Source organism: Lottia gigantea (genome assembly GCF_000327385.1).
Source record: "Lottia gigantea unplaced genomic scaffold LOTGIsca_16, whole genome shotgun sequence".
Classification (NCBI taxonomy): domain Eukaryota; kingdom Metazoa; phylum Mollusca; class Gastropoda; family Lottiidae; genus Lottia; species Lottia gigantea.
Window position 1 is genome coordinate 812,370 of NW_008707965.1, and position 72,089 is coordinate 884,458.

At 35.2% G+C, this 72,089-nt stretch overlaps 4 protein-coding genes across 4 annotated transcripts; 2 read left to right on the top strand and 2 right to left on the bottom strand.

The window, feature by feature from the left end:
* Positions 1-34,937: 34,937 nt before the first annotated feature.
* On the bottom strand, positions 34,938-38,697 carry LOTGIDRAFT_230875 (hypothetical protein). Its single transcript, XM_009051135.1, has 7 exons — positions 38,588-38,697; positions 38,239-38,384; positions 37,394-37,744; positions 36,845-36,985; positions 36,418-36,510; positions 35,604-35,772; positions 34,938-35,167 (listed from the first exon to the last, which is right to left on the bottom strand). The coding sequence occupies exons 2-7, from the start codon at positions 38,287-38,289 to the stop codon at positions 35,091-35,093; spliced, it is 882 nt and encodes a 293-aa protein (XP_009049383.1). The 5' UTR covers positions 38,290-38,384; positions 38,588-38,697; the 3' UTR covers positions 34,938-35,090.
* A 2,823-nt stretch (positions 38,698-41,520) lies between these two features.
* LOTGIDRAFT_158106 (hypothetical protein) lies at positions 41,521-44,585 on the bottom strand (the record flags this gene model as incomplete). Its single annotated transcript, XM_009051136.1, has 2 exons — positions 41,521-43,281; positions 43,647-44,585. The coding sequence occupies 2 exons, from the start codon at positions 44,583-44,585 to the stop codon at positions 41,521-41,523; spliced, it is 2,700 nt and encodes an 899-aa protein (XP_009049384.1).
* Positions 44,586-46,482: 1,897 nt separating this feature from the next.
* LOTGIDRAFT_158107 (hypothetical protein) lies at positions 46,483-49,736 on the top strand (the record flags this gene model as incomplete). The annotated part of the gene is made up of 2 exons (XM_009051137.1): positions 46,483-47,484; positions 48,057-49,736. 2 exons carry the CDS (start codon positions 46,483-46,485, stop codon positions 49,734-49,736), a joined length of 2,682 nt encoding a protein of 893 aa, XP_009049385.1.
* Positions 49,737-66,034: 16,298 nt separating this feature from the next.
* LOTGIDRAFT_230876 (hypothetical protein) lies at positions 66,035-68,166 on the top strand. The gene has a single exon (XM_009051138.1). The coding sequence runs from the start codon at positions 66,046-66,048 to the stop codon at positions 67,897-67,899; it is 1,854 nt and encodes a 617-aa protein (XP_009049386.1). The 5' UTR covers positions 66,035-66,045; the 3' UTR covers positions 67,900-68,166.
* Positions 68,167-72,089: the final 3,923 nt, after the last annotated feature.

A 72,089-nucleotide genomic window follows, 5' to 3' on the forward strand; every position in this document is an offset into this window, starting at 1 on the left:
ATGCCTAAATTTGATTTTTATCGCGGAGATCACAGCAAGTGTAGCTGACTGAAGCTGTGATAAATGTCTCGCAAGCTTTCGAGATAGCATTTCAAGACTTGATGTGAAACATTTTGACAGATTTTTCGAGTTTGTTTTCTGTAATTTTCTCATCAAAACTTACATCATTATTCACAAAGTTTACAGACGTTTGACAGATTGTGAATTAGCTTGAAAATTGGAAATGATTTGTTAAAAAAATAAGTTAAGTGAAAGATTATTAAATCGTATTCTCGAAGAACTTTGCTCTCAAACGATTCTTTTCATTGAAAGATTTCTGTGGAATTGCAGGATTCACAGACGTGTTACTGAAAATTGGAAGGGTGCAAATCGATGCTATCAGTGTCACCGATACCCATGTAAAATGTCGAAACCCCTTCACAATCCCTGTAATATAAATTTCTGCAGTGCTTTAATTAGTTAATCGCTAAAAGGTATGTTGTTATCTGCAATGCTGAGTTTGTTATTGAATCGACGCAGCGGACTTTCGTATAGCCGGATAAAGAATTGGACCGGAGATGGAAAATCTTTCAGATTAGTTCGTTCTTCAGTGAGTCAAAAAGTGTATTGAGTCAAGGCTTCACCAAACATCTTCAATATAATAAATGGGAAATAAAATTGCGATAATTTGTTCGAGTTTCCAGTTCATTTCCTACAACCTGTTTCTTTTCAACTTTCTTGTTTCTTAGCTGGAGGTCATAAATCACTCGGGGTGGCTGGTCAGACTCTCGGTGGTTTCTTTGATCAGATGGTACACGTCGAAACCCGCCTTAAAAGATGCTGAAATGTGAAATGAATAGAGTTTTACGTCCTACTTTTCTGCACCATGTCGCCCCTCTTACCAGCAAGCGTCTAACTCACTGAGACACCGCGGTTCCCTTAAAAAAGATGCTATCGGGGCATGAAATATACTAAACGCATACAGATATGTGGACACTTTTATGGTGGAAATAGACGAGGTACGATGTCCGATGCGGTGTACGATGTACTGCTCGCAGCGTACACGAGGTATATCCTGTCTGAAAAGACATATACCATAGTGAAAGTACTTATATTCTGCTAACGTACATGGAATCATAAAGTATCCGAGAAAAATAATTACTACTTCTTGGTCACTTAGCTGTCGGCAGAGAAATTACGACATTGTGTTCTTATAAAAATAGAATAATCATCATTCAGAAAATCAAATAAATTAAATTCCAGTTATTTTAATGAAAATTAATTATTCTCTTGGGGCTCAGACATGGAAATTCAATTATCATGTCATGGACTGGTTTTATTAGAGGGCTGGTTTACCCTTATGGCCCCAGCTGATAAAAGTTAAAGAGAATCTGAAAAGTCAAATCTACCGAAGCATCATTAAGGATGGTTTAATTACGTTGGTCTTTCACCCAAATTGACCCCCCGTCTCAACCTGTAAACTGACCCTACCTAGAATAGTTTCCAGAAGGTTGCCCCGATAAGAGGACCTGTAGAAAGCATTAAACAATAACCATTCCTGGTGCTACATGAACAAACTATCTGATGCTGTATGTATTGTAGACTAGCCTTGTGCTTTGTAGACCAACAACACTGCAACAATACTAAAGTAAGCATACAGCATGATACAGGTCAAGTTACCATTACTGCTCCAATGATTTACAGAAGATGCTGAAGACAGTTTAAAGAGGGTCGGTAAGGGTTAACAAGGATAATGGTATTTACTTTACTTATCTCGATGTTTTAATGGTATTATAAGTAGGTTTGTCTTATAATTCACTGACCACTTCCATGATTTCAAGGAGGCCAACATTAGAGGTCACGGAAACCTTTAAAACCGATCTTGGAGTAATGACTGACTTACTCATAGAACCCATCAACGTCGAACAAATTCAAGAGCATTGCCTCTCTTATCCAGAGGCTATTATTTGCGTTTTGATATATGTTCCTAGGTGACAAACCCAATAAACACAATATTCCTTCGGTTAGAGTGGTTGCGACAACATTCAATACTTGAAATTAATACAACACAGGTTAAAATAAGTCACAAAAAACACAAATAAATTTTAGTATTAAAAAATTCTCAATTAACTTGAAAGTTTAAACAGTTGGTATTACACCGCCTTTGTTAACGATTATTAGTTTAAGAATATAATCCGCAACATTTGTTTGATATGATGTTCAATTTACCAAACTTTCATTCATTTCTAGTTTAACCGTATGGTCGATCTTAAAACAAGCTGGACAAGTGTAATTATTCTCTAGTCCCGGGTCTTCCGTAGGTTTAGTTCTTAATATCTGTCACTCAATTTTTATTTGATATTTCAAATAAAAACTGTTTACAATCGTATGACTCAAATTAGAAGACTGGAGCAATTGTAAGGAATGTAACCAAAAAATGTTAACTCATAGTACGATAAGGAAACTAAAATTGGTAAAGTTTTAAACGTTGTCTTAATTTAGAGTTCTTGCAATATTCACTATCATCTTTCTGCACCAAGATTAAATACGATTTAAAACGATGTTAACACACGGTTACGCAGGTTAATAGCCGAGCATTCTTGCACTGTTCCATGATATTTTATATCATATTATGTTTTAAAATAGTCCACTGTGAAATTCAAATCTCGCGAGACAATGGGTCAAGTTACACAAACTGAATTGTCAAATTGATCATCAGAAGTCAAAACATGGCCGAGATCTGAAACTACTTGACCTTGATGTTTGTTAGGGGTCATGTATGTTTGACAACCGTGTAACGACCTCCGGGACAGATTAGGGATCGAATGATGACCCCCGAGAGAGACAGGATCGTATAAAGACCCCCTAGGGAAGGAGGATCGGATTTTATTTCTACAATACTGAGTGATTGTAGATTAATGTCAACTAAAATGAGAAATATTCACTGATTGCCATATCACCCAATTAACTTAACTTTTATTAAGGACGATTCATGAAATAAATGTATGTTTGGAAAGCTTGCGAAAACAAGAAGCTTGGTTCTTTCTGATGCCTTTTTCTAAACTGAAGCCCTTTCGATTGCTCAGTGTTTTTTTATCGTTTTGTTTGTGTTTCATGGTCCTTATTAAAGTCACCATCAACATAACGGGTACCAAGAAATATCTAACTCGGTATGATCTGTTTGGTGGCTGCGCATCAATTAATCTGTTCGTGTATGATGGAAATCCATATTTTTTTACCTTATCTTCTCATAGTTGACACAATTAATTTGAATAATTGACTAATTAACTCTTACACAAGTAAGCACTGTGCATGGGCACTTGCTGTGGGAACACTCAATTATTTATGGAAAGGATGGACCAAATTAACACTGTCCATGTTTCATTGTATTCCCACTGCCCATGGTACAACAACAAGATTACTCCAATACAAAGGTTAATCATACAATGATAAAAAGCTAGTGACCACATTACAACCTGATGGTTCACACGACTCTTCATTGTTAGCTTTTTTATCATTTTCTGGTGTCTTTTATATTGGTTGAACAATCACTCGGTTGGGTAACATGCTTGACATGACCCAATGCAGAATCCCGAGTGAACCGACAGCAGTATTGTAGTACATGTCAGTGTTGATGTTGTCAGGACAATCTGTAAGGGTTTTGATTGGTGCAGGCAGAGATACAAAAGAAAACAGAAGAAGCAAAAATTATGCACTTCGGTTTACCTTATTTTACCGTCGTTTTTTTTTTTCAATTGCACAATATCATGATTTAATAACATCGTTGACATGAATGGATTCGGAAGGCAACTACTAACTATATTGATGTCTGATATAAGTGCTTACATATGGAATACTGCTTCCTTATTGAGAAGTAGGACGTAAAACTCCATTCATTTCATTTCATTTATTTCCTTATTGAGAAACAATAGTCGATAGGGGTTCACTAACCAACGTGCATGATTGAAGTTTTTTTCGACCCCTCTGTGATCCCATTAAAAATAGGCATTAACGTATATGATAATGCGACAACTGTTGTGAACATGAAAGCGCAAGAACACCCTGTGTTGCTCTGTGACATGATGTCTCGTCTCCAAAATATGCAAAATGGATCTCAGTCAAGGATTATGCTGATTTAATTTAACATATTATTTCCAATTCCAATTTGCAATTGGGCATCGCCACCCTTTTCACAAATTCAAAGATTCTGTTTAGTAATGTAATTATTAATTTAGACTCTAGGGCAATAAGCTGAAATTAACAGATCAAGTCCCAAAGGCACCTGTTTGTCATTAATGGTTTTAAATAAGACCCCGCCATGGTGATTTGTCATGCAATGCTCAACGTATGTCAAAATCATGCTTGGACCTGTGGCTACTTTGGTACTCGATGAATAAGGAGTATTTATAAATGTCATTTAAAGAGACGCAGTCGTCAAAGGTCGAGTTCATACAGCAGTTACATGAAAGTGTTGACGATATTTGAACATGCTAACATTCTTATCAAGACTTATTTCGATATCACCAAAATTCAAAGCACTGAGTTCAATTTGGGCAGTAATGTCGTATTTAGAGGACTTTTCCCTTTAAAACCGAGTAATGTAATTAACATGTAAGGTCCAAGGGGGTACTGGACTGCAATTAGACATATTCTAAATAAATGTTTATTTAAATTTGACTGAATGCTAATGACAGGTCATTGTTAATAAAATTATCAACAGGTTCGATTGCATCGTGCCAGGGGACTTTCGATTATAGGTTCCTTAGATGGAACAAATTTGTCAAAATTCACGACGAAATAGATTGAAAGGATCCGAGGTGCCAAGCTAGATTGTAGTTTCCGGACCATTTCGCCCTCCCTGCGTTTACCAAAAACTGTTTGATCTTGCCCCAAGTTATGTACATGATATTAAATAATGGCTGGTTCAGTGGGAAACACAATGGTGTAGCTAGCCGAAACTAAGGCTGTATGTTTGCATCTTTCTGGTGCTTTCGGTTATAGTTTCTATGTGAACAATAATTTCAGAGATATTCTATGCACGAAAAACCAGATTCTGTGACTAGTTTCCAAGGCAATAACCAGAACGGAATGGATATCCAAGCAGTTATAATCTAAGCTTCAATTCTTTGAGGATCTTTGAGCAGATGAAGATATTCAAATTCTGTCACATCTTAATGACAGACCATTGTTAATACAATTAATTAACAAAATGATGGTGATTTTATCTTTATGTGTAGCCGGTAGTATCAAGGGAATAATTTACAGATTGGTCTGTCAGATTAGACTACTGTGGACAGTCATTTAGTCTTGCTTTGATTGAAATGTCCGAATCGATTCATTATTAAATTCAGTATTGGCTGGACTAAAGGGTTTCCCTGATGGTCAGCCATCTGGTCCAAGTAATGTCTGATAAAAATTCTTTGATGCAGCGTCAACGGTCTTGTGAGGTTCCTACGGTCAAAGTATAACAGAAAAGATGCACAATTCCACTTCCGGTAGTTTCTTGTTCTTACAAGTTTTCATATTGTTCATCTTACAGCAGATTTCTTGGGCCCATATTCATGTATCTACAATATGCCATGCCGATAAATCCATACTGAACTGGCTTTTAACTTTAAACAATACTACTTAATGGCATTGAGCCATAATGGACGTACATTGTTATAGACCCCAGAGACAATGGACTGTCAATTAGAGATTGAATACTGACCGTTAGGGACACTGGACAAGTCAATGTGGACAAAAGATATGTGTTCTGGCCATTTTGATCTTTTCGCTCCAATTGAAAGTCATATAGAGCCTTGTTTTAAGTATGTGTATGAAAGGAATGTAGTAAATACCGAAATGATCTGAAATCATTGTATTCGATATAAAGTGTTCTTATCATTGCATTTTATTACTATTATACAGAAGGCCCTGAAACATTGTATCCTCGTTGAAGAGCCACTGATAACTAAAATTGTGTATATTTGACAACAGCCAATCTTCTGTTGTCAATGTAAAATTCTCATTTTATTGGGGGACAATATTGTTCTGCATTGCTCAATTTAAATAAACTGAATATTGCACGATTGGGAATTTCAAATGAAATATAATTTGATTGATATAATGAAACAAAACAAAACTATAAGGTGAAGGCAACATTGAAATTTGCAAGTTGTATATCATTTCATTCCAGCAAGTGATCGAAGTACATGTATGTAGACCTAGTTGAGAGTCTAAAATTAAAACCTAAGCCTACACATTTTATTATGTGAACAAGACAAGGAGTTTTCTAAAAGCTTTAATCGGTCAGCTTCTGATAATTGTTCAATCAATCGATCGAACCAAGATCTCAAAAATCAATTATACACTTACAAGTTGTAAATCACGTCTGCCAAGCAAAAATTGGCGGTAAAATGTCCATTAATGACATCATGACGACACTTGACATGTGTAACTATGTGACGTATTACAAGATATGTTGTATTGTATGGTGTGGAAATGACAATTTGTCCAGTTAGGCTATTTTCGATCAATCATTGTTGACATATTAGGTTTTCATTGTAAGTAACAATTCTGAAATTGATTTTTAACAGTGTGACCACATGATTCTGATTCTCCTTTGAGAAAAAACTAATAAATCCATGCAGATCCAGATGATCCGTTCCGTTTTCCGCTGTGGGTGGTTAGGCCTAATAAAGCAACCAAATCCATAACAATGCTGCATCTATCGACGCCCCTACTTTCAGCAGGTCTTTAATGTAATAGTTTTTTAATGAAATACATCTACATGTATTTAAGCATATTAAGGCACAATACTCGTAGATCTAATAGTCCACCCAATTTCATATTAACTTATAAATGCATATTTGAAACAAAACACGCTTTTATCACAAATGAAAATAGTACAATAATCCTATTTAGTAGACCTAACTATATCTAATTAATGCTTTATTTCCAAAAACCTCATCCGTTATCTTGGGTTAGTTCATTAAATCTGACTTCTGTGATAGAAAACATTCATTATTGGCCAATCAGAGGGAAAAAAAGATAAATTTTACTTACTACTGTTCATTTTGATTTATTTGTTAAAATCAGACAATGCATGTACTGTGGCCAATAGACATAAAAACTATCAGTTTACACCAATATGAAAGAACTAATCAATTCAGTACCAAGAGGCGAAAGAAGAAATCTATTTTAGTATCATTTAGTAAGCACAAAATTTTATCCCATAAAGAGATAGGGCTTCCGATAAATAGATTTCAGACGCCTTGCTGTGGTGATCCAACTGTTTAATCGGTTGTCACTGTTTTTCCGAAGATGTTGAATAAATCCAGACAAATTCTGGAATAATTTAGTTTAGTCATTTTTTATTTTTTTTGCAGGTTCTTCAATGAAGATGAAACAGAACACCTGAGAGATAATGATTGTTTAAAGGTATGTCAATTTTACGAACATTAGACACCCATTGTTGAAACCTGCCATTTTAAGCTTGGTTTGTTTTGGGAATAAAACCAGTCATCAGTTTCTCAACTGATAATAAACAATTTCTCTTTTCCCTTATACGTGATTGTACTTGCCTGTTACCAGAAATGGTGTAAAATAAAGAGATATATAGCACGTTATAGCAAGTGCTTTGCTCGTAAATATCTCAAAATGAAATTTTTCAAGAAAAGACGGTCCCTTAAATGTATCAAAATAAACACTTTGTATAATAACCCAATTATTTTCAATTGTCATATTAACAACACATATTTACCTAGTTGACAAGAGGGCGGGGACCATTACCCTGGGGCAGGTAAAATGACAGGTAGCCTAATTTTATTACATGATAAATAAAGATTTTACACGTGTCATTTTAAACTAGATACCTGTTTAGAATATCTTTTTACTTATCGTCCAATTAGAGGCATAAAAAATAGGGTACGAGTCTCTAAATCAAGCTCAATTGCGAATCTGAATGTTCACCAAGAATTTAACTTTGCTAAATTTTTGTACGTTTGAAAATTGACCATAATACAATAGTTGCATATCAGATCATCCAAACACCCTCTTTTAGCTGAATCTTTCATCAAAGCTTTCAAATGTTAAAATCCAAGTTACTCTCCAATATGAGATGACCCGGTGACCTATACTGGCAACGAGGTAAATGTTTTTCAGTAACTAATGATATAAAACATGTCGCACGTTAATCCGATAGAAGGTGTCAGTACATTATTTTCTTGTAAAAAATGAAATTGAGTGATCACATGTCTTTCAACAACACGTGGAAATATTTTATCTTTTAATGTTTAATGTGTACGAGCACTTTTCTTTCTATCGTATTTAAGAAGAACTTGATTGCAAGTGACATATCGATATCAGTCAATGCACGAATCTCATCAAGCTCTTGTTCGTCAAAAAACCTTACAATCAAAAAAGGATGTGCAGATTGCAGAAACTCTTTCAACGACAATTGAGACTGGTGTTAGGGTGTTACGAGAATAGAATTCACTGGCCTAGGTTTTGAAGTTAGAACTATATATTTCTAAGTGTTGTTAAATACGGTCAGTTTAAGTTTAAAAGAAAAACAATTTTTTGGCGGTACCGACTCATCACGATCTGGTATTAACTGGTATGTACATTACTTGACTGAATTCAAACGTTAACTGAAAATACCCTTTGGTAAAAGACTAAGCTATAGAATTAACTGAAATTATTCATAGTTTATTACATCACTAAACATTAAGATATATTTCATTTTTCACTTCCAATCTCGAAGTAAATCACAATGCCCGATTACCAAGACGGATACCTGAACAAGAGATGTATATGATACTTGATAACAATTCTATGTAATATGATCATCCAGTCCTAATCAGTCTGTTCATCATTTGCCTAAGGCTCTAAACACGTTCTCACTTACTTTTTGTTTTTGGTTGGATATAAATCATCTGTTGCGGACAGGCAAGATTATCAAGACGGATATCTTACAAAACGAGATGTACTTGATGATAATTCTACAGTAATACGATCATCCAGTCTGAATCTGTCGACACATCTCTGCTGGAGGATTAGGACATGACGCGAAAGAAAGAAAAGTTGTTATCTTAAACGAGTATCTAACTTTAAGATTAAACGTTTCATATTAAGGGCAGAGTTTGATTTTATCAGAATTCAAATTGCTAGAAAACATTTGGCGATGTTTGGTTTGTGTTATGGATATATGCTTGATATGTTTATATCGTTCATGCTCAAGAATTCGATTTCAATCGAGATTTATCTGTATATTTTGATATGTGCTATAATTTGCAGTCACAGATATATACAGAATGCGCGATTTTAACGTTTCATTATCCGCATAACCATAGGTCTTGCGGGATTTCCGGTTTTGACTTTTCGGGTTACCGGAAAATTTAAATTGTCGAATATAGCAAATGAGCATTGTATATTCAGGCAAATAACACATTTGAAAATTGTTTGTGTTTGTAAATCGCTAAACAGAAATAGCCGACGTAGAATATTCAACAGGACTAAAAAAAATTGCCATCCACAGGTCGGATAAAAATAAATTCGGTTGAATATATCCAGGCCTAGTTGAAATTAGAATAATGGTGAGTATGTGTCAAGCTGAATAAATATTGTGTGTTGAGAAACAAAAACAGGAATTCCTTCTCTTGAACTCATCTCGTTTTCTGATAATTACGTTTATATTCAACAGATTCCTTCATCTATATCTCCATATTGTCCAGTTGGTAACATTTGGTTGAATTAAGCGGGGCTTGGATAGAGAAATGCTATCTCGACGACGTTAGCAATGTTATTTCATCGCTATTTTCATACAAATTTGTCTAGTTGGAAACATTTTAGGTTTGATGCAGAGACTGGGATGGGCGATGGTCTTCGAGAAGCCATTAGCACTGTTATTTCACTGGTACCAAATTGTCAAGTTGTAGACATCTATTGGTATCGTTTCATTTTTGATCCGTTTCCACTATTGAAAATCTAAACACATTAGACATGGTTGCAGCGCCTGTAGGTAGCGTGTTCTTTTTGGCGAGTAGGGGCCAAAGAATCACCGTGTCTATAAATTGGGATGTGAATCTGAAACCATGCTGATATTGCCTACAAGGAATTTAACAATTAAATTGATAAAATGTAATGCAGCAATTACACCTGAAATCACTGATCCAGAAGATAAGAAGCTATAGTATTCTGATCCGTGTATTGCAGCAGAAATTTAGGTCTGTGGCCTTCATGGTTTGAACTTTTATGAAAATTTCCACGAAGTGTCCGTCATCACCGGTATCAAGGGCTGGAATTACCTATCTTAGTACAGGAACCTGGAATACCAACCGAGGCATCAAAGATCGTTTTTAAAAGTCGGAAATTCCATCCACAGTGAATGAAATGGGACATGTCAGCACCTTACCGGCTACTTCAAGTTTAAATAAATAATCACGTGATGACAGGTAGCGCCATCTGGTGTGAGAAACGTCTGCTGGTATTTCATTCAAATTCTCGTCTGCCTTGATTGTCTAGAATCGAGAAACCGGATATATAGATTGAAAGTCTCCTTATTACGAGTATTACGAGATCTTTTCATTGAGTGGAACCAATATTAATGTCATGCCTAAATATATATTAAAGTAGGTAAAACATTGGTTCGAGCTACTTCCAGAAATGTCCAAACGCTTGACATAAAATTTACGGGTATAACGAGAACTTCAAGAAATAAAGAACTAAGACAGTTTAAGCTTGATAAAGATTTAAATTTTCAAAGTTACGAAAGTAGTAGAAAATCTGAGCTTCACTCTAGCTCTTTCATTTAGGCCAGTTTCCTGAATCAAATTTGTAAACTACACATTAACTTATTTTGCATGCAAAATTGCATAATGTTCCAAAAAACAATTGAAGAAGATTAGAATGATAATATCAAGATGAGGTTTCGTTGAAAAAATCATTATTTTCTCGAAGCGATGGGTTCTGTTCATCAGATTATGAAGAGATGCCCCCAGTTGGTGTTCAATAATAGGTACAGTAGATGGTAAGCTCATTAAAACACTATCTTCTAGACGATTGTTTTCATCACTTAGTATTTCTGACACGAAACATTTTCATTATTTTCTATTGCTCAACAATAAACATTTGGATTTGTTGAACTGGAAAGGAAACTGAGTTGCATCCAAAAAGTATAGTCAAATAATAAAACAGGACCCAGGTATCTCCGTTATACACACGTTGTATATACCTTCGTACGAAGAATATCGCCCGATTAAACCCGGGGACCTGGGATTCATTTTTATACGCCCACATGAATATGTGGTCGTATATTGTCGTTGCCCCTGTCCGTCGGTCCGTCCGTCAACATTTCTTGTGAGCACTATAGAGACTACAGTTTTTATCTGATTTTGATAAAACTTGGTGTGATGCTTTAGATTAATAAGATCTCGGCCAAGTTCGAATTTGACATATTTTCGATGTACGGTTTTTGAGATATTGCCCTTGACTTAGAACGCCTTGAAAATTGTTAAAAATTGTTCGTGAGCAGGATTGAAGCTACAGTTTCCATCCGATTCTGATGAAACTTGGTGTGATCATTGGAATTCATAAGATCTCGGACAAGTTCTAACTTGACGCATTTTCGATGAACGGTTTTTGAGTTATTGCCCTTGACTTTGTTAAAATGCGTCGAAATTTGTTATAATAGTTCGTGAGCAGGATTGAAGCTACAGTTTTCAACCGATTCTGATGAATCTTGGTGTGATCATTGGAATTGATAAGATCTCGGACAAGTTCTAACTTGACGCATTTTCGATGAACGGTTTTTGAGTTATTGCCCTTGACTTTGTTAAAACGTGTCAAAGTTTGTTCGTGAGCACCATAGAAGCTACAGTTTTCAACCGATTCTGATGAAACTTGGTGTGATCATTGAAATTGATAAGATCTCGGACAAGTTTTAACTTGACGCATTTTCGCTGAACGGTTTTTGAGTTACTGCCCTTGCCCTTGACTTTGTAAAAACGCGCCAAAATGTGTTTGTGAGCACTATAGAAGCTACAGTTTTTAACCAACTTTGATCAAACTTGTTATGATCATTGGAATTAAGATCTCGGACAAGTTCTAACTTAAGGCATTTTCAATGAACGCTTTCGGAGTTATTGCCCTTGACTTTGTAAAACGCTTCAAAATTTGTTTGTGAGCACAATAGAAGCTACAGTTTTCAACTGATTTTGATGAAAATTGGTGTGATCAATGGAATTGATAAGATCTCGGACAAGTTCTAACTTGACGCATTTTTGTGATCATTGGAATTGATATGATCTCGGACAAGTTCTAACTTGAGATATTTTTGATGAACTTTTTTTTGAGTTATTGCCCTTGACTTTGTAAACACGCGTCAAAAGTTGTTTTTTTGCCCTTGATTAGAGCTGTGTGATTTAACTGTTTGTTGTATTTGGGTTATTGATATTGATTTTAAAAATTTTGTGGAATTACTCAGCATAAATAACTGGCATATATATATGTAATTGAATTCAAACTAATCAAATTTTCTCAATATTAGAAAATTCGTACTTTAGTCACTGTTTTATCATTTCTGACAACTGCCAGTGGGCGTATGTTACCTTGCCTCGCAAGCTATCTTTCTTTTAATGAGATGCTCATTTAGTATCCCTAATATTTCTCCGCTCCCGTGTGCTACAGGCTACTCACGTTTAAGATCCCTCGACAGTTGGAAATCGAAATAGAGCTGTCGCCGTCTTGGCAAAATTTCTCTCATTACACACTGCATGGCGTTGCCCGTCTTCATTAGTCCACGAGGTGCATAAAAAGCAAGACGTAAAACTCCATTTTTATTTTATTTCTTATTCAGCCCCACCCCTCCCCACCAAGAAACTTATAAATTCTTAGCAAATGCAAACCACATTATTTCTTTGAGTAACTATGACAGCTGATGTCTCAATTCCTCAGTTTTATTGTTATTTTGTTGAAGTCTAACGAGGGTTGTTATGATAACAGGTTCAAATAAAACAGATTCTGAATTATTTTACCATCCCGTATTATACATCAAGCTGCTTCTTCTAAAACGATTACTTGAAGTTAGATATTTTAATGTGCACTTTTGTTCATCTAAAAAATTTTTATCTTTGAGAATCTCTGCCTTTGTTTGGAATGTCATCGATTTTTATTTAGATTCTTTGATTCTTTGTAGAAATGTTTTACAATTTTTTCAGTTCTGAAGAAATTAAAACTATAGTTTACTTACTCAGTATACACGATCAACTATACAGTAGGCCTATTTCATAGGGGTTTTCTTTAGAGACCCTCCTTAATCTACCAGAGATTCGTTGTCTTTGACTGTTTATTAACACTTTAATACTTTTATGGAACAAAAGATACTTTTAAAAGCGGTATGATTCAAGGCTACCATTTAAGCCCGTCCTTTTAAATAATAATTTTTACTGAATATTCACCATTCCTTGTTTCTAAACCGAATTTTGTCTCTTTTGTCTTTTTAAAATAACATAAATTTGTATCAATTATTTCTTTGATTTGATTTGATTTTGATTGGGTATTTGACGTATATACGTCTTAAAGTAGTATTATATTGATTTAAACATAGACGTTAATTACAGTTTACCATATCAATTAATTTTCATTGAAAGAGAATTCTTTTTCATAAAATAATTATTTTCAAGCATATGTTAATATTTTGTAAGGAATTGGAGATATTTCCGTTCCGATGTGACACCCCGGGCTAATATCCTCAGATAACCATCTTTCTCCATTACCAGTCTTATCAGCCCACATTTCAACTGATAGTTTGTTATTATTACCCCCAAGTGGTGAAATATTAATATCTAATAATAAGAAATTTATTTTTATTTTCTTACAACAGATTTATGAGAAATATGAAGACTGTATATTTTCGTTCCTATTTAACCAGAAAATGATTCCAAAATAAACGTTGATTGTACTAGGAGTACATCCGACCTCCCGGCTTCTCGACACATGGTTTTGACTCTGGTCTTACAATAACAGGAATTTCGACTGTATTTATTTTGGTTGCGTGGAACAGTAGACTATAAACAGTGGGGGTTGTTTGATGGCGAGAATTGGAGCAAACTGTCACGTTTTAGAACTGTGTCAAATCTTTAATCATCAAGAGACAAAAGTTCTTGAAACGACACGAAGAACCATTGGAGCTTGAGAATATCTTCTTACGCATTCAATGTTGAACTTTAATACGGTGTAGAAAACAACCAGAGTTTAAGAAAATGTGTAATTTCAAGTGTGTTGTCAAATTTGTAATGTTATTGCTGTTGGGATAAATTATCAAAAACTTAGTCCACTTTAAGAAAATATATTCATGAAAAATTTGGAATCTCAGACTGTGTATTAAAATTGTTTATTCAATAATAAATGCAGATGTTAAATCAATATCCTGTAGAGGAACACTTACGGAGGTACCGAAGTACTTTTGGCAGAGTAATGCAAAAGATATGCAGAGTCTGGGTCACAACACATCTTGGCATAATTGAGATAATCTGTTGCTTCTGTTAATCTGGAATCACTTCCAGGATTTTAAAAGACCTGGCGAAATTTAAAAAACAAGACAGTTACACCAAAATCAACAGTTTATGATAATATTACCATTCTTTACATTTTCCTCAATTATTCCCAGATTTTCACATGTTTTCTTCACATTTTGCATGAATTTTGATATCTGATTTGTAAATCCCGGTGGAAAGGTAACAGCTTCTTTACACATGGTATCATAATAAACTGGTAAACATTCAAATGTTTTCGCTGTTCTTGACATTCAGTTCATATTCTTGTGGATAAGGAATAGTCATTATGCCCACTCTCGAAAGAAATGACCAAGGTTTTCATATTCAGAGTCAAAATCCAACAATGGTATAAGCCGATACGATACGAAATAAGACATACTGGCAGATTAAAAACTGAGCTTGGAACAATGGAAGTTTTCTGAAGGTACGAAAGAGACACCATTACAGTTTTATATGAAAAAGCTCCTTTACATGTATTTAAAGATTTCAATTGGGCTTCTTCGACTTGTCAACATTGCAGATGTACTTTGGTTTCTCGTATTAGTATCTCAGAGTATAGTAGTAGTCGACCACCTACATTACATTACACCATAACTAAAATACCAATTGGTAGTGATTACAAGTAAATGAAGTTGTTTGTTGAGTCTACATTATTCTATAACAATATTTATACTTTGTTTACCACAGACACCCTCTTTCATCATTAAATACTTCAGCAGCATAAATAAAATTTTAATCGATAGCTTAACGACTTTATTTTAAGCATGAAAAACAGATTATCACATATCCAGTCTAATCAAAAAGTAAATTTCAATAATCAATAACATTCTTCTCCAATGAAAATATTGCCCCAGGTCCAAAAAAAAAGCCAAAACCATATGTCCCCTTTCTGTTTAAGTTCTTATACGCCCACATTATAATAGAGAGCTAGTTTCTTGATGGATTTTGACGAAACTGGGTGTGAGTATTCGTAATCACCCAAGGATGAACCCTATTGAAAATCAGACAAATGGAAAAATATTTTATATGAGTTTTTGCCCTTGTTCTTGAAAACTCGTTCAATTTATTGAGGACACGATAGAGAGCTGGTTTCTTGATGGATTTTGACGAAACTTGGTGTGAGAGTTTGTAATCACCTATGGATGAACCCTACTGAAAATCAGACAAATCGAAAAATATTTTATATGATTTCTTGCCCTTGTTCTTGAAAACGCGTTCAATTTGTAATTGAAAAATATTTAATGTGGGTTATTGCCCTTGTTCTTAAAAATGTGTTCAATCTTTAGCTCGAAGAAACTTGTTGAAAATCAAAAAAAAAAAGAAGTCTTTGAATAAAGCTTGTGCAGTATGAAAATGTTATTCTCGAAATATTTCATTTATTGATAGCTCTTGTCAACCTCCCGGACAAGTTGGCTGCCATTGCATTGGTGGGCTTATTACGATGGGTACACGGTAGTTATTGCTGCCTATAAATAAAATACCATGGAATTGAGCAGTGCTGCCACCAGTATACACGTGGTATATTTCCCGGTATTAATAGTTGCCTATTCTAATCAAATGCCACAGTTTACCAAATCCATTACCCCTGGTCCTGATAACGCCCAAATACCTACAGGTTTAATTACTAATTATGGAATGCAATCTACCACCTTTCAAAATATTAGAAATATTCCAGTTGATAGAACCTGTCATTTCAAATATCTTTAGTTATACAAATATCCCCCAATTAAAACCCTATGTTAATTAGAATGGACAAGGCTAATTAGTTGCAGGGTCCAGATTTTATAGTTTATTATAGATAATTCTGGTTTGTTATAGCATCTGGGTTGTTTCTAGTTTTTGAAAAGCTGGGTTTAAGTTGAATTAGGACATTGACATCTGCTTATGCATGAATGTGACAATAGATCTAACATCATTGCCTTATTAGAGTAACATGATTGAATAATCTCGTATGCTGAATCATGCTAGGATCTAAAACTACTAAATGACATTGCCCATTCTGCCATATCGCTTAACTTATTGTTGCCTTTGATATGAATACAGAATGATAACATAGTAGTTATAATCGATAAGGAAGTTCCCAAATGACCTGTCGTAAACATTTATACTTATTGGATATATACTGTCAAATACAGATGACATCCATTTTGAATTCATATGTAAATACAATGTGATAATCAAAATAACATTGACAATATCCGCAACGTATAATGAACTGAGAAGTGTTGCTCATCCAAATTTTCTTTACAAAGTAACAGAGCTAGCATACCAGTGACAGTTGCGGTTGGACAATACATATCGAGCGTCAATACATGTTAAAAACAGCAAAAAAAAACCCTTAACTCTCGTAAGCGTTTCTTGGGCATGTCAGATTACACTTTAAAATCTTCAAGATGTAACGTCATATTTTTATCTTGGGTTATTATCGCGGTCAGTGCGTGAAAATCTGCTAACCTTGAATAAGTAAACTTTCCTCATTATTCCAGATAAAGATAAATGCCAAAACGTTTAGTCAAGGACCAGGAAGAAAGGATCTCCTTGAACCTTAGTTGTTTTCCTCGTTAAAATGGTTGTTTGTCTCTTTTTTTCTTTCGAATGGAGAAGAAAGAGGATGGTAACATTGTTCAATATTGTATATAATCTGAAGATTTCATCTTGGTTTTCCAATAAGTTTAACTATTTAATCTTTTTTTTTATCTAAGGTTATGGCGTTATTGAACCTTGACTTGATGTATATCGTGGCTATTAGATCTGTTATTTCCCCCTCGTCTCTTGTTCCGGGGTGGTATACAGGAAAATAATACCTGAGATAGGATCTGTATAGTATAAGTCTCGAGTCAAGGAGGTCATAGAAATAGTGAAGAGCACGTGTTTTTGAGAATGACATGATTAGTTTTTCCGGTACACTTGATTCCTCTCTGTGATTGTGTTAGTCAACGAGACTTGTAATTCGGAAATCCCTATATATTTAGTAGGGAACTATATATAAAGTAGTTGAAGGATACAAATTATTGACTGGTATAGGTATTTGTTGTTTTCAAAAAGACCGTTGAAACTATGGGAATAGTACAGTACATTTCTTTTTGCTCTCTGAGAAGTGTGGGAGCCGCCGTGGCCCAGTGAGTTAGACGCTTGCTCGATTACCAGATTTTTCAACCCGGTTTCCCCTGTCAGTGATGCAGGTAAGAGGGGCTGACATGGAAATAGGGTCTAGTCGTTCTGATAGGACAATAAGTCGAAGCCCCGTATGCTACAGGCTATGTACTTTAATGATCCCTCGACAGTTAATGCCGCTGTCCTGGCAAACATTCCCCCATCGCACCATGCTTGGCGTTGTCCGTCTTCATTAGCCCACATGGTGCAGAAAAGTAGGACATAAAACTCCATTCATTTCATTTCATTTCTGAAAAGTGTGCTTTTGGCGTGCTAACTAAGACGCTGTACAATTGAACAATTTGCCTTTTGCTTAAATCAACCTAGCATTTCATCTATCATTATTTTGAGAAGTTTCATTGTATCTTAAAAAACATCAAAAACTGCAATAATTTGTGAAACACGATACATATGTAAAACTCAATTCTAAAAGCTAATTTCTAAAATAAATTATGAGAAAAAATAAAAAGTTTTTATCAATCGAAAATCTAATGTAAGCATGACACATGTCAGGAATTCACATAGCAATTCTTATCGTCAATTTCTCTATTTTCTACAATTTTACTCAATTTTTGATAAAATGTCTTTCAAAGATAACGGGCACCTGCTGTATATAAAGATATCAGAATTTGTATTTCGTGATACATTTTGAGTTTTTTGAGTAATATAAACTTTAGTCTTATCTCATATATTCTGATAGCAGAATCAACATTTATCATAAAAACGGAATTGAAACAGCATGGGTTGGTGAAATCAACGCAAAACACTCAAAATTCTTCTCCGATTTCAGCCAGTCGTATTCCCAAGATAATATTTATATTTTGGTAAAAATGTGTTATTTCACGGGCTGAATGTTTTAACGTTAAATTACGTGTTTATTATTTTTCAAGATTATCAGCAAGATTTCACAAGTTTTTTTCGTTTAACTGAAATTCAGAAAATGTACGGTATGAGATTATTATTGAATATTTTTTAGATAAAAAAAAAACATTTTCCAAAATTTGAGGGTAATCCTTTGTGGAAGATCATTTTTGCACTTTAAGTTTCTCATGTCAACTTCGTATCGATTAGCTAGTACAACTTCAAAGCGGACGAACCCGATTTGAGCCAGTCTCGGATGCATCTTCGCTAGGAACTTTCTGAAGTTATATTATGGCTATTACATTTCTGCATTTAACTTGTTTTCAGATAACTACGAAGTATTAAATCAACCGGTAGAACTTAAAATCTGACGAACTCCCGGCTTTAAAATGGAAAATGAATTAAAGGGAGTTTTACGTCCTACTCCACGTGGGATAATGAAGAAGGACAACGCCATGCAGGGTACAGCGAGGGAAATTTTACCAGGACAGCGGAGCTAGAATTTCAAGGGAAATCATAACTTATAGCCTTTGTTATATATTAGTGGTGAAGTTTCTAAACTTAACTTTTTATCAGATGGTTACGAAGCATTAAATTAACTTGTATAACTTAGTAGCAATAAACAACATAAAATACGATAATTTAGGAATCAGACTCTGGAATTAAAATAAAGTTTCTATCCAAAATAAGTTCAGACAACCCCCGACCGAGTGTCAGGTTAAACTTCCAGATAACACTTGAAGTTTAAAACTGGCATCAGATTGAAATATTTCAATATTGAGTCACAGAATGCATTTAAAGGAACCATTTCGATAACTAAACACAAGACAAAACACATTGAAGACCATCAGTGTGGCGATCCCAATGAATCTGTATTTTGTGCTGATTTGATGGATCCTTCTCTATATATACCTTCTTCAATTCCATTCCTTGGAATATAACCATTGATGACATCCATTATAACCGCTATAAAAATCGCTTAACCATTATTCAAATCACCGTATTTATTATGTAATCTTAAAAAATCAGGTATGCTAGCCTCTTTGGATTAATCTTTTATACTAACCGTTTCTAACAAGTGATTTTAGACACCTATCTTTGTATGGAATCTAGGAGGATGCGTTGTGGAAAGCTGAAAACAATTGAGTCTTGCCTATCGTCACACGCTATCATTCTGACTACAATTTGGTGTTCATGAAGTTGAGTAAACTAATAAACCGAAGATATCTTGATATGCTGAAAACAAATTGAGTAAACTAAGAAAAAATTCCACAAACATTGAAAAGCCTCTAAGTATGTGTAAAGGTATCGTGTTTTAAACGCTAATGAGAAAGGTTTCTGGGTGGTTAAACCATTATTTCATTCCTTTGTGATTTGTTGGCAAGTTGGTTGATTTCGTATAATTTTTTAAATAGTGACTTTATCGACAAGTGAAAGAGACCGACAATATACACTGATCTGATTTTTGAATTTGCCCCCTTATTGTTAAGTTGCTACTGATAGCTTGTTCCTACAAATAGGGGGCATGTCTACTCAATGGGGGGACTGTCGAGGCTGAATTCAAAATGCGGCAACTCTGTGAAGGCGTAAGCCTACCATAAAGCGTCGGTGAGTGTTCTTCCAAGAATATTTTCGAAAAATTCAATGATTTGGAACATTCCGACACATTCTGGGGCAAAAAATTAGTATACAAAAAATCATTTTGCTAAATTTGTAAAATATAAAGTGATGATACAATATTGTACCTCCCTGTACTCCCAATGGCGCCTCCATTAGTAGGAAATGACGTTAGCGGAATAATTTATTATTAAAATAACTTGTTCATATACCCATAGGTTCATTAAGAAGAGAGACTTTTTACCGCGATCAACTAGAAAATCTCTCATTTCGACCTCTCGGGTTGACGACAAGATCCAACTTTGTTATACTAGTACAACATGATCAGGTTATGGCAACTAACGGTGCGCCCAAGTAGACAAACTGTACTGTGTATGTTTCAGGGTATTTTTCCCAGCTTCCACCAATTGCTAGAATTTGTTGAAAATCTTTGTTGCTTTCATATCCTGTCATACGAAGGCTGATCTAAGCCAATCAGAAAGTGTTTCAATGTAACAAAACAACATTAAAGAAAAACGAAAAAAAATCTTTTTGATATATTATCTTACTGGACTGAAGGGATATAGGTGAAAGGTAATAGCAGTTCAGAGCCTTAAATTTATGGCAAATGTCTACAATACACCCAATAACTCTAAATTAGATCTACAAATTGCACATTACTGTGACAAATCCCAAATTTTCAAAACAAGATTTGTCTATAATATATGTCGGCTGGCCAAGCGGTATGAAACTATCAAATCAGGGTCCCGTTACGATCAATTGTTTTTTCAATGTGATCACGATGTGAACCTTCTAGAAATGTTTATAAAAAGTCTACCATCTCCTTGAATAATATATGGGGTGACGGGACAGGACACTGGAGCAAAATGGGTACGAATTAATGTCAAACGTCGACATTCATCCCATACGTCTTTCTAAACGTCCCCTAAACATCTCCGAGATCACAAAGCTTTTGTTTTATTCGGTGAAATTAATTTGTTGTGACAAGGTGATGTATATTCGCGTCGCCGCCCCCAGGTAAAAAAATCAGGTAGACAGCACACCTGTTGTGAATTAAACCGATAGGGTACAATATAGTTATACTAGGTCACGGGGAGCTAAAACCACGGCGTCATGGACCATTTGAAGATGTGTTTTCTTATCAGACTCTGTCGTATCCAAATTTCAGAATCACACTGAGAATGCAGAGCAATAGTTGCCGCAAATGACATATAGCACATAATTGGGCCGAGGTTGGTCATAATACATTTTCGTCTCTCTCTATTGCTCTGTGACCGAAACCAGTCTTAATTCAACTTGATACCGATCACAAATTGATTTAAAAAAACGCAAATAAGGACTTCTGATTTTTTTTTTACTTGATAAGGGATAAACTTTGTTCTTATTTGAAACCTATTGCTTATAACTAACTCATTAAGCCTTTCGGCAAAGCATTTTTAATTTGAAAACTGTGATCAAAATTATCAATATACATTGAGTAACCTATACCTGGGCGTTCCCCGAATCCACATGCAACAATTACACTTGCCTGAAGCCTAATATTCTGTTTTAAATCGTGTTACTGATCAACAAATCGTATATTGATAAAACATCAAATATGATAGATCTTCATCCCCGGAGGTAAAAAAAAGTGTGTCTCATGTTTTAATTACATATTATTACTTCCGGTCTATCTTCAGGCGAGACTAAACCAGCTGTATTACAAATGTTTATTTTTAGAGATTTTGCAACAAGTTTGCAACAATATTTTTAATTTATCATTTAGAGAAGAAACATATTCTTTCAACGCCCTATTAATATATATAATGTAATATAATTAAATTTAAAACTTTTTTCATTTCTCACTACATCGCTTCCGGTTTACATTAAAGGAAGGATTTATCAATATTCGATTTAAGAAGAATCCAGACTTTTAGGACATTGGAAATCTTCTGAACGGACCGATATTCTGCAGTTAGTAATAGTATGCAAAATAGAAATTCCCCAATGTGTTCATGAGGATGACTAATGGAGCGGTCTAGATGTAATTAAAGGATTTTAATGAAATTTTTCTGATCGTTAAATAAATTCAAACTCGTTGATTATCATTGCTCCATGTTCCATGTCGGAAACACATGCATGTACTATAATTTACACGGCATGGGGTCAAAGGTTATTTACAGATACAAATCTTTACCACCTGGTCACATGACTTGACGCGTGTCATTTAATTGGTTGTTTAAATAGATGGTTACCAGGCTTTAGAAATCTGTTCCATATTTGGACAAAATGGCGGCTCTGGACAATAGGAAATGACGCAGTAATAATGATGAAGATGAACTGTAATTTGTCAGAAATTTCAACTTCTGATGAAATTGTAATTCATCAATAAAATGGTCATAAATCAAAGATGGCGTCAATTAAAAGCAGACGATCAAATTCCCAGCGCTAATGAGAATTTAGATTAAGCAATATGGTGGACGTTGACTTCTACTGGGATTTATAAAGGTGTCAAATTGCATGGGCTTAGCTATAATGATCCGGGATTATTTAATAAGCCTAATAGAGTCATAAATTTCATAAAGTAAGTATAATTGGGATATCACCGCTTTCAAGTCGGACTTTAATATTGGGTATGCAATAATCTTGACACCTGCTTAATCTTAATGCATAATATTATGCAAGTCTTGAATTTGATCAATATTTAGTGTTAAAGGTTGAGGACAATATTGTCTCATAAAATTCCACTATATATCTTGGAAAAGCAAGAAAAACTTATTTCTGGGCATTGTTCCCATGGCTTTCATTTTTGCTGGAACATGACAAAATCTTGCACTTTGAGAAGTGGTCTGTCCTACAACTGGACCCTATCATCCGTCAAAGATCACTTGTTAACCATATTTAATTTCATTGGAAAGGTTGACCGACGCCAAAAGTCCAATTTTCCACCAAATTAAGCCAATTGGACCATCAACGAAAACCTAATCCAAAAGCCATTATATTCTATTCTTCATGATAAGTTTTATTTATCTAAATGCTTATATCTATTATATTACATAGATCTTAAACCTCTGGAACAATACACCTTTAAGTTTTAATGTACATAGACTTAATATATAGCTAATCCTTTTGGTCAATATTCTTAAAGGTGGGTTACCCTTCCAAATAATTTTGGGCCGATCATGACCGCTCAGAACACTGATATTCTGCCAAATCATATTAAAAAGGCCTCATTTCAAACCATACTTTACTTACTTTCGTAACTATGGTGACTTGATAATGCTGGATCAGTTTGAATAAAACAATTCCCCGCAGTATTCCAGTTGTAAATGAGACCAATGATTGCCAAGTGTTTTGAAGAAAACCATGCTCTTGGTGAACAATGCGGTTTACTTGTTCAATTGGCTACTAGTCGAGAGGGGTACCCTTAGTTAAATCAACCGACGAATAATTACTGCTGCCACAGCTTGTGCATTCGAATGGATTTCCAGCTCGTTAATACATCGATAGTAGCGATTCCATATTTTGAGGGAATCCACGTTTAATCGTTAATCTGATTGATCAATACTAAAAATTTCCCATAAACCACTTATACCTGCTCATATGACGTGAAATAGTTTTCCGATGAATTCTAATATTTATTGCCTTATTCGCTTCTAATAATCTTTTATTTATTTAACTATTTACAGAGGCCCGTTGTTGAGTTAGAATCGGGTAATGAGGTAATAAGAGAAGGTACGATTTCTTGCTGTACCCGAGTTGAAAATTGAAAAACCACAAAGACGGAGACAGTCGCGAAACATTCCGTCTATTTGCGGCATTATACTCTATTGAAATATATAATTTCAGTTAGAACTGCATGCAAATAATTTTCTTTCCAATGTTACGAACAACTATGTTTCCAATCAACGACATCATTAAACAGCACTCTAGCCAATTGAGCTACAGTCCTTCTCCAAATACATGTACTATCATAAGATTGAAATTCAGGCTAGACGTATTTTTATTCCACGGAGCTATATTCAGACCGTTTATTTTCATGAAATTTCTAAACATAATATTATTCAAGATTTAATGAAGTCGAAATCAAAATAAAAACACTTAACTTTATCCTAAAAACTGGGAAATTTGTTATTTTTCACTCCTATCTTCACGAGTTGTTCATTTCTATGGTAATCTGTCACTGACATCACTGTTTTTATATCGTTAAAACCTTTTTAAAAATTCAAATTTTCATCACAAAAACCTTACCTTGATTTTTAATTCATTTAACAATTTAATTGAAGTTTAAACTAGTTTGAATCAGGATAAATTGGACTCGAGAATGGTGAAAACAGATCCGTACCAAGAGTATGCCACTCAACTTGTGGGAATTGCTGAACAATTTATTTATTCAAAATCGTTATAAAAATTTATTTCCCTAAGGATTAAGCTTAATTCGAATTCTGTCGTAATTTTAACATTATGCCATATGAATATCACTCTTATACGACAAATTAAAAACCTTATCAAGACTGTAACATTCTTGGATTGACTGAATATATTGTCTCAACACAAGGCAAACAACAATTATGAACAAACATTAAATGCATAATGCAAATAATAAATTTTATATAAAATTTAGGTAAGATTTGAAAGATTTGTGAATTTTAAATTGCAGTACTTTCTCAATATTTACCTAGGAACAGATCTAGCGATAAATATGATTAATGACAATGAATAGTTAATTAAAAACGTTTCTAAATTCTGTATTGAACAAAGACTCGCATATTGACATAACGTCTTATCATGTTTATCAACTATTATTTATCTGTCTCTGTGTTCAGTTTGCTTTTATGTATAAATCCATATTTTTGTCATACGGTTATGCGATTCCGAAGGTTTCTATCGGCAGTCAAATTATGAAATCGGTTAGAACAATTTGTGCCAAATTTGATGTACTGTTCATTTACAAATTCGATAATTCAAAATTTGATGATTAATGGTGCAACTTAATATCCCGATCAAAAGATTGCGACTATCTATACCATTTTAAAAATAAAATGAGATTTTTTAGCAAAATTTGATAATACAATAGTTATTAACAAACAAAAAGGCAGTACCTGAAAGAATGATAATTTGAATTGGTAATGATGGTTTACTGATGATTTGTTCAATATGATTATGTAATTGTTAAGACCAAACACACACAAATTAGTCTCTATTCAACTCTTGAAGCATCCAACCATGCACTTAATCTTAATTGTAATCCAATAAATTAATATTTTCAATATTATTATGCAAATTAGTAAGACCAAACACTAACAAATTTGTCGTCACACATCAACATTTTAGTTAATGAAAATAATGTTAAATGTGCCAGAAAAAATTAATAAAAATCACTTTGAAGTTCTGAAGACAAGCATAGGCACGAGAAATATTCACATGTTTGTTATGCAAGAAGTAAGGACAAATAATAACAAATTAAAACTCTAAATATAATAATAAAAATATGTCACTATTAATCCGTTTGAAGCCGTGAAATTATGGTTTTATTTCTAATCACGAATTTGAAGGTGGAATTTACGCAATATTCTTGCTTTAGGCTGTTTGTCTTAGAGAAGAATAGTTTTCTTTACAGATATTGTTATTGATCTTAAAATTCTGTCAGAATCAGCAAGTCATGTATAAACAAATAGAAAAGATAACGTCATAAATGCTAACCTTGACAAACCTTTTCTGTGACTTATAATGCATCGTCTCATAATTTGTATTCATTGACTATTCACTTTATAAAATAGAAATATAACTTGGACGAAATATTGCTTGATTTGCTTGAAGGTTTGTCTTGTGTTTCTAAATATATTTGGAACAAACTCTGAAGGGCTAACACAACAAGGATTCAAGAAATTAAAATTTTTACACAACTTTATGTGTAAATATCTATAGCTAAAATCATCTTTTATACTTTTACGCCAAATTAAAGAGATGGAGCATTCTTAAAACGAAACATATGAAAAGTTTCAATTTCCCATATAGTTGATGGACATGATTTAAAGGACTGAATCAAATGGTTCGACATTGAGGTCGACATGTACGACTTGTATGCTACTTTATTTAATTCATGAACAAATACGAATTCAATCACTTCACTCAATCAAATTTATTAGAAAAAATTGCTATGAGTACATTATCTATTATTGTCCAAGTGTCCATATTTGATTTGATCTGTAACAATGTCCAGTCAATATCAGACTTCACTCAAACTGGACATCTCCCTGATATTAGAGACCTCTAGACAAATACAACATTAATCTAATTTATTAAAGTCAATAGACGAAGCATGGGCAGGACATTTTGTATCAATATTTGAATCTCACTTATCTGCCGGTTGGTGAAAATGTATTGTGACAAACGGACTTTATTGGTGTTTTTACTTTCTTTATAATCTGTTATCGACCTTTAGCTGATGTATTTGGTTAATAAAATTAACCAATGTCATCTTGAGCTGCACGACCTCTACAATAGATAGTCGCAACATCTTGTCTCGGAGGAGTAAGAATGTCCTTCAGTGGTAGCGACAGCCACTTCAATAGTAGAGCATAACATATAGAGTCCATTTTATTGGCAGTCAGGGCGTTTTACACCAACCTATCATCATTTACAGACCCTTTACTTTGTCATTTAATTAAATTGATCAGGAACCAGTGAATTTTATTTGTTTTAAAGTAAATTCCATTAACCTGATTGAATTCTGTTTGTTCCTGCAATCAGTGCATGTTTTAACTTCCACTGGAAATGAAGCAGATTTTCTAATAATCTGGTTCCGTGATATCTGCAAAGAGGCCCCCTTTTTATGAGTATGGAATGTATCTGTCCCTTCTTTTATGTCACGAGAGCCCCAGAATTGGCGGAAAGTGTTCCCGTAACTACCGGAAAAGCCACAAGCCACCTCCTACTATGAAATATAATATTGTTTCCGAGAACATAGCTTGTCTTCACAACTTATTGTATTTTGGTTGCCCAAATGATGGTGCTATCTGTAATACTCAAGAAAGGATCAGAATGATAGGACATGCAACCGTTATTTCAGTTCTCTGTACAGTAACCGCCAGTCCTTTAGGGCTACGAGTAAAACGACATTATTTTGAATAAAACCTTTTGAGTCTGCAGACAGTAACGATACACGAACCTTACCCCTGGGCTATAAAACCAATCTTTATTAAAAAAATGAAGTAAAAAAAGAAACATATTAACGTATGATATTATTGTAAACAAGGTTCAATGTGGACTGAAATACTTCATTTTAACAATCTAACACATTTTCTATACTTTAAACTCACAATTTAATAGCCGAATAACCCCCAAATAAACTCCAAAACACATCATAAACACACAAGCTATTCAAACGGGTCGAGGGGCTTCATAATGGCCCCTTCTATTTCATTGTAAGGCCGTAAGAACTGTGCAAACATTATTAATTCTAATTAGAACGGACTGAACGTGATCTACCGACATTCAAAGAGAATTATAAGTTTATTAAGGCGGGGCTCTTTCACAATTTTATCATTTTATTTTTGAAACAGTTGCCGATGGTTTTTATGATGATACAGATTCAAGGGTGATAATGGTGATAAAACTCACGCACACAAAAGTCGATTTTTCTGATTAAAAAGTGCAAACAGTGGTCCGTACGTGACCTTGTGCGTTCATGCGCGGTGCATGCTGATGAATATCTTATCTACCAATGTAAACATTAAATGTAGACAATATTAAGTGCGAAATCCGATGACAGGTTTAAAGTGGCAGATTTATCGTCAACGCACATGCATTTCGTGTGCAGGATCATGTCCAGATTTGTTTATGATGAGCAGATTAGTTTTTATAGACCAAAATTGATTAAAATTTTCTCTGGACATTTGAATTTTCACACATAAATTAGCTGATAATAAGAATTGGGATGTTGACACTGACCCTCTTAGGCACGTGTATGTCGTGCTCGACGTGTATGCGAAAGTGAGAATCAGATGAGATTTGAATAAAATATTAAAATATGATATCCTGTTATTAGTGACTAATGACGCTCAAAGGGTTAAAATCATGATCGTGCGGATGCAGGTGCAGAACATGTGCATGTGTTAAGTTTTCTATTATTTTTATATTAACATCTCAAGTAGCTTGTCGTCTTGTCACTCTTTCAATATCTCTGGTGAAATAGTGTTGAAGAGGTTGTTAATAAAGTATGTTCGATATCCTCTCCAAATGCTATTGTGTTTTAAATCATGTGATGATACCGTTTTGATATATGTCAAGAAATGGATAATCACGCTATATAAATCTCAAATAAAATTTGAATTTCTCAAATCTCAATAATTCTCTACGTCAACAATATTTTAAACACAAAATATGGAATTTTACAGGAGTTAAGAGATTATTTTATAAAATTCAAAAGACAGTATTGAACCTAAAAATTTGTATTTGCATCAATTAGATATTTGCAAATCGCAAAAACCGTTTGCCTTGCAACATCAATGGTACTTGACATCATCATCTAATAATTTTTTTCTGGAATTACAACAAACTCAGACGTATGGTTGGTACAAATAGAAGGTATTCCCGATACATGAATTGTACAATCTGATTGCCTCATAGAAAAGATAGCTATAACAAGGGAATGTCACTAGTGTGGAAAACAGTTTTGAAGGCATGACAAGATCTGAATTTAAAATCTTATTGTCACAAACAGCGTCTCGTTTTTCTGTCATTGCCAAGGATTCTGGAAGTGGTTTGGATATCGAAAGGATATAAAGGAAATAGAAGTCATGTCTTTGAAAACGTTTGAAAGTGTTGAATGGTAATCCCTATTGATTTGAGATGACCTGGGGTCAAATGGTCAGAAGACAACACAATGCAGATGATCATCGATTCTTGAAATAGATGGCTATATTCAAGGGGATCGGGGTTGAAAACGTCAAAGAAGATCTAAAAAAAATTCATGCATTCGAAATAACAATTTTCATATTGGGTAGTGACTGCAAAAATACCTGTTTGCGGTTGAAGCTCCTGAAAAGTTTTAATTTAAGCATGGTGTCCCTTCAAGAATACCTCAAATGTCAATGTCAGTTCGTAATGCAATTATGGCGGGAAGTTTTCAAAATAAAGACCTTTTGGCATAACGTTCACCGTCTAATATTATATTATTAACAATTTTCAAGATGAACCCTTTCATTATCAATGAGTTTCACACACAATGCACAATCAGATATAAAAATCCTCCCCTGAACCGCCCTGTCCTTAAAGATATGTTTTTAATCCTACAAAGTCTAATCCCTTGCTCTTATGTGACCTTTCAAGTGTAGAGGTCAGATATTGACCCTTAATCTATTCAACTGCAGAAAATTAAATCTTTTTAAATAGTATTAAAGCCTCCTTTAAGACGTTTTTGTGTTTACTTGAATCCAGAATCATAAAAACCTGACAGTTTCTCACCAAATCCTCACAAAGAAATCCAAAAGTTTTTGTTCGTTAGGAATATTTGAGAATGTAGGCCTAATATCAAACCTCATCATCTGATATTCAAAAGATTTGCATTGGTAACAGAGAAACTACTCCGCAGCAGAATATTCTACTTGACTCTTTCGCTCCTACTCAAAATCCTCTAACCTTGCTCACACGCATGGAGTTTAAGAAAATTAACTAGCTTTCTGATTAGGGATGTACTTTATTAAAATGTCGCAACAGCTCATCAGATGTTACAACTCTCAGATATGGAATCCACAAGCTGAAAACTTTAATCGAATAGTGGCATCAAGTGTTTCGAAAGAATGAGCATGTTTTGTCACCCCCGCCAGCATCTGTAAATTTACTACCGACCACAACAAATAAACCATTTCAACCTTGAAAAGTGCATCTGAATTTGTTTAGAACCAACTCATTAACTATTTGTATAAATTCAAAATGTTGACAAGAGTCAAAGTTTAACAATCGAACAGCTTCACTCTCAACATTATCAGGTACATCATTGACTTGGGGGCCAATAAACATCTTCACCGGCGGTGTTTACCGAAGTTCGACCCCCGATGTTGGAATCCTATCAACTCCCGTACCCCTCTCCCCAAATCAAATATTATCTTTTGAATCGACTCCAAACAACAAATACCCAAAATCTTTGATAAATCTTAAATTAAACTAAAAATAAAACGAACTATTTCATTAACAAATACACCTTTCGGTTTTGGTATTTTGGTTTAGAGATTAAATGACGTAGTACACAAAAACTGCTTAGCCATTGTTTCGTACTTTTTCACTTGATTCAATTCGATTACGAAACACAAAAAGCCCAAAAGAAAACCTTCAACAACTTTGCACACAAGTTTCGTAACTTGAAAGCAATTTTCACATTTTTCTCGAAGTTGGAATGTTCCAGACAGTTGTTTAAAGCTATAATAAACATGTCATCTTTCAAATCATTCGAAATAGAACAAAATCTCGTGAAATATCGACTACCATTTCAATGTTACGTCGATTAAGAATTCTAAAAGAATTTTGATGGTAAAATAAAGAGAGAACTTCGAAATGTTTTTTAATGGCGTGTCCTTTAAGCTACCATTTCAAGTAAATTCAAACAAAAAAAGATCGAGCCTCATTTCCCTGCATTTTGTGACCCGTTGGGACGAATCAGGTGCAGTTTAGGGCGTAATATTCCATTTTATTTGAATCTGGTTTGATAAGCATCACCTAACTATAAATTATTATCCAGAGAATAACCTACTATGATGTTATTTCATGCTATCGAATTTCTTCTTGATAGTTCGTTCTTCATGTAATTGTTCTCAGAACTTTAATCCACGAAACAATACTACAAACACCATCTGCGACAGTTACTAAATAAAATCCCCTGCGACTGATCGGTGCCACTTATTTTAACCCCTGATAAGTTTATTCTAACCTTATTAACTCTCCACTTCCTGTATTTAATAATCTAATTGTTTATTTTAGATCCGGGGATGCTGAATTTCATAACAAACATGACATTTCACAACTGGAGTCTCGGGATACTTAATTGCATTATCATCGTATGCATCGACAGGATTACCAAGTTAATACGCGAGCTTGAACAAAGCTTCAGTGAAGCATAACATCGCAAAATTGACCTTTGAAAGGAGACTGTATGCTATTTCAAAACATGTGCAAACAATAGTATGGGTGTTCTAAATTTCATAACAATTTCGACCTTTCGTTATTGTTAATCCATTTCCGGGCGTCAGTGGTCTTGCTCAGCTTGGTTGCCCTAGAATCAAAGTCCATGAGGTCTGCAAACATAGTCATATTATATAGTTGTCTTGTTGAAAAACAACTCATGTTGGTTTCGATACAGATTATTTTCTTACGACCGTTTTCAAAAGGTGTGTCTTTAGCTCTTAACCATCAGCTTGAAAATCTATTGTACTCGATTTTTTCAATGTCCGGCTTTTCAGACCACCATCCTATCTGAACGATATATGTGTAGTTTCTAGACGACAATATTGTATAAAAAAATATGTAAAACCGAAATTAGTCATGTAATTTCTGAGAAAACAAACTCACATTATGTGCACTCATCGAGAGCGATGCCGCGATGCCGAGTTGAAAAGCCTAAGTGTTCCAGAGGAGAGAGCATTGTCTGACAAATGCTACTCTTTTCCCCCTGTAAAACCAACAATCACCAGCAATCGGTGCCCGTAGAGGTCAGTGACTATTTGATATCATTCATTGATTGCGAGTGGGAGCTATATATTTATATACACTGTAATCCGTGGCAACACAATTTGTTTAAAATCAATTGTATTGAAAATATCCCCTGTACCTGACCGGAGACACTTTGTTGACTTCTCATGTTCAAGATAGTATAAGGTGCATTCGTGTTTAAAGAAACGGTTAGAAATGCACGACCCAAAACTTTAAACCACCCTCATTGCTACCCTCACATCCTCCCGATAATATTTGTTGAAATCCTTTCGTGTTTCTTATATATACACTTTTCCACATAAAATAATTACGGATTTACAGAAACAGCATCAAAAGGCAAAAATATCTCAATTTATCTGTCAATTAATACATAGAACTAGTTGGAATAATATCTGCAAAATTGATCAGAAATCGTAAATAAAAAGATCAGAGTACTTAAAATTTGCATTGAACAAACCCCGAATTGGCACTAGTCACATTATATGTCACAACCTGTAAGTTGACAGTCGTATAATATGGTGTTTCTAGCAACACACCAACAGACTTTCATACTCAAGAACGATATCATCCTTACGGTTATTTGTCGACTTTAATGAAATTAGATGAACTGGGAATAACTCGGATTGGTACAGACAACATTGTTACTTTAAACAGTCACCAGATTCAAATTATCTGGTTAACTTAGATTTACACATTCCCCTCAAGGACATACATAGTCATGTGTCACTGGGGATCACAATTGATCGCTATCATTTATTTTGTCAACAAAATATAAATCAGTCATCTTAATCAATAAAAAAACCTGTACAAATTCAAGGCTCATTTACAGATGATGAACATTTTCACTTACATTCATCAACTATTTTTAGAATAAAAGCTAAACCTTTGATCGAAATCAAATGAAACATTGCCAAACCTAGATCAATTCAAGGTCAACGAAATGGTAAGCGACTCTATAGCATGTACGGTATTAAAGATAAGGAAGCGAGTTTGTTTACAGCCTGATTGATTCGACTTCTCTTCAAAGCAAGAAATATTCATGATTCAAGACCCAGGACTCTCGATTGTTGACCCCATAGCTGGCCAAACAGGTGATGAAACGTAGCTATCGGCAGCCTAGATAGTAGAATGTAGAAATAGCCCAAAAGAAAGGATCAATGTATAGAATTAAGTATTTTCGTTGTTCTACAAACAACTGCGGTATCTGCTTTAAAAACCATCGCGAACAATGTCCCGAAAACAAAGAAATGGATGTGAAACCACCCATGTGTTTTCCTCTTATTAAAATTAAAGGGTTTTAAATGAAATTGTAGTGTTTCTATAATTTAGAATTACTGGCTTCATGCCCAGTGGCCTAATGACATGTTCAGTTAATATGGTTTGTGAAACCCTACTATTAGTATTGACAGGCAAACTGTAGCAATTTATAGTAAAATCGGTCTATCTGTTGGTCGGGCAGGTCCTGGGTGCACCTTCAATTCACTGATCAAGCGATATTATGTACTAAAACATTTTTGCAGGAAAGTTGGGAATAAGACAATAAGATTCAAGAACAGGATGGAACGGCAAATCTTTGCACATTGGTTTCTTTCAATGAATCATAGAAAGGCATATTTTACACTCTCTACACTATCCGCCATAGCCGACGGCTATGCAATTTACAATATAACAAAATGTATCCCAATTTTCACGATTGTCAATTTCATTTGTACACTCTATAGAAAGTGTAATGAGGCAAGACGTCGCCCTGTCTTACTCCTATATAATTATCAATTATTACGGCTTCTTAAACTCATTTTAATCGATAAGAGCTTACTATTGTTAGAAGGGATGGGCTTGGGGACAGCGAGGGCATATTTACGGTGTATCAGATATGCCAAGAGTGCCTTTAAAATAAGTATGAAACGCTTTTTTGCGATTGTTTGTTAGAAATATTAGCGACATAATCACATCATGAGGTTTGAATCGGCATTTGATGCACAAGGCTTCATTGACTCATTATTTTATTGAATTACAGGCTGGGTCTTCAAATGATGATTTGTGAATTCAATTTGAATTTGACTGCCCGTTTTGATGTTTTGAAAAGTGGATTTGAAAAGATAGAGACTAAAGTATGGACAGAGCGGAACATAAAACCATCCTCTACACAGACAACAAAGATACCAGGTAAGGGTGTTTGCTAAGTTTAAAAATACAGGGGATTTAAGTATGGACACTTCGGAACAGTAAACCAACCTGTGCAGAGACAACAAGGAGTTGATGGCCAGGTCAGAAGAGTTTGAAGAGGCTGATATCACAACCAAACCTGCTTAAAATAATATTTATGCATCGTTTGAGCTGCCTTTATTACTAGTTGATGTCGAGACTATGGGGTTTCAAGTTGATTTGATAACACTGAGGCGGGTGAGACTATGTTGGACCCCGACCAAAATCATGTTAAGGTGGTTGTATAACATCAAATTATTAAAACAATATCTGTACTGATCACAAAAGGATCAAACCATGATCCATGTAAGATTTTGTCATGTAGTCAATTTCAAGTGATGATGCTTAGGCAGGATCATTTTCCATACGTAAAATACAAAAGCAAGTTGCACACACGTTGATTTTTATAACCACACCGCAAGCACCACAGTAGTTGTAGTCCAAGTATGCATTTCCATACTTCAACCACAATACACATTCTTTTAAAACTAATAATATTTTAACAACCCCTATAGGTTTCAAGATGGTGACTGGTGACCAAAGGCCTGAACTAATAATCAATGTTTACTTAGATAACAACAACTTCATTTGAAATACGCTAGGTTCATATTGAAGTTACCAGACCAGAAATCGTTTTCAAAATTGAATAAAGGTCTTATAAGGTCATTTAGAGATTGTTGTGATAACTTCGCGTTGAGTTGCTTTGCTAAATTGCTCAAATCTAAAAAAAAAATGGGTTAACATCCCATCATTCAATCGAATCAAGTCTGATATCACTTGTAAATGAAGACCAAATGTATAGTGGAATGGAGAGCGAAATATTTTCAATTCTTTGTGCTCTTGTTACCATATTTTTATGCTGACAAATGGCGAATAACGAGATTTAAATGACTAAGACAATTCAAAATCAAATTTTATTTTCTTTAAGATTTCATCAAACATAATTCTGTGAGAAGGTTGAAGTAATTTAAATATTTTGAATATTTTGGTATAACTTGCGAATTTTGATCAGAAGTTAAGAATAGTAGACGATGAACAGTGCTTGGTTGTATTTTAAATTTCGGGTTCCGGTGCAGGGCCGGGACCAGGAGCTACTGGTGGAACTGGTACAGGGGCATCTGGTCTTGGTGCTGAAATGAAAAGTATAACTTTTTGTGGTACGACTTTTAAGTTAAATTGATAGCTTTTGAAAGATCTGAAATTTGAAATCCGAAAAATGTGTACTTCAGACCCGTGAAGAACGTGCTTTGGCATGATTTTGTTTGAGAAGACAGAGCTTACGCATCAAATCTTAATTGCTTAATGCATCAGTGTGGATATAAAAGCTGGTTTAAAAGAAAAAACCCAGGCCAAGTATAAAGCTGCTGAAAACTGGAACGAATAAAAGTCTTAACACAACACGAACATATTCAATTCAGGCGTATGAGGAGAAAAAGAAGTGAACCCGCTGAAATGCTTGCGAAATTCTGATCATGACAACTGATCGAAGAAAGGTAGTTAACTTTCCAAAATTAGAGGAAAGTAAGCGAATCCACTGCATTTAAAAATGTTATCATCAGTACATACCCAATTCTAGAGGTATAATATCGTGTTTAATATCAACTATCCAGAAAGCTGGGATATCATGGCAGTGTTTCTCAATCAAATCTCCAGCAAATCGTCTGACTAAACCTGGTTCAATTGGTTCCCTACTTGGTATAACTCGTCTCATATCAATTGGTTTTACTTTCTGTTTCTGGAATATTAGAATACGCCATATATGGATATAGTGATCAGTTAGTCTTATACTTCCATTTGATGGAAATCAGAGAACTTACTCTATTTTATTTCCGTAAATGTAGATTATAAGTATTATGAATTTCTTTATTAGGTCCAAGAAGATTTATAGGATAACCGTTATGATCTTCTTTGATTTAGTTCATTGCATATTAGCATCACAATTATTGTAAACATAACTTTAACCCTGTGCCAGTGCCTTATATTGAATAGTAACTTATTACTCTTCAATCACCCTAATCTCTAGCTAGACATCGTCCATTCTTGAACATCTGAATATCATTCTATCGACCGTTCGGTTAGGTGATCAATCACTGTTGTACTTACATGCTGACTAATTTTAAGAAACATAACAATGTACAATGGGGAACTTTTCGATCCCAATGGAAATCCAAACATTGTCCAATCCTGAATATCAGGAGACCTTGTCTGTTCTTAATGGGACTCCAGACTTTATACAACTTTCGTGTACGCTGTATGTAAAATGTGCAATATAGTACTATGGTGACTTTGAGTTTACCTGTGACCATATCTTCTTTTTAAATCATTTTTAAACGCATAGGTTTCAAATCAAGTCATAAAACTGTTAATATTAGGGTTTTACCTTAGCGATATCTTTCAAGGTTTTATCGAATGGTTTCTTAAGTTTATCAATATAACACGTATTGGTGTTGAGATCTCTGTATGCTACTACTAACTGTAATAAATGGTTGACAACAAATGAGCAAGACAGTCAGTCCTGTGTCAACTTTATGGTTAAAGAAGACATGTACAGACACTCCAAAAAACAAGACAAAATACAGAAAGAACATTCATAAGTTGAAAGCTTTTGGATTCATCCCTCACACGATAGACTTGTTCGAATATTTGGTTGGTATTCTAAAAAAAATTCTATTTAGAATTGTTCAAAATGTCTTCCATGTACCCTCAATGGTGTTTGCTGAGCTGGTAACCCTGATTGGGAACCAATGATCTATACTGTTCACATTTGTACATACCAAAACGAGAGAGCACTTAAGAAAACCTATTACCTGCTTGTAATCCATGAGTATATCGGCAGGGTAGATAATTCCTGATCGAGCGTTTTTGATAGTAATTAATTTTCTATCGTAGTCTACTTCAACTAGTTCTGGGTAAGCTCTTCCATTGATGATTGCTTGGTGTTTGAAAACCTGAAATAAAAAGTCAATTCTTGCGAGTATTTGAGCTGACGAATGTTCCTGTTCAGTTATTATTTTTTTTTTTTGCAAAGATAGCATCCATTTCCAAAACTGTATGCCCTGATAAGGATATTAAATCCGAGTATCCATCAACCAACATGATGAGAAACCATCGCAAATATTATTCCAGGTGAATTTGGTCGCCGTGAAGGGTCCATTGGCACAGTGAAGGTTATGGAAAATGTAAACTATTCACCAGAATTTGAACGATCAACGCCTGAAGCATAAGACTCAATCGTAATTTACGCGGTATTGGAACTTGTATCAATTAAGATGAAGTCGGAATTATTTCCTTTATATAACCATTCGGTATCTTTTAGTAAGTCATGTAACGGTCCAGTATATACAGAAAACACGCACCTGTTTATGTACAGCGGTAAAATGTTGTTTAATAGCGAAAATACCGAGTATACCAGCAGTAATAATCACAGCAACACCGAGTATAACTAACCAGGTACATCTCTTTCTTACTCCACCAACTCGGTCTCGTACCAACATCTTACACTGGGCTAGCTTCAGCTTATACTCCCGTTTGTCCTGCTTCCGTTCATGTTTCAACTGCTTCCTCACGATCTTCACTTGTTGCTTCTCAATCTTCTTGGCATGTTTAGCATCTTCAGCTTCTTTCTCGGCGTTCAAGTCATTCTCGTTCTCTTTGTCTGAGGGTTGGAATTCGAGTTTTTCTGGTTTCTTCAGGTCCTGTTCCGGTATCTGAAAGATTTTCAAGTACAATAACTTTTGTTGAACAAAAGTCCTAGACTTCAACCTATAATTTAAGGCGGGTACTACTCTTTTAAAAATATTGAGATCTTCATTGTGGCTGAATGGTTAGGTCAGTTACGACGACAACAGATTTGAGACATTTGGACAAGATAGAGCCCTTTTTGAGATTTCAAAAGAGAATATAGACCGTTCTGAACTTCGGAATACCAGTAACAGCAATCATCGTCTATTAAGGGGATTGTGAAGAGTTTTCTAAAAAAAAAGTATGTGTATCGGGGACAAAGAAAGCAACAATTTTCAGTCAAATGTCTGTGGTTCCTGCAATTTCGCAATTCCGGTAAGTGACGTAATCAAAGACATAGTTTAAGTGGAATTGCAGGAACCACAGACGTCTGACTCACAATGCCTTCAATCCTTCAATGGTGTCCATCACTGAAAATTCGATTATTGCAACAATTTTTGTGTAGAAAAGATCTACATACCTGTATTTTGGTATCCTGTTTTATATTTGGATCGTACGTTGGTGGAGACATATTGTAATCCTTAATCCTTCAATAGTTTTTCTTTAATCCAACGTTTGACCAGTACTCCGAAAATAGAAGCAAAGACTGCTTCAGATTGTTAGTCACTGAAACCGAATTTAGAAAGAAATTTTAACAATATGCAAAAAAAAGTCATGTGACAAATCTGGTGACGTGTTTCTATTATAAAACAAAAAATGACACAACGTGTACCGACGATTTTACAAATTTGTAACTAAAAATAGACCTTCTCTGTTACCCTCTATGGCGTTTCTCTACGTGTACGCAAGGATATTTAAAAAAATCTTACATAAAAACAGCCTATTAATATACAATCTTGTTAAATAAATATATTCGCCTGTCACCAAATTTTACATAACATTCAGGAAATGGCTGAACGTCTTGTCAACTTTGTGTTCCGTATACTGTTTATGTGGAGTATATGTCACTTTTCTTTGGCTTGTGTAACATTGTAATATTAAGTGATACATTTACGACGTCACAAGACTTTCTTAAATCAACTACCGTCAAAAATATGAGACAATCATCTTCGTTATTCAAAGTATTATTCGTGGTGGTTATTTTGCCTTCAAAGACTTCAAATGATATTCTGATGCTATTCAATGGTGCTACATGTAAGATAAGCGTATAGACCTCATCGACGATGCCAGAAATGGAATAAGTATTTTTTATCTTCACACGATCATGGAACGCATAATTCATGCAAGGAAGAACTGTTACAGAGTTTCTAGCCAACGAATATCGTTGACAATTCTATTTGCACCACCAATTTGAGATGCAATGTCTCCGGTACATTAAGTCCAGAACAAAAGGTTATCAGATTTTGACGCCACTATCGCAAGTACCATTTGACTTAAAGCATGTAATAATGATCTGGGGCCTTATTCTCAAAAACTTAATTAAGATAAAATCCAGATTTTAAGAAATACAGTAATATGATTGGACAACAAAACTAAATTTAAAATCAATTTTAGTGATTGACCAATGGATGAATGGAACACTAAAATTATCTTTAGTTAAATTTTCGAGTATAAGGCCCCTGGTCAAATGTCAAAATATAAGAGAAAAAATATGACAGAAATAGTAATGGCTTAGAATGAAGCCATGCAAGCATCCATGTATCAACCAATGTATCATCAAATACACATAAGAAAAATTCAAATTTGTATGACCACTTCTACATGTCGAAGATGATGACATTTATGACTTATGTACGCCATGTATTTAAAAGATGTTTTATTTTTATTTGGCAGAGCTGTGTACTAAATCTTACAATTGTACTTAACACGTTCAAATCTTTTGTTTAAATTCAAATTACTTAAAAACTCAAAACTTTTGTCTTTAAGTCTAGTTGCGTGTTGAAAGAGAAACCACAATTTATTATCACTAGCTGAGGGTAAATGTTTTTAAAAGATTTTTTTATTATATTAGATTTAATAAATTATTGTTTTAAAATAAAAAGAGACAACAATTAAACAGAGAACATTTCCTGGTTCTTTTACTTTCTTTTTGTAATGACTTAATATTTGATGACGTCATTCTAAATTTAGAATTGCCTAACCTCTATCATCCAATTCAACTTTGTCTACGCACAGCTGCTACGATGTCCTCGTCGTACACATGAGAGGTTTGGGTGTCAGAGGTTATGATTTGGCCCTAGTCGAAACAAGATAACAAAGCAAGTGAGATTTCAGTTGGGTTAACAAAATAAATTGTTCAGGTGCAAGTGCGATTTCAGTTGGGTTAACAAAATAAAATGTTTTGGTGCAAGTGAGATTTCAGTAGAGCTCAGAAAATAAGTTATTCTGATGCAAGGGAGATTTCAGTAGGGCTAAGAAAATAAGTTATTCTGATGCAAGGGAGATTTCAGTAAAGCTAAGAAAAAAAGTTATTCTGATGCAAGGGAGATTTCAGTAGAGCTAAGAAAATAAATTGTTCTGATGCAAGGGAGATTTCAGTAGAGCTAAGAAAATAAGTTATTCTGATGCAAGGGAGATTTCAGTAGAGCTAAGAAAATAAATTGTTCTGATGCAAGGGAGATTTAAGTAGAGCTAAGAAAATAAATTGTTCTGATGCAAGGGAGATTTCAGTAGAGCTAAGAAAATAAATTGTTCTGATGCAAGGGAGATTTCAGTAGGGCTAAGAAAATAAGTTATTCTGATGCAAGGGAGATTCAGTAGATCTGATGCAAGGGAGATTTCAGTAGAGCTAAGAAAATAAATTGTTCTGATGCAAGGGAGATTTCAGTAGGGCTAAGAAAATAAGTTATTCTGATGCAAGGGAGATTTCAGTAGATCTGATACAAGGGAGATTTCAGTAGAGCTAAAAAAATAAGTTATTCTGATGCAAGGGAGATTTCAGTAGAGCAAAGAAAATAAATTGTTCCGATGCAAGGGGGATTTCAGTAGAGCTACGAAAATAAGTTATTCTGATGCAAGGGAGATTTCAGTAGAGCTAAGAAAATAAGTTATTCTGATGCAAGGGAGATTTCAGTAGAGCTAAGAAAATAACTTATTCTGATGCAAGGGAGATTTCAGTAGGGCTAAGAAAAAAAATTGTTCTGATGCAAGGGAGATTTCTGGAGGGCTAGCAAAAAAAATTGTTCTGATTCAAGTTTGTAATGTTTAACCATCAGGTTTATATTTTGAGTGGGTGAGTGGTTTTATTTTCCTCTCATTCTTACTTAACTGCGAGGCATTCCACATGGATTGCTGCTTGGGGTTTTTTGATGTGAATTGAGATATGGTTGGAAGTCAATATTTTTCTTCCATCAAATTGCATAAATATCCAACAGGGTTAAGTGCCGTACCAGTGTATCCAAGTAACAGCAAGATGTCAGTGACTACTCGGTGAATTATTTGTTTATTTATGGATTAAAAGATTTTATTAAAATCATAAATAATGACGATAATCAAAATAATAGTCTAAATGACTAAATAAAATATTATCATAATAAAGTGCAGTGGTTCCCTACCCTCTGGTCCAACACAGGAAGTGAAAGGCATCCTTTAATATTACAATAAATATTATTTTGTATTAATAACAATTGTTAAGCTTTCAGTTCTTCATCTGGCCACGCATGACGTAGTCAAATTTGGTGATAAGTTAGACCAAAAGTTTGAAATTGTTTTTATTTGTAAAATGTTACATGAATACTTAAAACCAATGATTTCAGTACAAATACACATAAAAAGGTTTTAAAGGGTATCTGTACTGAATGAGTTAGAGTTTTCCCACATCTGCCTTCTGACCATCAGAAAAACCTTCAACGTCTCCATCAACAAGTTCTTTCCTCTGAGTTTCTAGGCTTTTGGCAGTGTTGTTACACCAATCTTCAGATGTGCTAATTCCACTTAAATTCGTCTCTAACCCAGGGTCGTTTTTTGAAATACTTTGTTGCGATTGTGTATTCTTCTTTATAGCAAATCCATATCTGATCTTCAACAACTTCAAGACTCGTCTATTGAAAACAAAAGCCAAGAAGATAACAAAGCCTTGTGCACCGACAAATAGAGTAAACAGATAAGCGAATACAATGAATCCCGTTGCTTCAAACAGAAAGGCGAAGACCCAAGTAAGTCCTGTAATGACAGATAGTTTCAGGCAGGCCATCATGCTGATCTGATTCTCCTGTGTGGATTGAATCTTCTGATGCCTTTTCAGCTTAATGAAGGTCCAAGCAAAGAGGATGATGTTGGTCAATACCAGAAGACCAACTGGTAAAGCAAATCCTAATCGACGTCCATTTGATCCTGAGATATAACAAGACGATCCTCCATACCCAAGAGACCCATCGTTCAACCAGGATCCAAGAGCCAATGCCCCAATAATCATGGCGGAGCATCCAAAGCAGTACAGAATTGAGTAAGCCATCATTTTGCGTTTGGAAATATGTCTGGACTCCATCGGGAAGTTCAGCTTATAGAAGAGACTAACTGTGCAGACGTTCATCCAAAAGGTGGAAGTCAACCAGGAAAAATGCGTTGCTATTCCAATCATTTCACACACCCATTTAATTTCCGTTTGTTCCGCACCGAACTCGAAAAGAATTTGAGCCACAAGCAGAGAAAGGCAAAGAGCCATGATTCCCAGACCAATGGATGTCCGCATGCTTTTGAACAAGCAGAAGATCACCAACGTTATTAACAGAAACAATACAGAAAGACATGTGCAGATGCCAGACAAGATACCCAAAGCGGTTATTTTTGGACTCGTTTTGGTAGTATTGGCAGTTAGGCGATCGAAGTCGCAGTTTAACTTTTCTACTTCAGCATCAAGATAGTCATCCAAGCAGACGATAAAACGTCCCTCGCCATCTTGGGAAAAATCCGGTGTAGCGATTGTTTTGTTGGTTGCTTTAATGGTCAGTGTTTTGTTGTCAGTCGATAGGATCGTTTCATCCACAGACAAATGGACTCTTGGACACGATAAAAGCCTAGTTAATTCTACATTTCTGAAACTCTCTATGTTCACGTCCTGAGAGTAATCCAATGTGGTTATTTGTCGAAGATACATTGGATAATCCTTGCAACTACTTTTGTCGTCAATATTCATCCTAAAGAAGTTATTTTCAACTGGCCCGAAAGCGAGCTTTAGAGACTGATATTGCATTGTCAAATTCAAGTCATTGTCAATCAGTGAGAACATTTCTTGTTCGAATACGTCGGTATTACGTGGTTCTCTAAAATAAAGACGACATACAAAAGTAAATAAAATCGTCATGCTAGTATTTTGTCCGCAGCTGGATACATAAGTAGGCTTGTAAGTACAAAGATATATGACTACATTGAAGGATTCCATACGATACATGAATTTACCCAGGAAATCACTCTCGATATCAGGACGAAGGTCGCTTTCGTTGAATACCAGTCGACCATACAGATTAAGAGTATACAAATGCGATCTGGCGACTTTATAAACCGATTTGCACTTCCCGTCTTTGTATTCCTTTTCTTCAGAACATGAGGGATTTCTACAGTCACACTGAAACGAAAATACATTTCCTAATGAAGTGGAGTTTTACATCCTTACTAGTTGCTGTCATACACCATCCTTGGATAATGTAATGAAAGTGATTGACAATTACAGTGAAATGTTAAATACACTGTACAATATGACTAGCTAAATAGCTTCTCATGAGGGCTGTGAAATTGCCCAAGCAAGTCGCACAGTGGAATATATGTGCCAGAGTCGTGAGCATGTTCTGTGAATGATAGATTGGTTTGAAAGCAAAAATATACACGACATCTCATTCCAATGGAGATTCTGATGTTAACCATATTTGGACTAATGAGATCAAGATGGAATGGGGTTTTACTTTCTATTTATCTGCATCTAAAAGTACTTACTGTATAGGGGTCAGTGACTTGGCACATGTCATCATCAGTAGCATCACTATCATCTTCATCATCTTCGCCTAGTTCCAACAGGGATGTTAGAGTCACTCGAAAAACATTTGGCTCACGACCAACTGCCTCGGCTTTTACAACTTCCCACGACAAGTATGTGTTGCACATGTAACAGAAGATATTTGTGTGGTATCTAACTTGATTTTCCGGAAAAGTCAAACAACCTCGCTCAATCAAAGGATCATATACACCCCAAAGACCGGTAGCGTTACAGATCCTTGGATAGCTGACCGTGTTCCCGCAAGGACGGAAGGGAATGGAATCTGGTCGAATGAATTCTATTTGACAGGATTGCTCTTTCACTGCCGCCAAGTATACGTCTTCTTTTCTGTTGAAAGGTGGTTTCGGGGGATCCCTCTCACAATATATACCAATATCCCATTTCAATGCTGGAGAATCTACGCCATGGCATTCGGCACAATACTTATTTCGATACGTAACGTTGGTGTCCGGATCTGAAACAACTTGCATTGATCTCCAATTGTCCGGTGATGTTTCTACACACTTTGGTAAAGGTTCTCCATCTCTGAAATCTTTGGGACATTCGGTAACGTATTTACTGAAAAGGCCATGAGCAGGTATGGATGTAGGTTCACAGACATGGTCCACAATCTTTGAATTGTTGATGTAGTGATAATCAGGGCAACAGTCCCCATAATAATTACAAGCAACGTCGCAGTAACACAGCTCACAATATTTAGTAGGTAACTCTTCGAATTCCTGTGTGCATGACTGCTTACAGTAGATTCTGTAAATCTCCAATGCCTGTGATTCATAGTCGTCATAAATCGTAGCAGCTTCTTCAAACATTGAATCATACCTCGTTGCATTATCGTTTGAAAGATCAAAATTATATCCACCATTATAATAGCCGTACATAGGAGAACTGGACTGGGTGATTGGAATTGAGATCCAGCAAATAACTAGTAGCAATAGCTTAAGCATCGTGTATAGGCTGCCTTGGTTTGTGCTTAATTAGTGTTGAGATTTAATTGAACATAAAAAGCACTTATCCAGATAGCAATGTTTACATCAAAGCACTGATTCACGTCGCAATGTTTACAAGTAAGCGCTGGCCCAATGCATACTGTTTACACTAAACACTAAAAGTCCACATTGAAATTCTCGCAACAATTTTTGTAAAAAACAATGGTCCAGGCGAATAAGTCCATATAAAGCAATGGCACAGGTTACAGAGTCCCAATAAGTGTACTGGCCAATGTCGTCAAGTTAGAACCCGTTCCTAGCAGAATGTCCAATGTGGTCGTTGTGTGAGTCTCTTTCAATCATTTGATAAACCAAATGAAGCTTTAAAAACTTAGGTGCTTGAACTCTATCAGCCACACACCTATTTATATATCTGAATGGTCTGGGGTCTTTATATGCTAGGACCTTTAATGGAAAAATCCCATGCTTTAGTTAAAATAGATATAAGACAATTAAGGGATGAACCCAGATTGTAGGATAGAATCATCTTTCCCTAGGTAAGAATTAAAATATTAATATACTACTTATATATTATATTCCCTTACTGCGTTTAATTTTACTCTAAAGCGAAAGGTATATGGTGTTCCTGATCGCCATTAATCTAACCTCGTTGATCTTTAATAACAAACATTACTACTTATGTACTCTAAAACTTTTCCGTAATGATATCACACATTACCTGTAATTTAACAAGCTATCTTGTCAGTTGATTGCATGGTAATTTACGCCCACATGCATCTATAAATATAATATACAATATAATGTGGTCGTATATTGTCGTCGCACCTGTCAGTCCGTCGGTCCACAATTAGCTTGTGAACACAACAGAGACCGCCGTTTTATCTGATTTTAATGGAATTTTGTGTGATCATTTATATATATATAATGAGATCTTCGATGAACGGTTTTTGAGTAATTGTCATTGACTCAGTTACACCGCATCAAAGCCAGATTTTTATGCATATATGATTTGACACAGATTGGCGATCGCCCTATCGGGGAACAGGGGGTATTTTGCTAGACAACCACTTATCCAATAATAAAGATCTCATCACTATATATATACATACATGCCAAATTCGTTAAGATCAGATATAACCCGTGTCTTGACGAACCGACAGATGGACGAAGATAAGCAACAACAATTTAAGTCCACATTTTCAAGTGGGCGTATGAAAACGAACAGTGGAAGCGTTGGAGCTCGAGAATACCATTAACGTTCTCCGATATCGATATCGTGATGTTACGAGTTATAAGTGTCCATGAGAATGACCGAGAATTTAGAAAATCTTATTTCCATATATATTTCCAGAAATCTAATCCTCCTAAGTTAAACACTGCTTTAATTAAGGGATTAGAATATAATGCCTCAGTGAAAAATACCCATCATCGGATTAACCAATTAATGTCCCTTCTATATAAATACCTTAATCCAATCTGAGAGATCAATAGATGCGTAGCTGAAAGAGTTGAAGCATCATCTCCTTAAAGCTTCATTTGGCGTTATCGAGATCCAGGACAGTTTACATTCTGTTAGAAGGGCATTCACTGATGCGTTCATTTTGACTTTATGACATTGGCCTATGCACTTATTGGACTCTGTGACCATTGCCATTGACTACATTTGGACTTATACATCTGGGACATTGCCTTAGTTTACAAAAGTTGTGAAACAAACTTCAATTTAGACATTTTGTTCTTTTATGTGAACAGTTCGACTTTTGCCAGCTACTTGTGATTAAATCGCTTCACTATTTTACCCCATCCATAACCAAAGGGCCGTGGAAACATGATGCTAGTGCTTTTAATTATTTGCTGGATCTTCATTCAAACCTCTCAATCCAGTTCTCCTGTGTACGGTTATTATATTGGTGGATACTATTCCGATGCTTCCGACGATAATGCAACAACATATGATTCGGCGTTTGAGGAAGCGTTAACGAAATATGACGACTATGAATCACAGGCGTTGGAGATTTACAGAATCTACTGTAAGCAGTCATGCACACAGGAATTCGAAGAGTTACCTACTAAATATTGTGAGCTGTGTTACTGCGACGTTGCTTGTAATTATTATGGGGACTGTTGCCCTGATTATCACTACATCAACAATTCAAAGATTGTGGACCATGTCTGTGAATCTACATCCATACCTGCATATGGCCTTTACACTAAATACGTTACCAAATGTCCCAAAGATTTCAAAGATGGAGAACTTTTACAAAAGTGTGAACAAACATCACCGGACAATTGGAGATCAATGCAAGTTGTTTCAGATCCGGACTCCAAAGTTACATATCGAAATAAGTATTGTGCTGAATGCCATGGCGTAGGTTCTCCAGCATTGAAATGGGACATTAGTATCTATTGTGAGAGGGATCCCCCGAAACCACCTTTCAACAGAAAACAAGACGTATACTTAGCCGCAGTGAAAGATGAATCCTGTGTAATTATATTCATTTTAGCCGATTCTACTCTCTTCCGTCCTTGCGGGAACACAGTCAGCTATCCAAGGATCTGTAACGCTACTGGTCAATGGGGTGTATATGATCCTTTGATTGAGCGAGGTTGTTTGACTTTTCCTGCAAATCAAGTTAGATACTACGCAAATATCTTCTGTTACATGTGTAACACCTATATGACGTGGGAAGCTTTAAAAAAAGAGGCAGTTGGTCGTGATCCAAATGTTTTTCGAGTGACTCTAACATCCCTGTTGGAACTAGGCGAAGATGATGATGATGATAGTGATGCTACTGATGATGACATGTGCCAAATCATTGACCCTTATACAGTAAGTACTTTTAGATGCAGATAAATAGGCCGTAAAACCCCATTGCATCCTGACCTCAACTGACCTCAGAACCTCCATGAGAATAGGATGCAGGGTTTTAGTAAGGCACAGAACATGCTTACGTCTCTGGAACATCTTATACTACTGTACGACTGGCTTAGACAATTCTGCATTCCTTTTGAGGGCCACTTAGCTTATAATATTTATTGGTTTTTTTTAACCTAGTATTAAATAGCGGCTGTGGGTTCCGATCTCGATCGTAGTGCGATAGTCCGATGACCTTGAATAAGTCATCTTTACACATGATTCCAATCGACCCAGCTGTAAATTGGTACGGATAATCCGGGAAAAATCAATACCAAGGGGTTTGGTCAAGGACCAGCTGGTAGAAAGGATCCTTGACTGTGAACCTAAGTTCTTATCCTTGTAAAATATAGTTGATTGTTTCTTTCTTTCTTACTATAACTAAAGGTTTCTATGGGCAATTTTATTAGATTATCTAAGGATGGCGTGCCACAGCAACTAGTAGGGTGTAAAACTCCACTTAATTTGGAAATGTATTTTTGTTTCAGTGTGACTGTAGAAATCCCTCATGTTCCGAAGAAAAGGAATACAAAGACGGGGAGTGTAAAGCGGTTTATAAAGTCACCAATTCCTATTTGTATAACCTCTGTCTGCATGGTGTCATGGTTTTCAACGAAAGTGTCCTTAGTACAGATGTTGAAAAGGGTTTCCTTGAGTTCTTCACGGATCGTATAACCTCCCTAAATGCTGACATATATTCTTGTATTTACGATCCGACGTATATTTCCAGCTGCAGACAAAATACCAGCATGACGATTTTATTTACTTTTGTATGTCGCCTTTATTTAAGAGAACCAAGCAATAGCGACGCATTCGAACAAGAGATATTCTCATTGATTGACAAGGAATTGAATTTGACTATGCAATATCAGTCAGTAAAGCTGACTTTTGGTGATGATTCTTGTCCAGTCGAGAATGACTTATATTTTATGAATTATGATGGCACACGTCGCTGCAGGGATTATCCAACCTATCTTCGAAAGGTCAGCACAATGGATACATCTACTGGCATAAGAATTTATGAGAGTGTCAAAGACATAGAATTAACTAGGCTTTTGTCGTGTCCGAGGATCCATCTGTCTGTGAATGAAACAATTCTGTCTACTGACAACAAAACACTGACCATTAAATCAACCAACAAAACCATCGCTACTCCGGACTTTTCCCCGAATGATGAGAGAGGTTTTATCGTCTGCTTGGATGACTATCTTGATTCTGACGTAGAAAGGTTATACTGTGACTTCAAACGAGAAGCTGCCGTTACGAGTCCAAAAATAACCGCTTTGGGTATATTGTCTGGCATCTGCACATGTCTTTCTGTATTGTTTCTGTTAATAACGTTGATGATCTTCTGCTTGTTCAAAAGCATGCGGACATCCATTGGTCTGGGAATCATGGCTCTTTGCCTTTCTCTGCTCGTGGCTCAAATTCTTTTCGAGTTCGGTGCGGAACAAACGGAAATTAAATGGGTGTGTGAAACGATTGGAATAGCAACGCATTTTTCGTGGTTGGTGTCTACGTTTTGGATGAATTTCTGCACAGTGAGTCTCTTCTATAAGCTGAACTTCCCGATAGAGTCCAGACATATTTCCAAACGGAAAATGATGACCTACTCGACTCTGTATTGCTCTGGAAGTTCCGCCCTGATTATTGGGGCATTGGTTCTTGGCTCCTGGTTGAATGATGGGTCTCTTGGGTATGGGGGATCGTCGTGCTATATATCAGGGTCAAGTGGACGTCGTTTAGGATTCGCTTTACCAGTTGGTCTTCTGGTGTTTACCAACATCATCCTCTTTGCTTGGACCTTCATCAAGCTGAAAAGGCACCAGCAGGTTCAATCGACCCAGGAGAACCAGATCAGCATGCTGGCCTGCTTGAAGCTATCTGTCATTACAGGACTTACTTGGGTCTTTGCCTTTCTGTTTGAAGCAACGGGGTTCATTGTATTCGCTTATCTGTTTACTCTATTTGTCGGCGCACAAGGCTTTGTCATTTTCTTGGCTTTCGTTTTCAATAGACGAGTCTTGAAGTTGCTGAAGATCAGATTTGGATTTGCTAAAACGAAGAATAAACAATCTCAACAAAGTATTTCCAAAAATGACCCAGGCTCAGAGACGAAAACAGATGGAACCAAAACCTCGGAACATGAGGGTACCAACAAATTTTAATTTACGTCTGTATTTCCTTGATATAAAATTTTTTGAAATTGTTTTTATTGTTACTGAATTCGTCATTAGTGTTGTCTTGTCCTTGATCAAGATTCTTGTGAAATAGAGCCCTTATTCCCTCTCCATTGATTTTCTCGTAACAAAAATTTGATTACCCTATCAGTGTCCCTTCTTAGGAAGCTCAGAACGAAAGTTTCAATGAAAGCTTGTCAAGGGAAAGCAATTGTAATAAATCAAAACGTATTGAAATTGATAATGTTGCCTTTCAGATACTTTTGCCAACGGGTTCTCGAGGTTGAGAACCAGTGCAGTAACGTTTCACCTGTCCTCACACCAAATGCGGGCATTCTGCGTACTTCAGTTACATGAGAGTTACGTACGGAATTTATGACCATTATTTTTTATTCGCAGCCATACGCAATTGGTGATCGCTTTGGTGTGAGGGCAACATGAGCATGGTTATCATTTTGTCGTTATCAGACAATTGTTTTGATTATCATCATTATTTATGATTTTAATCAAATCCTTTAATCTATAAAGAAACAAATAATTCACCCACTTGTTACTGACACCTAGTTGTTACTTGGATACTCTAATATGGTACTTGTTAACTCTGTTGTCTTTTACACAAATTGATGGCGAAAACACTGAGAAAACGTTTTCATGTATGACTTTCAACCATCATACAACAATCGATATACTGTGCAAGGTCCGTTGTTCAGGATCAGGGACGACAAAAAAACCCATTCCCGAACAATTTAATGACAGGTAAAAGTATGTACATATTAAATTAATTAACACCTTTAAAACAGTGCTCAATACATAAATTGTGGAGCGATTTAGAAATCAACCTAAAAATACATGTTGTTACTCAGAGTTTCACGCTAGATGATCGTCCCTACTGAAATTGGACAGATGAAATAGATGCCCCACCTGAAATCGCAGTTGCATTCGAACATTTTTTTTGGCCACAAGCAAGATTTAAAGGCTCATAAGAATGGGACTAATATAAATGTTGGACGTGGCACTTTAGTATGTGTAATTACTGCTCCTGCTAGTATATTTGTCGTCGATAAAATTGAAAGACGAGGGGCACGTTACATTTCCAAGCTATGAAATTTGTAGTCTTGATCCATTCCATCTTGACAGCTATCATTTAACTTATACTACTGGTCATTAATCTCGACTAGTCTGAAGTGGACAGTTGACTCACTGACCGGTTACTATCTTTCTTACTATACTACTGGTTTGTGATATACGACTAGCAACATCAAAGCTGGAAACTTCAACCTTCAGTATGAAAGACTTTCCATTTCCTTTGAATGTAGATTAAAACCATATACCCTTTTATTGTGACTGAGATCGCAGATTGCAAAACGTCAAAATTACGTTCGGTTCGTACGAAACTATGTATCATTTCGTATGATCCAGTTTGAAGGAAACTCGAAAAAATAAAGAATTAGATACACTGTTGTTTTTTTTTTTCATTTCCATCACATACTGCAATTAACGTTGCACATTTGTAACGTAGGACATATTCCAAGCTTTACTTTCACAACCCTACTGTTTTACATTCTTATTACAAAAATCCTAATCCCACAGAAATAATGTTCTTTTCTACCATTGGCTGTCATCAAACCGATTAGCCAATTAACAATAAGAGTGACAAATCTTGAATAATGACAACAAATTACAGGTGTCGGGGTTAAGTTTAAAGTTCAAGGACAAGGTATGCAACAAACAGCCTTTTGACAGGAGTTGTGAAAACGTTGGTATACATAATAACTGAATGCCATTAGGTGTTCCAGATGTTAAAGTATATGGTATAGGATCATCTTCTCGTGTAGTAAGGTTGGTGTCCCTTTCCATAACAACATCGCAGATTTTCAGTAAAAGGAACATCGTTTCTTCTTCTTCTTGCAAGAACTTTATTCATTTCAGGATGTCAATTGTCTTTGCATTTTATTGTTCGATGAACGCAGAATTTATGTTCACATGTTACTCGAATGGATTGTGGATGCATTTAGCAATCATGAGTAAATAACCATTCCTCCTGCTTATGCTTTTGGGTTAAAATGTTAACCGCAACCTGTATTCATTGACTTTCAAACCAGAATGATGATCAACAACAACACCTCCTACAATCTAGACAACATCGGTATTGTTATCTGTACGGTAGCCGAAGTGGATTAACAAGGAGTCTATAAGGGTTGAAAATGGTCTTAATATTATCTAAATGATTTACTACTATATACACCTCTCGTACCTTTATCAATTGGGCGATAAACACCGTCTGATAACTTCCTGTTCAGTACTGATAAGGGGAAGACTTCATGGAATTTTGAAGTACTGTTTAATATCGGATTTAACTAATGATCTCTTAAAACTTAGTCTTAAATCGATTTTAAATTTAGTTTTGTTAGGTAGCTATCAGATTTCTGTATTTTTTGATTTCTTGATTGTATTTAATGCCAGCCCAACATTCATGTTTTTATCTTATCTGACTACAAACAGGTTTATCATAACGTCTGACATTTTTACCCTGAACATAAATCAGAAGATATAAATTTCATCACGTTATAATTTGGTGTTGAATTATTCTCCAGAAAATTTTCAAATTTTTATTATTTGATTGTCAAATTTGATAAACTGCAGATCTCTCGACGTCACATTCATGCCAAGGTTGGCTGAGGGACGTGGGTGTTTATTCGTTAATCTAAAGCAGTTCAGAGATCGATTCAGGCAGATTGCCAAACTAGTTCTCATTCCTGTTTCCTTTCGAGGTCCGGGGACTAGAAGATCGATCGACAGTTGGAATAAAAAAAAAAGTTAATACCACTGTTATTAGTCCAACCAAGAACAGAACTATGGGGCATTACGAGAAACTTTTATTTTCATGCCAGATTCCCTTGCTCTTGATTTGGTATTTCAAAGGTTTCTAAACTTATCTGCATCAATTTATTACAGTTGGCAAATAAGGTTATTTCTGTTTGGTGCAGTATCTGTTATCTGGGATGACATAATTGATATAAAATTGAATTTCAAATTAGCGATAATGCTATCATAATATTTTCATTTCTAATTAGGACTGAGTTTTTAATGGTTTTGCACTTGGTTGCGTAATTCTGTTACATTAAATAACTTTATAAGAATTTTTGTGATAACCTTGAAAAAGTTCAGCACGGCATATCCATGCCAGAGATTTTCTTGGGGGCGAGTTGAGAGGGTCATTTTAGCAGTTTATCGGAGTGATATATTATAATTGTAGTCGCATGAATGTGGTGTAGTTGCTTTTTGTGAACGGAAACAGTAAGCATCCATTGATTAGAATTGTATTACAATATAGTAATTTGATAAGGTATCACTATATTATTTTACCTAGACCGGAGTGATATAATTGTAGTGGAATGTGGATGTGAACGGAAGAAGTAAGCGTGAATTGCGTAACATCACTGTATAAAGTTATTTGATTAAGACCCTGGCCTTTCTTTGACCAGGGTGATTACTGGTAACTGTAGTAACCAAAAAAAATTTTGTTCATGAATAGTGGAAGCAAATACTCATTTAGAAATTGAGTTAAGCGCTGTGTATTGCATTATAGGTATATGCTAAAGCACCTCAGCCTATCCTTGACCAGGACTAGGGCGATATCTGGTAATTGTAGTAACCAAACAAGAATGTTGTGCAGTGTTTGTTCATGAATACAGAAGACGCAATCATCCGCTGGTTAGCATCATTGTATTCCACAGCCTCTCTTTGACCAGGGCGATATCTGGTAACTGTAGTATAATAATATAGTTATATGATGAAACAGCCCCTTAGTATTTGACCTGGACCAGGGTGGTATCTGGTTATTGTAATGTAGTATGATGATAAATGAACAATGTTATTGTTTTTAATTACCATGCTAACAGTCTGTTATTGTTTCTGATTAAATTCTCATCATTGTCTCATTATCATTCTTACAACATTGTTACTGATAACCAGGGTCAGGCAGGGGATACTGGAGGTTGAAATGTGGCAGGCTCACTGGAGATTAATAATGAAGAGAATGCATATTGGAATAGAATGTAGAAGTAGACTGGGACACTAGAGGGTGAGGGGGGGGGGGGGGGGGGGTGGATGTGAGGGATTGATAGCCATTTGGTTGTTATGTAAAATATTTTCTTTCGGAGAATTTTAGCACATCTCCTTTGAATTTGACTATTTAAACCGCTTTTCTCTATCTGGTGATAATCGTTCTTAACATATGACGTTATTTTGTGTATTTTGTTATGATGTTGTCTTAGGCAAAATGAAAAGTCCATTGTTATATTTTGGGAGTTCACCGGTAGGTTATCACGGGTTGGTATGTTTCTGAGCAGTTCCAGGGGTGAATTCCGTTCAGATAAGAATATCACTGTAATTAATTTAAGATATTAGACGTGTTGATAGGCAATCTGGTTTATTTAAGGTAAAATTAATTAGCTTATTAGATTAGACCGGAATTCGGATAGAAAAACGTAACGCAAGATTTTTCACGGTTTTAACTGCTATGCTTAACGAATGCATTGTTCTGACGCTCAAAGAATTGGCGAGGCCAATTCTTCGTGAAAAATATAAACGTGGAAACTAATGAAGAAGTCATTAAAAAACGAATCGCCTTTGGACAACTTGTGACTTGTTCTTCTCTATAATGACCTGTAACCTCTCACCTATGACCTTTCATCTGGAAGCAAAGGGAACAATCTGAGCTGGAATAATAGGTGACAAGAGTTCGAGAGTGAGAGAAAAACGGAATTGCCCCGGGCTAGTCAGTTATTAATCATATCTCATTCATATTTAAGTGTGCCTATTGTATTATTGAGATGGTGGACACTCTGTTTCTTTCTTTAAAGCGCGACTTCCTTTAAATACTGAAAGATTCGAATAGGGCAGTATTTCCCGAGATTCCCGTGACAGACAATCGCACTTTCAAATCCAAATACGATACTCTTTGTAACCTTATCACATGCTAACACCTTTCTATTTGGAAGGTGGTGTAAGCATTTCCCTAAAATGAATTTGCTGGAGAGTTTTTATGTACATTGTATGAGGAATGAGGTCAGACTCAGAAATATTCAATCAACAGAAAAAAACCACGGACACCCATAATATTGATCTATCATTTAGTCTTTAGCAAGTAATTGTAGCATCCCCTTTAAAGTCAATTATTGTTTCAGAGTAACAGAATCTAGCCCGATTACTGCTCAACTACCCTGAAACCAGAATATTAACCAAAATTAACCAGCACATTGTCTTAAAACAGCCTCCAGACTTGCAGGAATTGGTGGAATCATTAGCAATTTCAATAATTCAGAAAGAATTATATCTTTTAGTCCGGAACCGCTGGGGGCTATGCGTCTTCATTATTTGGGTTAATTTGAAAAATGGTATTCAATGGTTCTTTTGTTGTGTTTTATGAAAAATACCAATTTGGAATGATTAGTGTAATTTGGAGACTGATCATGACTTTTGTGGCAAATTGTCCGAAATGACCACCATGCCAATTTGAGTAATTATGTTTTGGACGCTGTGTATGGTGGTCCATCTCGCGGGCAAATTTTAATCAAAAAATGTGTTCTGTGTTTATTAGTATTTTGTTAAGTTTAGAAATCATTGGAAGTGGGGACCAAAATTAATAAAATATGTGATGTCCAGTCAGATTCCCTGATTAAAATTAATCTTTATGGAAATCTACCTATCCAAATTTAACGGAATCTGTTCGTTAATCAGTAATAGTGTTCACAGCTCACCGTCGATTTTTGAGCTTTCAAATCCATATGCGTTTGAAAGTTAAAATGACGACTCGTCTTTTCTCGATACACCGCCATGTATAGAAAGAGAAAGTGAAATTTCTAGAAGGAGGAGTTTGAAAAAAATGTGCGATTTTCGTGCAGTTCTAGTCTATGCCCGAAAATGGCGAACCATGGCAAGTTTTTAATTAATATTTCAAAAATAGCTTGTCAAGAATAAGGTTCAAAGTTGATACAAATTTTAGGTCTTGAAGAAGAAAGAAGAACTGGTTTGGCCTTGAAACAGAACACGGTCTAAAGAATCATTAATCAACATTCTCAAGATCTCCTTAATGACCTTAGTATTTAGCACCAACGATTAGCCGAACCGATGTCCTCAAGTCCACAGTTTAAACAAGCTCTCTAAGTGGGTGTCAATTTTCAAAGATCTTTTCACTAGCTGGGAGATATCTCATCCCTCCTCTAAATCATGTCTTGTCCCCTCAGGGTCAGTCGCCTCACACAGAAGTCAAGTGTTAGCAAAACAAAGAGTTGAGAAAAAAGATAAAAGGATGAAAATTTAGGTTTATCGAGATACTTGAAGATTGATATCTCAACACATGTGCTGTATCTTTAGTGGGGTTCTTGACTTCTTAATTATTTTCTTTTAATCCCAGCTTATCATTGACTTGCTATTAGTGACAGAAGTCCAAATTCTTGATCTAAATCAAAATCGACAGATATGGCATTCACAAAACTAGGATTTCTCAATACATGTAATCCATCTTTTGGTGTGGTATGACAGTTGCATATCTTAAGCAGGCTGGAACAATTTTGATGCCGTGGTTCAAAATCTATAAGTTTCGAAGAGTTATTCAAATACTAATACTTCGGCTTCAATGGTCCACAAAGGTTACTATCCGTGTACACAAAGATTTAGTCGATTCTTTATTTTTCGCCTGGTCTTATGTATTTTCTTTTGAATCACCTTTACTGATTTACCTGGCTTCAGCATCTGTTATCTTGGATAAATCAAATGCATCATTAAATGCATCAATCTCTGTTTACCTTTTTTTGAAAACATGCATTTAATTTCCACTTTATTTAGATACAGTATCAATAGGACGGGGTCTTCCACGATTCTCAGTCAAATTTAGACTAAGAAATCATTAATTCCAATTAATTTTAATCTTGATAAATCGCCAGCTTTATCAGGACTCCTTTAAACTAATCAGCTTTCTTTTTCAACATGCTTTAAGGTCATGAACTACAGGTGTAGGTTAATTATAGGTCCGAGGTGTATGGTGTGTTTGAAAACTAAATTGACTTCAAGGTTGAGATATGGAATGGAGCAAAATTGCTTCAAGAGACTTCTTATTTGGACTTGAATGCTTCTAAGTTGTGTTCAGTTGTGTTTCAGTTTGAGATGCTCTGAAGTGCCTGACTCAAAACACTTGTTGCATTTCCTTGTGGTGTTCCCGAGACGTTATAGCTCTACATGGGCAAGCATACTAAAATTAGCAAACTTTTTTTTATCCGTACCAGAAACAGAAGATCCTTTTTGATGTTATTTAATGCCAATTGGTTTAGTTACATCTTTGATATCGTTTCTGGAAATAATCAAGCTTAGAATATTCATTGAAACCTGCACTTCATCATGTCGAGTTCGGATATTCCTGTTCTTTAAAGAAGGTTTCAAGTTCAGTCTATTCTTCCCGGCTGTCCAGGCCTTGTCTGTCAACGCCACAATAAATCGCCATTTTGAATATCATTGAACCCAATCAATTAGTCGCCTGATTCGCGTGTCAAAACATTTTTCATATCAAATTTGACATCTGACGACAAAAAACACGAAATCGCTTGTAAATGTATCAAACCTCACACCTGTCGGCCATCTTGGTTACTAAGGTATCGTCAGTCTCGCACCAAATATACAAATGAACAACTGTCTCACAGCAAATAACAAGGCATTGATTGATTGGTGGGTTCATTCAATAATGTTCATTTGATTGGCATATGTCAGGATTGAATTTCGTGTTTTAACTCGAATCAACACTTGAGAACCAACAAAGATGTTTTTTCTTCTAAATAAGCTATTTGTTACGTCTGTAAGATTATTTCAACATTGTAAGATTTATGTTAACTGCAATAACTATTTAGTTTCTGTTAAATTGTTTTAAATTGCCAATGATGATATTTTGAATAGCTCTATCCTAATCTAATATATATTAACGCTTTGTAACGTTCTAAGATATTTTTAATTGTTATGTACAGTAAGAAATCGATGGGTACGAGGGTAATGGAAAGAAATATAAACAAATGCATTTACGGGACATTAATTGAACTTAAGCCCATGCATGCTGCCAAGGACTATTGAAAATACACAACAGGTATATTTGGCATATTTGGAAATAGGAGTTAACTTTTCAAAATTGGATTCATAAAACATAAGCTAGAAGTCTACAACATGTCTCCAGTACAGTACAAAGAACCTCCATTGAGCGCACGAAGGAATGAATTAATGAAAATAAAGAGTCCAGATGTTAAGGACAGAAATAAACTATCGGTCAATCGGCAGAACCAATAACACTCGAGTTAAAACTAATTAACTCCAGTTAATCACCGGGGCTAATTATTGAAACCCCTTAATTTGATAAATGAGGTATCGTTAAGGTTAATTTTCAAAATATATTGTATTATAGTAACCTTTTCTTGGTTTCAGTCCCACCAAAAAAATATATATTCTGTTTTAGTGACAGTAATTAGTAGGTATAGGAATTGGTGTCAAACATCACTTGAGCTAGGCTTTCAAATTATTCCAAAATCGTCAAAAATGAACACAAAAGTCAAGTTATAACATCCACTATATAGATAGACTTATCTCATTCCCGTTTGAGAGATTTTCTATTGACCATCATTGTCTTTAGATATATTGCCAATAAAATTAAACATGTACATGTGTCTTAGATTGCAGTTATTTTGAGATATTCCTCCCCTTTTGGAGTTTCACCATTTGACAATCTGGCTGATTTTTCTTACACAGATCACTTTAGATACTCTTTAGACAATAAATAATCAGTGTTTATTGTTAATATTCATTTTATTTACAAATGCATATTTTTTAATTTTACATAATAATGTACTCGAAGGTTTATTGTATATGATTTGTGTGTTTTCTGTATATATCATTGTATTTTATAATGTATCTATGGGCCATTGGCCTATTTACTGTAAATAAACTATTCTATTCTATTCTATTAGATACTCTCAAAATTGCTAGTGACATTCGACTTGTTTTAATGGCTCGCACATAAAACTAAATTCCACTTTAATTTCAAAACAACTTGGTTGGCCTTGTTAAGATAGGAACCGAATCTTGAAATCATTCCAGTAAGATTTATCACCACAGTAAATTGGTTCCTGATGTCTCCGTTATTAAGGTGCCTATTTCAAGATTCCAGCCAATTTGTGCCTCTCAGTTTTAATTGGTTTTAATGTTCGAACTATACTAAAATTTCACAGTTTTCTCGTAGAGTTGAAGTGCCTATAAATCACAGAGAGACATTACTGCACCCAATAACCCTTGAATATTGTTTCTGCCAGCATCTGTGTTGCTCTTGAAATTTTCTTTTTGTAAGGCATTCTAGAGGAATACAAGGGCAGATGAAGTGAGGAACTAGGCTAGATTATTATATCCACCGTCATCTGTGCTGCTTTTAAATTGCACTCAATATCCCCTGAAAGGTCTTTCAATCAGCATCTGTGCTGCTCTTGACATTTGGGACACTCTCCTGTCAGGAGTGAAGGACAAAATGTTTTGTAGATAACGAAAAGGAGTTGTATCTTCCATCACCCGTGCTGTTCTGGAAACCTGAAAGTATCCTCTGACAGTAAAACTAGAGGACCTTAAGGACAAAAACCTGCGAAATATTTTGACAACATGAGAAATGGAGATCATTTGTGGTGGTGATCTTCGTTGCGACCATATTCAATTGTTTATTAGATGTGATTCAGTTTTTCATTGTAGGAATGAAATTGAGGAATGTGTGAAAAACAAGAAGCGAAAAAATGATTTAATTTAGATAATAAAAAAGTTTAAATACTTGGCATTCAAAAATAGTATATACACTTATGTCACTGTCATATGTATATGGCGTAATATGCAAATACTTTCATATCTATAGCACCAGAAACAATGTTGAGATGCGCAGATGAGTATCTTAAATCAATTAAACCGGACATTAATTAGTCGTTCAATTTGCTCAATATTTCACAGTGGAAATTTATTACCATCAAGTTCCATTCACACTGCTCCATACATCAAAATAATGGGATACTTTTATTAACTAATTGTTAGTTTAAATTGAGGATATTACACACATAAACAAGCTTTAATACTGACTGACCAATCTGTTAAAATATCAAATTCAATGCTATTCCGGTCTGTTATTTTGTGCGAAAGTAACTTATGCGATGTTCGTTTGCTTGAAATTAACAGTAAATAATAAAATAAATAGGTCCTATGCATTTTAAGAATAGAAGTCATATAAGACTGCTTCTCCATAACTAAGCATGTCATTCAGATTGATCCGTCAGTTACTAAATTTAAATTTAAGTTTATTATTCATTTAATCACACTGTTAGTCTGAGAATTTGGAACTTCTCTTATGATGGAATAGATCTTGAGTCAACTTAGGACATTGTCTGCATCTTGATTGTGAGGACGCATTTTGTGTGCTACTATTGGGACGAACTAAAATGACCACTAACCAGAAAACGTACCTATTGTGACCCATGTAAGCTAAAACTTCTAAATTTACTGTAAAAATCATAAATTAGACATCCATTGTCCAGAATCATAAATATTAATGTCGTCAGAAAGACGGACTCGAACCCTGTCACATTACTCGCTTCATTTACACTTATTGTATTAATAAGAATTGACCCCACAATACAAAGAACAAGGCCTCCAACTGTCACCCCGAAGGTAGGTTTAACAGACGATACGCCTCTACTCAACCCCTGAATAGACCCTTTATTCTACTCCCATTGACCCTAAACTACCAGCAATACGTGACAAATGGGATCTATTCAACCCCCTAAATATTCATTTCAACTTAACTCTTTTAAATCTTAAAATAAATCAGTTAATTCGAAGGTTCATTTATCTTATTGGTCAAATTGACAACCATTACCATTAGATAAAGTGGACAATCCTATAGAACTGGTGTAAGAGCCACTCTTCAAAATTAGGGAATTTTTACCCTTTCTTGTCTGTTTGTAGTAATTTGTCCGCACATAATGTTATACATTATACATTTATGGCATAAGCACTATCTGAGACGTTGTTAAAGGCTTTTTCTGTAAAATGTGAATTACAAATGCAAGGGTTGGGTGAAACATATTTATCAATTTTATACGATGCATTCTAAGAACTTTTAGAATCATTTAGAATAGATGCATCTACGACGTAATTTATATTGATTTGTTACAAATCTATTTTCCCTCGCCAAATTTATTTATGTACTAAAATACAAATGAATAAATATACAATGTATGTCAAATATTCTTTATAACATCAAAAGGAAAGATTAGTTCTGATTAAAATGTTGATTGACAGCTCCTGTGCGGAAGTTATTGGATCTGTCTGATGTACGTTCCTTGCAGTGACTTTTACCTTATACGATACCGGGCTCCCCGTCTTCAGCCATCAATGGTATACTTCTTTGATATCCCATTTTTAGATGCAAATGAATGATTGTATATGACCGTCTTTGATCAAGAATATGCTTGCATTAAAATATACATATATATATATTTGAGATAATCATACATTAATTTTTATCCACTTTACTTGTTATTCTCTGAGGTTTTTATAACAGTCGTTAGTATATTTTAAAATGTCTTCAATAAAGATATGAACCAAATAAATTTCCTATTATCAATGATGTAGATCGGAGAGACTGATTTGAAAAGTATCTTACATCCTCAATAGTTAGTACGAAAACTATTTGATAGGGACGGTGGTAGCCTTCAATTTCATATCATTTAAAAATTCAATTTCGTGCGTTGAAACCTGCTCTAGGCGTACATTGGTCAAAAAATCTTTTTCTTAATGATCGGTTAATGAAATGTTTGAATAGGCTTCACTATGAAAATAAAAAATAATTTAGAAGAATTTCAAATCATATCATAACCCAATCACAAATAAAAGCTTCTTCAACTTGTCGTATGTTACCAAGATTTAATGTTTTCGACTGGCTGACAAATAATTACAGATCAGGCGGAAGATGAAAGTTCAAACCAAGTGACAGTCACCGATGATGAGCAAATATATGAGATAAATATTAATTCTATCTTTTGTTCAAGTATAAAAGAATTCAAATCAATCTATAACTCTCTTTGAATCCCTTAAAACCCAAAACATTTCATCATTTCCCCCTAACTCCCTTTTCCTTTCAAATATTTACGGTTGATGAAAATTGGTGATTGATGACGTGTTTCCGGCACCTGTACTCGTCTGCTGGTCACGACACGCCGTTCTATGAAAATCGTCAGCTACTAATTTTTATCTCTTTAACCTTTAGTTTCGTATCCAGAAATAAATTGATGAATGAGGGGAAATGATTTGGAAATAACTCATTACTCCTTCAATTCGGACATTTTTAATCTATTTTGGCTGTTGCTGAGGAAACTGTTCTACTTTGAAACGGGTGACTTCATTTTTTTTAAGAAAGCAGCATCAAATTATAAGGCCTGCCTATGTATCTTTTGTATAATCCAAAGAAAAATTGAGGCATGTGCGTCTGTATTGAGGAGAGAGGCCAGGAGTAGGAAGGGAAAGTTCTCTTCTTCCAAGAGAATAACAAAGACTGCCTCTTGCCAGAGACACAGCGAGGTACCGTTTCATCAAAAAAGATATTAACAGAACAGATCATTACACTAACAAAATGGCGCGAAATAATAAAAACAAAATGGTCGACAGTGATATTGACAGGACACAAAAGATAGGTCAAAGGCCACGTATAGAAATCCCTGGGGAAGAAAAAATGAAATTTGTTGATTGGAAATCAGATGGGTAGAAAATAGGATTATCATCAACAAACAAATAAGGAACGGTTCGTGGAAACTTACTTCTGCCGTTATAGCCCGAGTTAAAAACCTTTTAACCAGATGTCGCAGTCATGCAAGGCTATTTTTCCATTAATCTCCATTTCTCTTCTTCCATCCATAGATTGTGGTATGATGATTAGACTTATGGATGTATTTTAAATTATAAATAAATGCTCTAAGACTACTTTACGGCATATCAAACCAACCTAAATCCAATAGTTTTGACAATGCTTCGGATACTACCGACAAATCTCAAAACAAAGACTTCAAACAGAAGAGCTTTATTAAAGGGGAATAATTAACACTGCCCAAACTCTTCAATAAGGAGGTACAAACAACCTTGATAATGAGATTTTTAATCTCTGAAGGTTGAAAGAGTCCGAGAGCAGATGTTATACTGGAATCTAACTAAGATATTTATTGTCCAAATTTTATTTTCATTTTATGACTATTTCCTTAATTTCTACATTATTGATATCGGCCTGTTTTTCTGAACTGAATTTTCACACAATTAAGCGTTTAAATAAATGAAATCTGGAAATGCCTGTGTTTCGGCTCAACTGATGGGATCACATGTTGGACAATATTCGAAATTTCCTCAGATTTTGCGTCATTTTAGTCATTTGACGTTTTTGAATACACCACAGCGCAAGCAACGATTCCGCTTTCAAACAGTATATTTTTTTATATAATAACCGGGTGGTTTTTTGCTCTGCTACCAAGTCAAATAATTTCAGATTTCGTGATGCAAGTGCAATTTGGTACAAATGATGTGGTGGACGAATGATAAGAGAAAAGTATATCGTAAACGGATCATTAATGAATCACCTGCAGTAAACAGTAAACAAATAATTCATTTAAAATTCAGCTATTTGATCTTTACCGCTAGGGCAATAAATATCCATTTCTATCACATGACCTGTTATCACCTCACGTGCACCTTGTTGAATCAATTTGTCAAATTGTCTAATTAGCATGTTTTATACTTCCGGTTGAGCAGAAATTCAGGGGTTAAATTAAAGAAATTAGCATGTTGGACATTGACAGACATATTGCTCGTTTTAACCGTGTTTTCTTCTTACATTCGAACACAGAAACTTACACAATTGCTTTTTGTGTTCAGAACCCTTTTTTACAGTTAAAATTTTGAGATAAAGAATTACGATGCAAAAGGCTGCTTGCAAGTACTAAACTTCTCATCTAAAACAGAAAGTCTAATTTTTTAGGGCAACAAAAAACACTCTTCATACAATCTCCTAAACGATATCTTGTGTACCACAGTTAGTTCGGTTATGAACAATACTCTACGAGACCATCAAAATTGGTTCAGGTTAAACCGTTCAGACGAGCCTTCTAGCCTTTAGAAGCCATTCTCAGCCCTGATCTGGTTGACTTTATTTTTCTCTTTCTACAAACTATTTATTATACACATAAATAAATTGTTTAGTTTGTAAAAGATCCCAGATAAACAATCTTGTCTTTTTTATGATCGAACTTGAAAGAAAACCAGAAATTATTGCTCAAATACCGCGTAATTATAGGCAGTAAACGTCAGACCTCAAACTTGTGTATTACGTTATAAACACGATTTAATGACGTCATTTATACATGTGTTCACGTCACTGTGTCTACCATGACTTTAAAAATTACCAATGAAAACCACTTTATTTGGTTTTGCTGCATTGTGTCTACAAAAGTTGAGATTTATTATCAAATTATTTCTGCATTAAACCCAGTTATGATGTAAAAGGTAGCTGTTCTTGTCCATGTGTCATGACAGGTCGTTATTCTGGGGGAAAACTGCCGTTTGGAAGAAGACTATATGTATAACAATTGATGCTACCATTCTGTTACCAGCCATACTGAAGTTATAAATCTTGAGCATCGTAACCAAACAACGGGGGAAATTTTCCCAGAGTCCAATACCGCAGATGTTCAAGATTGTTATGGTCAGAGAAAATTTACTATAAAGACAAAACAAAACAACGTTTGTAGTAACTATAGTACAACAATTTACGCTGGTTGTGTTGGAAATAACCGTTAAACAAATCCAATGAATGAATTAGGATTAAAATCTCTTTAGTCAAAGCTTAATTATAATTCCTTTATTTTCACTTTTCCGTGTGTTCAATTTCAGTGGACAATGTGGGTAGTGTCCAGGCAAAGCCCGTCCGGATTATATTTTCCACGGTCAAAATTCCAACCTTCTGTTTATCCGACCATATGTTCACTGTTTATTTTGGAATCAGATTGAGTTTCAATGAGTTTTTAAAGACCATAATCCGTTTTGATGTCGGCATTCTCTGATATTTCTTTGATGTCACACCTCAACTGAGAAATGGTATGGATTAACGTAAGCCTGGTTTAAGAGAGGGCAAAGGTCAGATGTGTGACAGGATCAATGGCAGGGTTGTTTGCAGAATTTTAATGTCACGGATAAAAAATGTCGATTGTTTGAAAAGGGTTATCGTATATGATTGAACTGACAATTGGGCCATTTTTAAGTGAAATGGCTTTGATCTAGATAAACAAAAACAATGAAACTAAAGAAACATTTTTCACCTTTTTTAGAAAAGCGTGGACTGTAAAGCCATTGACATTCAAAATCCATATCTGGGGAACAAGGTTAACCCCGAGTGCAGGAAAAGAGGTAGTTATGACAAGATACTGGGAAGTCATCACAAAACTATAAACTGACTGAGCTAAGCGCTGCGGAAAAATCAGCAATTTCTGCCTCATGACCTTCACCCATGTTGATAGTCTTGACAAACAAAGGATATAGAAGCTAGACCCCCAGTACAGCACCACCTTCCCTCCCGTGCCCTCAAACCACTTGACTGAATTTGACTTTAATTCAAGAGAGTCATAAAGGGCGATTACCCCACACAGTTAATCCTGTAAGTCCCTGATATCCAGTATCTGATATCAAATTTAATCCTAAAATCAAACTGACAAGCGAGTTAATGTGAAAATTAAACCTCTATCAAACCATATGGTCAATATTTAATAAACTTAATACTTTGATGTTAGAAAACAGTTTCATATATTAATGGACATAAAAATATAAAATGAAATAAAATGTAGCAGAGATTTACTCCCTTTCAGCAACTGCAAGACACCTAGATCTCACGAATCGCAAATGTTATAGCACAATTTTGAAGGTCTATATTTCTCAATGCCTTATTTTGTTATACATTCACAGCGGTCTGAGATATTTGCTCACCGTTGTGTTCAACGGTGCAGTGTGTACATCGGTGCAGATATATTTTTGCGCTTGCAATTTTGACAATTTTGAAGATAGTTTGGAAAACTAACCTTCCAAGTTTCATTATTAATGTCACCGAACATAGTCAAAAAGTGGAAGAGCAACATGGTGAAACAAGTTCAACTTTGCGCGATATATTTCATCAATCAAGTCAAACAGAATTAATAAACACAACACAATGGATGTAATATTACCACCGAGTTTCCTCAAAACGTTCAATTCTATAGGAATCACAAGACAGTCAGACAACTGGAAGATAGAGGAAAGAGATCGGAAGATAACTGTCACTCTAACGTGGGATGTTGACCAAGAAAACGAAGCACGCCATCCAAAGACAGACAAAAATCATGAGAAAGGTTCAAAGAAACAGAACGTAAGTGAAGGGACAAAAGCTTCGAAGGAATCAACAAATACCAACAACGCTACAAATGGATACAATACTCTCTCCTGGTCGAGGTCTCAAACTTCGACAGATTCGAGTTCACTGATAACAGATACGGAACCAGCAAAAGAGAATTTATCAACACGGTCAGGATCGAGGTCGGCGTGCGAGGATGACAACAGATTTAAAAACAAACCATCTGGTCTCGAGATTGTTCCTGATAATTGTGTCCGCATGATGGATAAAGAAGTAAGCCACAGAACCATAAAAGGTGAAATAAAAATCAAAATGGAAAGCACCGAAATCGAAGCTTTGCTGAAAAAAACGGGAGAATATGATTCCATATCTTCAGTATCAAATCCTGACAATCTCCAAAATTCTCATCAAAGGGCTCATTCGATATCCGAGTCTGGTGGTACAGTGTCCTTGAAACAGGTACCGAATCACAATTCTGTTGATCGAGAGCAGACAACGAAAAATACGAAAATTTCCACATATCCAAGTAAGCTCTGTAACGGTACTCTGACACCCAATGAAATTACATCAGTTAAGATAGAGCCCAGTCAGACTGAACCTGAAGACAACCGACAAAATGAGTTGACTACTGATCAAATTCAAAGAGAAAGTTCAGGTACAGATATCCGTGATGTTTGGCAAAAACCAGCTGTTAATTTTGCTCATAGCACTTGTACTCACTTGTGCGATATGCCAGTTGATGAATTTAAGTCCTGTGATAACACAAACCGGGTATCCTCTAATGACTTTCAACAGCCCCATTCAATGGAGAACACTGTGAAGCATCCGAATGTCTTTAGAGATAGCAACAACAACCAACAATTAACTGCTCATTCCCAATCAGTTGGCGAACAAGGAAGGAACAAACGAAAGAGTCTCCCAGAAAGGCCACCATTCTTAAAATCCTTAAATCGAGTTCTTACCGAAAAGGAAATCGACATAAGAGTGGACAAGTTCGCAAAGAAGCTTCGAAAGCAACGGAAATGGATCCCGGATCGTTACAATCACGATAATTCTTATGAAATTAACGAAATTGATGGATTCAAACGGAGGATTCGCGCAGTGAATCAATGGCAAATAGTTAGACGAAGATTCGAACAATCCATGTCAAAGGTTGAAGGTCAGAGTTCATTGGAAATTGCACCGGAAGTACCATCAAGTTGGTCGGATTCAGATTCTGACAGAGAACCATATCTAAAAGGATCTTCCAAAAAGAAGCACGAAGTAGATCCGAATAGACCACCCTTTTTAAAATCCATCAATAGAATTTTGAACGCTGATGAACTAGAAGACAAAATTCAACAGTTCTCAAAAAAGGTTTACAATGAACGAAGATGGATTTTTGCACATTTTCAAAGGTATGCGAAAAACGAAGTTGACGGCTTTAAGTGCAGGATTATGTCTGTAAGCTATTGGCATATTGAACAAAAAAGACTGTCTGACACTGGAAAAGCATCGGATAAATGTTTAAAAAGCTTTCCACAGACAAGCACTGAGTCATGTCAAAATTCAACTAGCTCTGATTCGAGCAATGGATCAATCTCTGAGAGAGGGAAATCGAAAAAATCTGGTAAAAGGCGAAAGAAAGAACTGCAGAATCAAAAACCGGCCAAGTTCCAGAAAATCGCTGAATGAAAGGTTGAATGTCGTGTAGAAGATGCATGTTTGCCCCCTTAAAAAACAAAGATGATACTCTGTGATTGTGTTTGTCAACTGTGTATTCCAGTCTGTTGTTTGTTATTTTGTATGATGATATGTGAAAATCTGCAATTCTGATGACCATTAGGGCGGGATAAAAAAAATTAATAAAACCCAAGGTGAAAATCGCACCTTTCAAAAAGATTTTCGTTTAATATATTTTATTTATTTAAGTTTTATTTTACCAATAAAAGCTTTTGTTTTAAATCAGTGTTGTTCTAATTCCAATGCTCCCTTCTTTCTTCTGCAGTTTTTAATTTGCGTTATAGAGATCAAATATCGAATTTTTCCTTTCATTTCTTTAAATGATGCTTTCAAAAGACAAACTAAAGTCTGGACAAATTGATGGGACATAAAATTAGTCTGTTTAGACTGATGGGTCAAAGGTTTCGGCCATAAAACACGAACAATATTATTATTACTAAAAAAATCTCTGATGGTCAACAACTCAAGGTCATCTGTCAAAGGTCATGAGCTAATTGGTTGTAAAACATCCATAAACACGTGGAAATTGTTTTTCTTTATTGAACTGTGTTTTATTACTGTGATAATCGTGTCTATGGTACTTCAAAACATTGTATATTCATGTTAATCAAGACTATTATCCTTAAATATCCTATGAACCCGAAAGGTTTGGTCAAGGATGCAATAGTTTGAAAACAATGCATTGAATTTTGATATATCCTCTTCGCCTCCGTTTTGTTGATGTTCCATCGTGATATGAGGTTCCAGAATTCAATTTTATTTATCAATTAAGATCAAGTCAATACTAATAATCTGATTATTCGGTTTTTTATCTGTAGGTTCTTTGCTAACAATCGATCAATAGTGTAATTCTGCTAAACTTTGGACATTCTATCAGGATTTTGAAAAATTGTTGTTGTTATTTCAACCTGTCTTCTGCTGTTTTTGTTGTCTACGTTTCTGAAAGATTTCAACCCACAAATATGTACATTTGTTAAAATGCGACCATTTGAAGAACCTTTCCTGAAATAAATTCAGTAAATAATTTGCCTCGGGATTTTTAAGTGATATTATTTTTCAATTTATAGATCTTTTACATATTCAAGTGTACAATCTTTACATCAAAAATAGCTGATTGGCTGAATTATTCCAAGTCAGCAATCAAAGGGTTAATGTGTTATAAATCTGTAGTATACCACTTCACATTGACCCTTTGACTGCCAGTCTGAATTAACATTGGTCTTTCTCTCAATAAGATAACTCATCGATTGTTTTCAATTAATATATTATTATTCGCCTCGGATATTTCTTGAGAACTTTTTTCTAAAAGCAATTGCCGAAATCTTCGACTTCAAGCGACTTCGACTGATTGCATAATGAACCTTCGATAACCAAAGTTGTTCTTTCGATCTTCTCTTTCTTTTTTCCAAACAGAAGTGAAAAGGGTCATAGATATGATGCTATAACAGAAACATTTTACAATATTTAGGACATCCACATAAAAATTGATTTTGATATTTACCGTTTCCATAATATTCAAATACAACTAGGTCAATTAGTCAAAGACTGCTAGCGATCAACTCTCAGTTTCAAGTTAAAATACTTACATAGCAGGTGGCCAGACTAAAATAACAAACTACACATGTTCAAACGGAAGTCTCTCTAGGTATTGAGATAACAATTTTCCCAGATTCACAGCAGGTCTCGAGACAGATGGAATAATGAGATATAACCTGGAAGATATGAAGATTTTCTTCTTGTAGCCTACTCCAACACTATCTTAAAACGAGTCTTGGAGAAGGCTTTCATAACTGTGCTTCGTAATATTGGCTAATTGCATTCTAATGATATGTTAATTGCTGTTACAGAAAGGAACACGAATAGGCCAATAGGAATACCACGAAGTTGAATTGAATTTTAACTCTTAGAAGCCTATTCCATCACCTTTATTTTTAATATTTTCTCATCTTTTAGGCCCTACAAGAAACTTTAAGAAATTAAACTATGCTCTTTTGATCAAACCAAACTTCAGAATCAGGATTTCTACCTGAAATGGTTGGAATTTCACGATCTATTTTGATTTGAAATGTCATGAAACAACCGGAATTCCCACCAACGACAGCGTGTTGAAAGACGAGATGAGTTCACTCCTTCTTTCAACAAAATGCACGAAATTATTTGTAACAGAATATTTCGAACTTGTTCAAAAATCTGTGCAGTACAATATGTTAAAATAATTGACTGGTTGAGAAAGTACGAAACCGCTGTTATTTAAGACGCCATGTTGGTTTTATTAGGTTATCAATGGAGTGATAATGACGTCAGGTGACGATGGCACTTCTGTTCGACTTCTGCTTAAATAATTAACAAGTAGCTTTGCAGTCATCAGAATTTCTTTTTATAATCCTTTGTAGTTTCTGGGTGGCACAAATATGATTGTAGAATATTGTCAACGAACGCATCACGATGATCTTGGGAACAATATTAGTGGCCCTTTTGGTTCGTTTTCTACAGGAACTCTGTGTTTGACCTTTGTTCGATTTTAAGCCATTCTTGCAAACATGGAAATTCATGTGGGACAACTTATTTCTTTCCAAATTTCCGCCTATTCACACTCACACCCTTATCGATGGCCCTTTAACATCACATTAACCCTTTAATTTGTCAATATTTACATTTCAATTGAGCGAGACCCTTAAATTAACCCTTAAAACATGGAGTATTTGTTATGTCAATATTTTCCATCCATTAGAATTAGAACGTAAACACGTCATGATAACTATTACGTCATCAATATTTAAATTTGTCACCATGTCATCACTGGAATTTAAATGACATGCGTCAAAGTCACGTGCTGGTTTTCAAGTTATCGTGACCTACTTATCAAGTTATTTTTTCTCGTCTTCTCACGAGACTAAACTCTGAGACATGTCTTACGTCATAAGAATATGTCAATCATTAGTGATAAGTAGCGACCCCTAGTGGTGAATTTTATTATCGACAAAAGAGTTAGAATAAAGGGTCATTAGTAGGGCTGAAAATTAACCCTTGTTCATAATGACTTGAACGGCAGGAGGGTTGCACTGACCTGCGTCCGTAATAAACAAAACCCTGAGAGAGTTAAAATGAACAAACTGGCCACTGTGTCTGTATTCAAACATTCACGACGGGAGACAAGGGTTAACATTCAGATTGTATTCAAATACTCTACTGGAGTTAAAAGGGTTAACAAATGGATTTATATAATACAATAATTAGTTAAAACCGCGACCCTTTATTGATAGAAATCACAATGATTGGAAAAATAAAATCAAGGAGATAACTTTCGCTAAAAAGACAAGATAGTATACAACAAAAATATGGAAGCTTACATTGAATTTTAGATTTTAATATAATGAATTTTAGACCCTTTTTTATGATAGATCAGTTTTCTTATAAGTACTCTACCGACCCCTACTCTTGACACATATAAATTAGACACACATAAGATTTATGTAAAGGATTTTCATAGAAAAAAGTTTTTATCGTGCCAAACGATGGCAAGCAGGTTGACACTGGCACAATGGCAGGTATTTGAATCCACTTGTCAAAACATATATTAGAACAGAGCTAATAATACATGCTTCAAATGAATTTTGAATTCTGAATATATAATTTTAATGTATGAAAATCCAATGAAATTTGAAGACCGGTCACTCTGCTCATTAAACAGTAAATAATGAGAAATATTTAATATTAATGCAGAATAAATCCCCTGTATTAAATTTAAATACATGGCAGTGAATACTTTATTTCATATAAATTTTCATAAATTTACACATCGTCCATTTTGGCAGTTTAACAAGCTCTGTGGTTAGAATTAAGATGGAGCTTTACGACCTACTGATTTGATCAAGATTGAGTTAATGAAGGGAAAGAGGGAATTTTATTTTAATACAGTAGCATCAGAGTAATCTTTTTCTTGAGTGTGGGGGATCTGTCGAAGCCCCAGAGACCCGCATTCTGACTGAAGGAACCTTTAAGATGATATCCAGTACAGTGAACTCTTTGAATTCCGACTGAGTATTCCGACAATCTGTACCATCCGACATCTTTTTTTCCAAAAGGTCTACAGTGAAAGTTCTGCAAGCGAATCTGCCGAGACTACCGAATGATCTTTTTTG

Coding starts and splice junctions, on each gene's coding strand:
- LOTGIDRAFT_230875 (XM_009051135.1), bottom strand. CDS start 38,289: ATGTCTCCACCAACGTACGATCCAAATATAAAACAGGATACCAAAATA. Junction 37,745..38,238: donor AACAGGATACCAAAATACAG/GTATGTAGATCT, acceptor AAAATCTTTCAG/ATACCGGAACAGGACCTGAA. Junction 35,168..35,603: donor TATTATACCTCTAGAATTGG/GTATGTACTGAT, acceptor TTTTCATTTCAG/CACCAAGACCAGATGCCCCT.
- LOTGIDRAFT_230876 (XM_009051138.1), top strand. CDS start 66,046: ATGGATGTAATATTACCACCGAGTTTCCTCAAAACGTTCAATTCTATA.